This window comes from Neomonachus schauinslandi, chromosome 10, assembly GCF_002201575.2.
Source record: "Neomonachus schauinslandi chromosome 10, ASM220157v2, whole genome shotgun sequence".
In the NCBI taxonomy this organism is placed as follows: domain Eukaryota; kingdom Metazoa; phylum Chordata; class Mammalia; order Carnivora; family Phocidae; genus Neomonachus; species Neomonachus schauinslandi.
The window spans coordinates 110189866-110255547 of NC_058412.1; the positions used below are offsets into that span (position 1 = coordinate 110189866).

The 65682-nt window shown below is 45.8% G+C and overlaps 2 protein-coding genes across 2 annotated transcripts; one reads left to right on the forward strand and one right to left on the reverse strand.

Annotated features, from left to right (window-relative positions):
* Positions 1-13460: 13460 nt before the first annotated feature.
* Positions 13461-16082, forward strand: SIRPD (signal regulatory protein delta). The gene is made up of 2 exons (XM_021689329.1): positions 13461-13503; positions 15637-16082. Exons 1-2 carry the CDS (start codon positions 13461-13463, stop codon positions 16080-16082), a joined length of 489 nt encoding a protein of 162 aa, XP_021545004.1.
* A 15850-nt stretch (positions 16083-31932) lies between these two features.
* BPIFB4 (BPI fold containing family B member 4) lies at positions 31933-59304 on the reverse strand. Its single transcript, XM_021689190.1, has 16 exons — positions 59199-59304; positions 58322-58384; positions 57508-58027; positions 56474-56578; positions 55527-55670; positions 52631-52694; positions 52110-52170; positions 50920-51011; positions 49104-49307; positions 47548-47601; positions 44273-44443; positions 41989-42056; positions 39471-39513; positions 37709-37772; positions 35417-35493; positions 31933-32285 (listed from the first exon to the last, which is right to left on the reverse strand). Exons 1-16 carry the CDS (start codon positions 59302-59304, stop codon positions 32262-32264), a joined length of 1860 nt encoding a protein of 619 aa, XP_021544865.1. The 3' UTR covers positions 31933-32261.
* Between the last annotated feature and the right edge of the window lie 6378 nt (positions 59305-65682).

Consider the following 65682-nt stretch of genomic DNA (forward strand, 5'->3'; position numbering starts at 1 on the left):
TTAATCCATGTCCTGAGCCCAAGAAATTGAGATGGAAGGGGCTGTGCAGAGGGTGGGGGAGGCTGTGATGCACTAGGCCTGAGCAGATGGCCCTCAGCTGTCAGCTCTCTTTGGGATGGCCTCAGTTGAGGAGAGCCACCATGCCCAAGGTCATGCCTGGGACAGTGCCACATCCAGTGGCTCATCAACATGGGGATGTAAAGGTCCAGCCTCTCAACCCAGCTCAGAACTCTGAAGAAACATCCTAGCACCAGAGTTCCACAGGAGATCAACTGAGGTCTTCTTTAGGACTTCACTGCTGCTCAGCTTCTTCTAAACAATTCTGCTCCCTTCTCCTCCTAACCACCGATGGATCCTAAAGTACTCCCTGAAAATGACCTGCTTATTAATATTCATCTGAGCACCTGTTTCCCAGGGAACCTGATGTGGAAGAGAGAGGCTGTGGTGGGTACCAGAAAAAGTGGGGATTCTTTTTTCTCTAAGGGCTAAGGAAGTCATTGAAGGATGGATTGTTTACCCTATCACTTACCATATATCATATACAACATACCAGACACATATGCCATATATAATATACCATATATACAATATACCATATACCACATATCACATACCACATGACATATGCAATATACCATTACTAAATACCACATACCATACACCATATACCATATACCACATACCACATACAACATACCATATAAGGTATACCACATAGTATATGCCATAGACCATATACAATACAGCAAACAGTCTTAATAAACAAGAGCAATGAGAATCTACAAAGCTGTTTATACAAAAAAGGAGTTTACTCAGATCTGTGTTGTAGTAGACCCTGGATAAAGTAGAAGGTAGAGCTTACAGTGGGCAAGAGATTTGGGGATACCCTATTAGGAAGTAATAGTTTTCATTCACACCAGAGATAACAATGGAGATGGAGAAATAGATTTAATAAGTGTTTAGGAGGTAAAAATAACAGGGTCTGGTAATTTGTAGACAAGAGTGGACAACTGAGGATGTAGAACATGGGCCTCTTCTTGGTTTGATCAAATGGGTAGAGGATGTGCCACATACTGAAGGGGAGAAGAAATTGTCCCAGTGAAGACTATGAACTCACCTTTGAATATTTCAGCTATACAAATGAAAATTTCATGGTCCAAGGATATATAAGCCAGCCACCAAAAAGTGGATTCAGGATTGGAACCTAAACTACATCTGGTTGCAAAGCCAATGCTCCTGACCATCAAGGCACTAAAAATCCCAGGCTCTGAAGAGTTTAGAGTCTGATGGGAGGTGTGAAGTCTGCTGGAGGTGGGAGGAAGTGTAGTATTCTGGACCTTGAGGAAAGATCCTGTACAACCCGCAGCAGGGCCCATGGATGGTGCCCCAGCATGGAATTCATGATTCCAGAACAATGTGATAGGATGTGACATCACAAGGGGAGAGGAGTCTTCTCATCTCCTATATGCAGTTTGGGCCTGCTGTGGACTCTCCTCTTGTTCTAACACCTCTCCTGGCCTTAACATCCTATTGATCCCTGAGGAAGCATGGCTCACAAGGAAGCAACAGCGAAATCATCCTAGCAGTCAGTGCCTGACCATGGACTCGTGGACACTAAAGGGTCACCAGCTGAGTGTGGACTGAGAGTCCCAACACAATCTTTGCGCTTGGGTAGAACCCATTGCAGAGGTGAGAAAGAAAGAAGCCAGCATGCTTGTTCCTTTCTCTTTCTAAGAATGTTTCTTCTGTCCCTCTACTCTATCCCCCAGAGCTAGCCCCAGACCCAGCACAGACAGCAGAGGCAGCCCTCACATTTCAGTTGTGTTTCTAGGTGTATTACTTTCCCTCTTGCAGAGTGTTGCCCCAGCCCCACCTTCCCTGCAGCCCCTTCCATCCTCTAAGACACAAATCATCACCATCTCCAAAACTCTAACCTCTTTCCCACACCATGTCTCTGGACCTCTACATCGGGAGGGGTGCAGGTTGGTGAGATCTCAGTTGGGATGAGGCTCAGGAATGAGCACAAGTCTATGACATGCTTTTAACTATGGAAAAATCAATCATTTCTAGCAGGAACTTCTCAGCTTGTGGCCACCTTGCCTGTCCATTTTATAATCTCAAAGAAAAACTGTTTAAGTCCCATGGTATTTCCTCTCATCACAATCCCCTTCCTCTGACATCATGGAGGCAGGGAGTGTCTTCTCTCCTCAGAGTAGAGAGTCCTGGGCCTCTCCAGGACAACACTCAGACAGAGAAGTCTCCAGGGGCACCATGATGCATGTCCTTGCCTCCCGATCCTGCCCACCTCTGCCATCTCTGCTGCTGACTCTGCTGGTGAGATTCACAGGTGAGTTGTGGCTCAAGTATGTGTGATGAGGACTCCCCTATGCTTGTTTACTGTGTTCACCTCACCGGTTTACCTAGAATTTCCTGGGCGAGGGTTTTCTCTAATCCATCCAGAATTTATATAACTAGATTGGAATAGCTCCCCGTTCACAAAATCTCCCAGTGGCCGAGTCTGTTCCACACTCTTTTGTTCAGGGAATGGGCACACACTAATGGTCACAGGGCTGAGCACAGCACACACATCAGAACTCTCATCCCCCATCCCCTAGGAACAAAGAACATGTCTTTCAAATTTATTACCACCACACAGATGCAACTTCTCAATGAAGAAAAGCATGTTGGAGAACATGAAATTATAAAGCAAGAAAGAATTCACAATGCTTCCATCCTAAGATAATCACTGTTAAAAATTTGCAGAGGTTTCTGTGCTCATGGAATATTGGCCAGAAGTGGTCACTAGAGGTCTCTGGGTCAGCGATGGAAGCTGAACCCTGCAGGCTCTTCAGGGAACTAAGCAGTTCTGCCTCTGCTTGCTGAAAAAGCTAAAGAAGCATGTGGAGTCTCCCATTGGTCCATGTTGGCAGAGGCTTTGAGTCCCAATTGCCACAGCAGATGGCTTAAGGGATTTAGATCAGATGAAAGAGGAACCCAAGGCCTTTATCTGAGTATAAGCAAGGAGGAAGAAAGCTTGGATGTTTTAGGAAAGAGTAAAATATATGAGACACACACACCCACTGGAGAATGTTAGCAAACATTTAAATGGGAATACCAAGTTCATAAAATCTCTTCCAGAAAACAGAAGAGGAGGAAACACTTCCCTACTCATTTGATGAGGCCATTATTACCTTGATAGAAAAACCAGATAGACTGTACATAAAAAAATAATTACAGACCAATATCTCTCATGAACCTAAATGCAAGAATCCTGAACAAAATTTGGCAAATAGAATTTTGAATGTGTAAAATTATATACCATGACTAAGAAGGATTTATTTCAGGCATGCAAAGCTGTTTCAACATTTGAAAATCAATCACCGTAATCCATCACATCAAGTTAAAGAAGAAAAACTGCATGATCTTATCAATTGATGCAGAAAAATCATTTGACAAATCTAACACACATTCATGATGCAAACTCTTAGCAAAGTAGAAATAGGAGGGAACTTCCTCAATTTGATAAACACTTACAAAAAACCCTGCATCATTATACTTAATGGTGAAAGACTGTTGTGGGGTTTTTTTGTTTGTTTTTTGTAAGATAAAGACTGAGGAAGGATGTCCCTACTCACAACTCTTATTCAACATAGTAGTAGAAATTGCAGGAGAGAGAAAGACAGGAAGAAAGGAATGGAGGAGAAAGGGAAGGGAAGGGAAGGGAAGGGAAGGGGGCAGGGAAAGAAGTTGAAAAGGAAGAAAAAAAAACCTCCCTTATTGGCAGATGACGTGATTGTCTACATAGAAAATCCCAAAGTATCTGCTTAAAACAACAACAACAACAACAAAAAACTCTTAGGGTTAATAAGCACATTAAGCAAGGATACAAGATCAACATACAAAAATCAGTTATGGCTTTCCTCAGGCTTCCTAGTGGCCACCTCTTGAGGCCTCACCCCCAGGCTGGATGCCTCCAGTCTGGTCAGCCTCCTTTGCTTCCGGGAGACGTGAGCTGAGCAGTTAAGCCGAGATTCAGGCGGGACTTTTCCAACGCCCCAGGGCCCTTCTTGCCCCGGAACTACCCCACCTCCAGCGATTTATTTATTTGAGAGGAGCAAGGTGGCAAAGAAGTAGGAGACCTGGATTTCGTCTGGTGCCAGGAATTCAGCTAGATAGTTATCAAACCATTCTGAACGCCTACAAACTCAACAGGAGATCAAAGAAAAGAATAGCAACAAGTCTGAACAGAAAAGCGACCACTTCCTGGAAGGTAGGACGTGCGGAGAAGTGAATCCGAGGCGATATTCGGGAGGATAGACGGCGGGGGAGGGGCCTCCGGCGGCCGCTTCTGGCAAGTGATAGAGCCGGGGAGCACAAAATCGGAACTTTTAAAAGTCTGCTCTGCTGAGGGACGTCACTCTGGTGGCTAAGCGGGGGGGTGGAACCCTCGTGGGACAGTGTGGTCTCAGGACCCTCGGGGTCACAGAAAGACCGGGGGTGCCTGAGTGTGGCAGAGCTCCTAGGTAATGGAGCAGGGAAGCCGGCTGCAGAGACGGAGCCGAGACGCGGGCCCTCAGCTGGAGGTTGCCATAAACCGTGATCCAGGCACAGTCGGGCCACTGCTCCTCCAGCAGGGACCCAACAAGTGGCAGATCCGGGGAGACTCACCTTCCTTCCCCGGGAGGAGCCGCGCGGGAGTGCGCCGCAGGGATCTGCTGGGTTTGGAGACTCCACCCGGGGTCGGGTGCCAGAGATAGAAACGCGCGGTCACAGGCCGGGTGAGCACGGAGTGCGGCCAGAGACTGGGGAGACGGGAGTGACTGACGGCTTTTCTCTGGGGGCGCACTGAGGGGCGGGCGCGAGTTCTTGGCTCCTCCGGGGTGGAGATTGGGAGGCTGCCATTTTCACTCTCCGCCTCCAAAGCTGTACGGAAAGCTTGCAGGGAACAAAAGCTCCTGAGAGCAAACCTGAGCAGATTACTTAGCCGGGAGGGGGCAAGGGCGGGGCAATTATGCCTCCGGCAAAGACATTTGGGAACCACAGCAACAGGCCCCTCCCCCAGAAGATCAGCGAGAACAGCCAGCCAAGACCAAGTTTACCGATCAATGAGAACGGCAGAACTCCAGCGCTAGGGGACTACTGCACATAGAATCCATGGCTTTTTTCCCATGATGCTTTAGTCTTTCAAAGTTAATTTTTAAAATTTTCTTTTCTATTTTTTTAGTTGAATTTTTCTTCTTTCCTTTTTCAACCAACATCTTATCAATTCCTTTTTTAAGATCTTTTTTAATTTTCATTTTTACAGTCATATTCTCTCTCTTTATTGTATTTAACCTTATTTTTTGTATATATATAAGTTTTTCTTTCTTTAAAATTTTGGGATACAGTTTCTTCTAACAGACTAAAATATACCCTAAGTCTAGTGTATGACATTGTCCTAGTCTCCGGCCTGATTCACATTCTCTTTTCTTTTTTAATTTTTTTCATTCTTTTTTTCAACCAACTTCTTATCAGTTCCTTTTTAAAAATCTTTTTTAATTTTCATCTTTACAGTCATATTCCATCCCTTCATTGTATTTACCCTTATTTTTGTATGTATATAAGTTTTTTTTCTTTAAAATTTTCTTTCTTTCCTTAAAAGAGGCAATTTTTCTAGCAGACCAAAATACACCCAGAATCTAGTGTGTGGCTCTGTTCTATTCACCAGCCTGATCTTTTTTTTTTCCCCCTTTCTTTTCCTCCCATTTTCAGGTCTCTTCTGATTTGTTTAGTGTATATTTTTCTGGGGCCGTTGTTACCCTTTTAGCATTTTGTTCTCGTGTTCATCTTTTCTCCTCTGGACAAAATGACAAAACAGAAAAACTCACCTCAAAAAAAAGAACTAGAGGCAGTACCGACTGCCAGGGACCTAATCAATACAGACATTAGTAAGATGTCGGAACTAGAGTTCAGAATGACGATTATAAAGATACTAGCTGGGCTTGAAAAAAAGCATGGAAGATACTAGAGAAACCCTTTCTGGAGAAATAAAAGAACTAAAATCTAACCAAGTTGAAATCAAAAAGGCTATTAATGAGTGCAATCAAAAATGGAGGCTCGGGCGCCTGGGTGGCTCAGTTGGTTAAGCGACTGCCTTCAGCTCAGGTCATGATCCTGGAGTCCCTGGATCGAGTCCCGCATTGGGCTCCCTGCTCGGCAGGGAGCCTGCTTCTCCCTCTGACCCTCCCCCCTCTCATGTGCTCTCTCTCTCTCATTCTCTGTCTCAAATAAATAAAATCTTAAAAAAAAAAATGGAGGCTCTAACTGCTAAAATAAATGAGGTAGAAGAGAGAATTAGTGATATAGAAGACCAAATGATGGAAAATAAAGGAGCTGAGAAAAAGAGAGATAAACAACTACTGGATCACGAGGGGAGAATTTGAGAGATAAGTGATATCATAAAGCGAAACAACATTAGAATAATTGGGATCCCAGAAGAAGAAGAAAGAGAGAGGGGGGCAGAAGGTATATTGGAGCAAATTATAGCAGAGAACTTCCCTAATTTGGGGAAGGAAACAGGCATCAAAATCCAGGAGGCACAGAGAACCCCCCTCAAAATCAATAAAAATACGTCAACACCCTGACATCTAATAGTAAAATTCACGAGTCTCAGAGACAAAGAGAAAATCCTGAAAGCAGCTCGGGACTAGAGGTCTGTAACCTACAATAGAAGAAACATTAGATTGGCAGCAGACCTATCCACAGAGACCTGGCAGGCCAGAAAGGACTGGCATGATATATTCAGAGCACTAAATGAGAAAAATATGCAGCCAAGAATTCTATATCCAGCTAGGCTGTCATTGAAAATAGAAGGAGAGATAAGAGGCTTCCAGGACAAACAAAAACTAAAAGAATTTGCAAACACCAAACCAGGCCTACAGAAATATTGAAAGGGGTCCTCTAAGCAAAGAAAGAGCCTAAAAGTAACATAGATCAGAGGAACAGAGACAATAACAGTAACAGTCACCTTACAGGCAATACAATGGCACTAAATTCATATCTTTCAATAGTTACCCTGAGTTTAAATGGGATAAATGCCCCAATCAAAAGACACAGGGTATCAGATTGGATTAAAAAAACCCAGACCCTTTGGTATGCTGTATGCAAGAGACTCATTTTAGACCCAAAGATACCTCCAGATTGAAAGTGAGGGGGTGGAAAACCATTTACCATGCTAATGGACATCAAAAGAAAGCTGGGGTGGCAATCCTTACATCAGACAAATAAGATTTTAAACCAAAGACTATAATAAGAGATGAGGAAGGACACTACATCATACTTAAAGGGTCTATCCAACAAGAAGATCTAACAATTTGGGGTGCCTGGGTGGCTCAGTAATTAAGTGTCTGCCTTCAGCTCAGGTCATGATCCCAAGGTCCTGGGATCAAGCCCCACATTGGGCTCCCTGCTCTGCGGGAAGCCTGCTTCTCCCTCTCCCACTCCCCCTGCTTGTGTTCCCTCTCTGTTGTGTCTCTCTCTTTCAAATAAATAAATTAAATTAAATAAAAAAGAAGATCTAACAATTTTAAATATCTATGCCCCTAACATGGGAGCAGCCAATTAGATAAGCCAATTAATAACAAAATCAAAGAAACACATCAACAATAATACAATAATAGTAGGGGACTTTAACCCCCTTCACTGAAATGGACAGATCATCTAAGCAAAAGATCAACAAGGAAATAAAGGCTCTAAATGACACACTGGACCAGATGGACTTCACAGATATATTCAGAACATTCCATCCCAAAGCAACAGAATACACATTCTTCTCTAGTGCACATGGAACATTCTCCAGAATAGATCACATCCTGGGTCACAAATCAGGTCTCCACTGGTACCAAAAGATTGGGATCATTCCCTGCATATTTTTGGACCACAATGCTTTGAAACTAGAACTCAACCACAAGAGGAAAGTTGGAAAGAACTCAAATACATGGAAGCTAAAGAGTATCCTACTAAAGAATGAATGGGTCAACTAGGAAATTAAAGAAGTATTAAAAAAATTCATGGAAACAAATGAAAATGAAAACACAACTGTTCAAAATCTTTGGGATGCAGCAAAGGCAGTCCTAAGAGGAAAGTGTATAGCAGTACAAGCCTTTCTCAAGAAACAAGAAGGGTCTCAAATACACAACCTAACCCTACACCTAAAGGAGCTGGAGAAAGAACAGCAAATAAAGCCTAAACCCAGCAGGAGAAGAGAAATAATAAAGATCGGAGCAGAAATCAATGAAATAGAAACCAAAAGAACAGTAGAACAGATCAACAAAACTAGGAGCTGGTTCTTTGAAAGAATTAACAAGATTGATAAACCCCTGGCCAGACTTATCAAAAAGAAAAGAGAAAGGACCCAAATACATAAAATCATGAAAGAAGAGAGATCACAACCAACATCAAAGAAATACAAACAATTATAAGAACATATTATGAGCAGCTATATGCCAGCAAATTAGGTAATCTGGAAGAAATGGGTGCATTCCTAGAGATGTATAAACTACCAAAACTGAACCAGGAAGAAATAGAAAACCTGAACAGACCCATAACCAGTAAGGAAATTGAAGCAGTCATCAAAAATCTCCCAACAAACAAGAGCCCAGGGCCAGATGGCTTCCCAGGGGAATTCTACCAAACATTTAAAGAAGAATTAATACCTATTCTCCTGAAACTGTTCCAAAAAATAGAAACAGAAGGAAAACTTCCAAACTCATTGTATGAGGCCAGCATTACCTTGATCCCAAAACCAAAGACCACATCAAAAGGGAGAATTACAGACCAATATCCTTGATGAACATGGATGCAAAAATTCTCACCAAAATACTAGCCAATAGGATCCAACAGTACATTAAAGGGATTATTCACCACGACCAAGTGGGATTTATTCCTGGGCTGCAAGGTTGGTTCAACATCTGCAAATCAATTAATGTGGTATAATACATTAATAAAAGAAAGAACAAGAATAATATGATACTCTCAATAGATGCAGAAAAAGCATTTGACAAAGTACAGCATCCTTTCTTGATGAAAACTCTTCACAGTGTAGGGATAGAGAGTACATACCTCAATATCATAAAAGCCATCTATGAAAAACCCATACGAATACCATACTCAATGGGGAAAAACTGAGAGCTTGTCCCCTAAGGTCATGAAGATGGCAGGATGTCCACTATCACCACTGCTATTCAACATAGTACTAGAAGTCCTAGCCACAGCAATCAGGCAACAAAAAGAAATAAAAAGCATCCGAAATGGCAAAGAAGAAGTGAAACTCTCACTTTTTGCAGATGATATGATACTTTATGTGGAAAACCCAAAAGACTCCACCCCAAAACTACTAGAACTCATACAGGAATTCAGTAAAGTGACAGGATATAAAATCAATGCACAGAAATCAGTGGCATTTCTATACACCAACAACAAGACATAAGAAAGAGAAATTAAGGAGTCGATCCCATTTACAATTGCACCCAAAACTATAAGATAGCTAGGAATAAATCTAACCAAAGAAGCAAAGCATCTGTACTCAGAAAGCTATAGAATACTCATGAAAGAAATAGAGGAAGACACAAAGAAATGGAAAAACGTTCCATGCTCATGGATTGGAAGAACAAATATTATAAAAATGTCTATGCTACCTAGAGCAATCTACACATTTAATGCAATCCCTATCAAAATACCATCAGCTTTTTTCAAAGAAATGGAACAAATAATCCTAAAATTTGTATGGAACCATAAAAGACCCCGAATAGCCAGAAGAATGTTGAAAAAGAAAAGCAAAGCTGGTGGCATCACAATTCCGGACTTCAAGCTCTATTACAAAGCTGTAATCATCAAGACAGTATGGTACGGGCACAAAAACAGACACATAGATCAATGGAACAGAATAGAGAGCCCAGAAATGGACCCTCAACTCTATGGTCAACTAATCTTTGACAAAGCAGAAAGAATGTCCAATGGAAAAAGACAGTCTCTTCAACAAACGGTGTTGGGAAAATTGGACAGCCACATGCAGAAGAATGCAACTGGACCATTTTCTTACATCACACACAAAAATAGACTCAAAATGGATGAAAGACCTAAATGTGAGACAGGAGTCCATCAAAATCCTAAAGGAGAACACAGGCAGCAACCTCTTCAACCTCAGCCACAGCAACTTCTTCCTAGAAACATCACCAAAGGCAAGGGAAGCAATGGCAAAAATGAACTATTGGGACTTCATCAAGATAAAAAGCTTTTTGCACAGCAGACGAAACAGTCAACAAAACCAAAAGAGAACCGACAGAATGGGAGAAGATATTTGCAAATGACATATCACATAAAGGGCTAGTATCCAAAATCTATAAAGAACTTACCAAACTCAACACCCAAAGAACAAAGAATCCAATCAAGAAATGGGCAGAAGATATGAACAGACATTTCTCCAAAGAAGACATCCAAATGGCCAACAGACACATGAAAAAGTGCTCAGCGTCACTCGGCATCAGGAAAGTACAAATCAAAACCTCAATGAGATACCACCTCACACCAGTCAGAATGGCTAAAATTAACAAGTCAGGAAATGACAGATGTTGGCAAGGATGCCGAGAAAGGGGAACCCTCCTACACTGTTGGTGGGAATGCAACTTATGCAGCCACTCTGGAAAACAGTATGGAGGTTCTTCAAAAAGTTGAAAATAGAGCTACCCTATGACCCAGCAACTGAACTACTGGGTATTTACCCCAAAGATACAAATGTAGCGATCCAAAGGGGCACCTGCACCCCAGTGTTTGTAGCAGCAATGTCCACAGTAGCCAAACTATGGAAAGAACCTAGATGTCCATCAACAGATGAATGGATAAAGCAGAAGTGGTATATATATACAATGGAATATTATGCAGCCATCAAAAAAATGAAATCTTGCCATTTGCAATGATGTGGATGAAACTAGAAAGTATTATGCTAGGCTAAATAAGTCAATCAGAGAAAGACAAGTATCATATGACCTCACTGATATGAGGAATTTGAGAAACAAGACAGAGGATCATAGGGGAAGGGAGGGAAAAATGAAACAAGATGAAACCAGAGAGGGAGACAAACCATAAGAGACTCTTAATCTCAGGAAACAAACTGAGGGTTGCTGGAGTGGAGGGGGGTGGGAGGGATGGGGTGGCTGGGTGATGGACATTGGGGAGGGTATGTGCTATGGTGAGCACTGTGAATTGTGTAAAACTGATGAATCACAGACCTGTACCCCAAAACAAATAATACATTATATGTTAATTTAAAAAAGATATTTACTGTACATTTTAAGGTAAAAATGTAAGTTAAAAAAATCAATTATGTTTCTATATACTAAAAATACATGTGACCATTTACATTATCACCCTCTAAAAAAGAGAAATAGTTATAAATCTCATAATATATGTACAAGATGTATATAAGGAAAGCTATAAACCCAATTAAAGCAATCACTTTTAAATCAAAGAAGAACTAAACAAATAGAGATACATCCCATGTTCATGGATAGGAAGACTCAATATTGTCAGGATATTCATTCTTCCCAACTTGATCTAAGGATTAAATGCAATCCCAATCAATATAAGAGCAAACTATTTGATGGATATTGACAAACTGATTCTAAAGTTCATATGGAGAAGTTAAAAATCCAGAATAGCCAACTCAATGTTGGAGAAGAACAAAGTCAGAGGACTGACACCATTCAATACAAGACTTACTAGAAAGCTACAGTAATTGAAACAGTGGCATTGGTGAAAGAATAGACACACATATCAATGCAACAGAATAGAAAGTCCAGAAATAGACCCACATAATTATAGCCAACTGATCTTTGGGAAAGGAGAAAAATAGTCTTTTTAACAAATGCTGCTGGAGCAATTGGACATCTGGACATCCATGTGCAAAAAGAAAAAAATTGATTCTAGACACAGACCTAACAACCTTCATAAAAATAACTCAAATGTAAAACACAAAACTATAAAATTCCTACAAGATATCATAGAAGAAAATCTAAATGACCTCTGATATGGAAATGACTTTTTTATAAATAGACTTTGTATTTTAAAGCAGTTTTAGTTTCACACCAGAATGGAACAGACAGTGCAGAGGTTTCCCATACCACTCCCTGTCCCCACATATCACTCTCTCCAATTACCAATATCCTCCACCAGAGTGGTACATTTATTACAAATGATGAACCTACACTAGCATGTCATTAACACCCAAAGTCCATAATTCACATTATGTTTCACCCTTAGTATTGTATAGTCTATGGGTTTGGACAAATATATAGTGATATCCACTTTTATAGTATTATACAGAGTAGCTTACTGCCCTAAAAATGCTCTGTGCTCTGCTTATTTATCTCTTTCCACCCCAACCCTGGCAATCACTGATATATTCCCTTCCCCCATAATTTTGCCTTTTCCAGAATATCATGTACTTGGAATCATGCAGTATGCAGGCTTCTCCTTTTGTTTAAGCTTCTTCCATATCTTTTCAGGGCTTGATAGCTCATTTGTTGTTAGCACTGGATAATATTCTGCCGTCTGGGTGTACCACAATTTCTTTATCCATTCACCTACTGAAGGTCATCTTGGTTGCTTTCAAGCTTGGCAATTATAACTAAAGCTGCTATAAACTGTGAGGAGGAATCTGTTCCAGGCCTCTTTTCTAGCTTCTGATAGCCTCAGACCATCCTCTGATTGTACATGGCATTCCCACTGTGTCTTCACATCATATTCCTTCTGTGTATGACAGCTAAGCTAAGCTGTGCCTGAATTCCTGGTCCCTAGGAACTATGAAATAATATGTGTTTCCTTAAAGTAAGTTTGTGGTAATTTGTTATTCAGCAAGTTCCCCTGTTTATATAGCATCTACTATGCTCCAGGCCATTCTCTTATCCTGATGCAGAACAAAAGTACCCTCCACCTTTCTGTACATTGGTCCCCTTCCCCTCATCCCATATGGCAACGCAGTTTGTAATTTTCATACTTTGGCGCCAGTACATATTGCTAAAAGAGTGTGTAATGAGGCCCCACCTTGATCTAAAACCAGACCCTCAGAACATCTTTGGCCAAGACAAAGAACATGAGAAAGGATGCAAAATTTCTTTCCAGGAACTTCGGATGAAGACTTCCAGGTGACCCAGCCTGAGAGTTCAGTTTCAGTCAGAGCTGGAGAGATCTTAACACTGGGCTGCAACGTGTCTGCTCGATCCCCAGCAGGGCCTGTCTTGTGGTTCAGGGAGAATGGGCAAGAACGACACTTAATCTACAATTTCAATGGAAGCCAATTCCCCCGAGTAACCCAAGTGGAAAACACAGAGTTCAACCAAACAGACTATTCCATCCGCATCAGTGATGTGTCGCCCAAAGATGTGGGCACCTATTACTGTGTGAAGCTAACAATAGCGCACCCTGACATGGCGTATGTATCTGGTTCAGGCACCTTTGTGTCTGTGAATGGTGAGTACACCCTGACAAACTCCATCCTCTTGGTTTATAAAAATAACCTTTTTAAAATCTGAAACATGTACCAAATCATCACTACACACTAGATTCTGTGCCCCTTCAATCACAAACCACCCTATAAGTTAGATTCTGCAGATGGCCCTATTAATTAACCATTCTGTGGCCCTGTGCCTAATATTGAATCAAGCCATGTTGACAGGCCATGCCCTGCCCTGATGGCCAACTCCACCAAACCAGTGACACATGGCAAGGGAAACTCTCACATAAAAAGACACCAGGTTGGGGCGCCTGGGTGACTCAGTTGGTTAAGCGACTGCCTTCGGCTCAGGTCATGATCCTGGAGTCCCGGGATCGAGTCCCGCATCGGGCTCCCTGCTCAGCGGGGGGTCTGCTTCTCCCTCTGACCCTCCCCCCTCTCATGCTCTCTCTCTCATTCTCTCTCTCTGTCTCAAATAAATAAATAAAATCTTTAAAAAAAAAAAAAAAGACACCAGGTAGGCACAATACAACTACAGGTGTGCACTTTATGATCCAAAAAGTGAGAAAAACAGACCTAGATGGCCAGCTGGCTTTTCTAAGGTCTGGGGGACAATCCTGGGATGAGAGCTATCCACTGAGTATCTTCTAACCTATGCTCTGAGACCCATTTTCCATTCACTGACCCTTGTTGCCATATCTTATCTTCCAGATTCAGGATGAAATCTTAACACAGGGTAGAGTTTGCCCCCTAAGCCCAATACCTCCTGAGCCAAAGCAAAGGGATCCACAGGCAGGCAGAATCTCTACAAGCCTGCACAAATCCACTCACCCATTTCTAACTGGAATGTGAGTGAAGCCTGGTGGCAGGTCTCTGAGGGGCCACCACAATGCAGCCGGGACCCCGTTCCCCACATAGGAAGTCAATGAGTGGGTGTGGTCTCCTACTACGGCTTCTGGAGAGCCAGGAGACCAGAAGGACGGGGCTTGAGTATCACCCACCCCCACATCTTGTTTGGAAAAGCTGTCCTAGAGGGGTTGAGTCACTCTCCTGGCATTTGATCTTTCCCTGCTCTGCCCTAGTCTACCCCCAGCTCTGCTATTCTCTTCTCTGAGGACAACCAGTGTTTGCTACTTCTTGCCACTCTCTGGATTAATTATGTTAAATGCAGTGAGATTAGTGTGTCTATCTGTTCTTCTGGGAGAACTAGTCTTCCTCAGTGATGTTCTCTTCAAGTCCAGTCACATTCCATGATATCCAACTGGCCATGGAAATTTTACATATGTCCCTCAAGCCAAAAAGTGTGAGTGTAGGCAGCTTCCCCACATTCTCTCCCAGCCTCACCAGACAAGAGTTCCCTTGTCTCTCTAACCCACACCTTAGCCCATCTGTGCTTTTGATGGTTTGCCAACCTGAAAGGAGAGAAATTACCAGGACCTGACTAATATGGGGTAGTGATGGTGGTGGTAGTGGGTGTTGGGGGTCAGTTGTGGGCCCTCCAAAATTGATAAGGTCCCTTGAGGTTCTACTCTTTTTTGTTAAGAGGAAACTGTCTCTCTCTCCCCCCTTGCCAGATGAGCAGAGGAACCATACTCTGCCTGCATGCCTCCATTTAGTAGTCTTAAATGGCTCCTGATTCTCTAGGTTTGTTATCTCTTGACTTACCCTTTCTCCACACCTCTCAGCACTAATATCTCCACAAATTCAGTGGCTGCTCACCCTTCAGAAAAGAGATGAGGGTCAATCCCAAACTCCCTATAGGTATGAGGTCGACAGAGGACGCTTGGACACATCTCCAAATGTATTGAGTGATTTTTGGCATTTAGATGGGAGAGGGACTGGTCTCTCTCTATAAACACTATCAATACATAATCCCAGTCCTCTCCCTCCCTGTCCTCCTCTTTCCTTGGTTAGGGGCTGGGACGTGGAACTGGGGAGGTGATACATCTAATCCTCTGCACTGACTCCCCTCCCAGGTCAGGAGCTTCCACCACTTGCAGAGGCCTCTCTAAACTCAGTGTGTGTGTGTGTGCACACACGTCATTAACAGAAGTCATGAATGAGGCCCACCCATGATCTGGATCCTAGTTCTTCAGTCCTGCCTGGGCCAGAGCATGAGAAATGGGAAATGATTTTGCATTTCTTTGCAGGAACCACACATGAGATATTCCAGGTGCAACAAGCTGAGATGACACAGACTGTATCAACTGGAGAGACAATCACCTTGAGTTGCAGTGTACCAGATTCATTTCCAAAAGGACCCGTCTTATGGTTCAAGGGACATGGGCCAAACCGGGAATTAATCTACAACTTCAAAGAAGGTTTCTTTCCCAGAGTAAAAGAAATTGGACACCCCACCAAACCTGGCAACACAGACTTTTCCATCCGCATCAGTGAAATCTCTCTTGCAGACGCCGGCATCTACTACTGTGTGAAGTTCAAGGAGGGGAAACCTGACACAGAGTTCCAGTCAGGTCCGGGCACCAAGGTGTTTGTGACTAGTGAGTTTGTCTCCTCCACCCCCTATTATGGGCTATCATCTCAGTTAACCAATCCTCTATTCATTGAATTACTAGATTATGCTAAATATTATTGAAGGTGCATTATACATTTGATCTGTCATTCTCTCAGCAACCTGTGAGTTAAGTGTTTTACAGGAGGAGAAACAGACTCAGAAAGGTCAATTGAATGGTGAGGGATATTTTGGTTGACATCCCAATATTGAATAACCCACACCCAATAGCTAGATTTAAACCATTTAAGGTAATTTCATGACTCCCTACTAGTGGTTAACTCAAATATGAGACTGGCTTAAGCCAATTTGTGTCCATAAGTGAAAAGGACAGACTTGCAGAGAAATCTGGGAAGCTAATACAATTCTCTCTCCTGTTGGCTAGGAACAAGCAATCAGTTTGCCCCAGGTGCTCCAGAGAGACATCTTATGACCATGAGGGGAACCAAGTTGAGGAAAAATCTGCTCTAGAGAAGTGCAAAGATGTAAAGAATGTGGGTTGACAACATTGCACAGCCATATTGTTCCTGGTTCCAACCCCACTTCTGGACTTCCGATAATGGGAGAGAAAACATCTTGTTAAGCCAGTTTGCTGAAAGTCAGCACTGTCCTAAGGGATGCCAGGTGATAAAGTTCCCACATCCACAGAGCACTGAAGTACAATTTCAAACCATTTTTTTCTGTTCCTAAAGCCTTACTTATTTAATTTTTCTATTTTGTTATAACCTCTGAACTCTGAGTAACATCCAGCTTGAGAAATGATTAAATTGGTGATACTACAATACTACTATTTGTTGGGCATCTACTGTACACCAAGCATCTACTTTTCCCATATTATTGTATTTACCTGCATAGCAACTTGAGTATAAGAATGATTATCCTTATTGTGTGAATGAAGAAACTGAGGCTCAAGGGAATTCAGGGGTACAGATAGTAGGAGAAAAAGATAAAGTTGGTCTGGGCTCTCTCCAGCATGCTCTACATATTAGTGAAGAACCTTTCCTTACAAGGGATAAAAACGAAAAATATTAGTTTAATGTGATCCTGTAGCTGAGGAGGATTCTAGGTTCCTCACAGCATCCAATGCAGAGCTTTAGGACTAAGGACTCAGTGCCACCAAGACTCTTATTCTTTGAAATTCTTTCATCTCTATTCATCTCTGCCTGGCTTTTGCTACACATAGACCTTATCCATATAATGGAAGAGATTAAGTATAGAAAATGTTGACATTCATTACCTCATCCTAGCAGCCAAGATGGAAAGAGAGCTTCTTATTCCCAGCCTCCACAAATGAATCCCAAGGAGTCATTTGAAATCGCCTTTCCTATGCCTTTCACTTACTCATTATTATAAGGGAGAGGAAGTGCTAGGTAGGGAATCCACCAACCCAATGATATAAATGTTCAACAGACTAAAAACAACATTTATGTCCACCCCAAGGTCCAACCCTTCAATGTAACATATGAGGAAGTTGAGACCCAGAGATTGGGCTTACCTAAAGTTACACAGGGAATGGATAATAGAATTCAGATCTCTTACTCCCATAATCCTTGGGTTTATGGCTTTGTCTTCTTCTTAATAAGAAGATTCTAGTTAGAGTTGGAAGTGTGGATGTACGTGAAGATGATTTAGAGAAAAAATATTGTGAATAAGTTCAATCTCCATGTTAAGAGCCAAAGAGTAATAAATATATTAAATTTATACCATTTCTACATAATAAGTAAAAGGTATATATACATATAGTTTTAAATACTGAGCTAAGTATGTTTGCTATGGTTGCTGTAACTAATCATCACAAACTTTGGGGTTTAAAACAGGAATAGTCTTATGCAGTTGGTATGACAGTGTGAGAAGCTCCATGCATCTACTCCCAGCTACTGGTGAAAATTATTGTTTTTAAATCATTTAAGGTAGTGACATCAGTAAAATGACAGACTAAGAAGTCCCCAACCCTTCTCCCATGGAGACATCCAAATAATCACACTCTATGGGCCAAAATACCTTTGTAAGAATGCTAGAAACCAACGGAGAAGCAGCAGCACCCAGGCCAATGGAAAACCAAGAAGGGATTCCAGTGAAAGCTGTAGGAAAGTTTGCAAAGTTTTGCAACCTGGTGTAGCGACACAATTAGGAGGAAACCTCCCATACCTGTCCACCCTCAAGATGGAAACAGAACAGACCATGCATCAAACAGTCTGGATTATCTGGGGGCTGCCTGAGGGGATGGTTTCTGTGTCATCTGATTCAGAGCATAGTAGGAACAGCAGAGCAGTTTAGAAGCGCAAATAATGAATCATGAAACACTACATCAAAAACTAATGATGTACTGTACGGTGACTAACATAACATAATAATAAAAAAAAGAATTTAAAAAAAAAAGAAAAAGAAGTGCTGAAAACAGAGACCATCAAAGTGGCTCAGAGCTACAGACATTATGCAGTTCCGCAAGATGACACCAGGAGGAATAAGAGATTGTGATCTCCTGAGAAGAAAAAACAAGCTGTTTAGGGAATTTGAGACAGCTAAAAAAACACACACATTGAACATTATATCAAAAACTAATGATGTACTATACCTTGGCTAATTGAATTTAAATAAAAAAATTAAAACACACACACAAAGACAGTATATTCAACAAATGGTGTTGGGAAAACTGGACAGTGACATGCAGAAGAATGAAACTGGACCACTTTCTTACGCTATACACAAAAATAAATTCAAAATGGATGAAATACCTAAATGTAAGCCAGGAAACCATCAAAATCCTAGAGGAGAAAACAGGCAGCAGCCTCTTTGACCTCAGCTGCAGCAAATTCTTACTAGACATGTCTGTGGAAGCAAGGAAAACAAGAGCAAAAATGAACTATTGGGACCTTATTAAGATAAAAATCTTCTGCACAGTGAAGGAAACAACCAACAAAACTAAAAAGCAACGAATAAAATGGGAGAGATAATACCTAGAGGGTATTATACTAAGCGAAATAAGTCAGTCAGAGAAAGACAAATATCATATGATTTCACTCATATGTGGAATTTAAGAAACAAAACAGATGAACACAGGGGAAGGGAAGGGAAAATAAAATAAGATAAAAACAGAGAAGGAGGCAAACCATAAGAGACTCTTAACTATAGAGCACAAACTGAGGGTTGCTGGAGGGGAGGTGGATGGGAGGATGGGCTAAATGGATGATGGGCATTAAGGAGGGCACTTGTTGGGTTGAGCAGTGGGTGTTATATATAAGTGATGAATCACTAAGTTCTACTCCTAAAACCAATACTAGACTATATGTTAACTAACTTGAATTTTAGGAAACAGTCAACAAAACTAAAAGGCAACTCATGGAATGGGAGAAGATATTTGCAAATGACGTAACAGATGAAGGGCTGGTGTCCAAGATCTATAAAGAATTTCTAAAACTCAACAACCAAAAAACAAATAATCCAGTCAAGAAATGGGCAGAAGACATGAACAGACACTTCTCCAAAGAAGACATACAAATGGCTAACAGACACATGAAAAAGTGTTCAACATCACTAGCCATCAGGGAAATACAAATCAAAACCACAATGAGATACCACATTACACCAGTCAGAATGGCTAAAATTAACAAGACAGGGAACAACAAATGTTGGCAATGATGTGGAGAAAGGGGAACCTCTTACACTGTTGGTGGGAATGCAAGCCAGTATAGCCACTCTGGAAAACAGTATGGAGGGTCCTCAAAATGTTAAAAATAGAGCTACCCAATGACCCAGCAATTGCACTACTAAGTAGTTATCCCAAAGATACAGATGTAGTGAAAAGAAGGGGCACATGCACCCTAATGTTCATAGCAGCAGTGTTCACAATAGCCAAACTGTGGAAGGAGCCAAGATGTCCTTCAACAGATGAATGGATAAAGATGTGGTTCATATACACGATGGAATATTACTCAGCCATCAGAAAGGATGAATACCTACCATTTGCATCAACATGGACGGAACTGGAGGGGATTAAGCTAAGTGAAACAAGTCAAGCAGAGAAAGACAATAATCATATGGTTTCACTCATAGGTGGAATATAAGGAATAGCGCAGAGGACCAAAGGGGAAGAGAGGGAAAACTGAATGGGAAGAAATCAGAAAGGGAGACAAACCATGAGAGACTCTTGACTCCAGGAAAAAACAGGTTTGCAGAAGGGAGGGGAGTGGGAAGATGTCGTAACCGGGTAATGGGTATTAGGGAGGACATGTAATGTGATGAGCACTGGGTGTTATATGCAACTAATGAATCGCTGAACACTACATCAAAAAACTACTGATGTACTATATGTTGGCTAATTGAACTTACTAAAATAAATAAATTTTTAAAAATTTATTTTTGGCAGATTATATCATTAGGATAAAAGACATTTTTAATGCATAAGTTCCTACTCCATACATCTTTGTGGATAGTTACATTAAACCTAAAAAAAAATTCTGTAAAATACACACACACACACACACACACACACACACACACACAAAAGCCCAGAGAAGTCACATCCCCAGAAAAGGCTTGAAAGGTCCCAGAACTTCTAGCCAGGCTGACTGAGGAAGGTATTCTCCTGCACTAAGCCAGTTCATTAAAAGGTGGTTATCTTAGTCCATTAAAGCTGCTATAACAAAATACCACAAACTGAGTAGCTTATAAATAATAGAAATTTATTTCTCATAGTTTTGAAATCTGGAAGTTCAATATCATGGCACCAGCATGATCAGGTGAAGGCTCTCTTCTGGATCACAAATTTTTTATTTTATCTTCACATGGCAAAAGGGTCTACAGCATTCTCTGGGGTCTCTTTTATAAGACATCAATCTCATTCATAAGGTATCCATTCTCATGACCTAAGCACCTCCTAAAGTCTCCACCTACTAACACCATCACCTTTGGGGAATTCAACAAATGAATGTGGGGTAGGATGCAAACATGGTTTTTTCAAAGTCCCAAATCTAAAAAAAGAACCAAGAAAACATGGCTCAATGAAATAAAAATTATAAAAGTCCAGAAGTCAACACTAAAGAAACTCAGATCACTCTACTTCCTGCCAAATAATTCAAAAGAACTATGTTAAAGCTACTCAAAGTACTAAAAGAGAACACAGATAGCCAACAAAATGAAATCAGAAAAACAACACATGAACAAAATGAGAATATCAACAAAAAGAAACTGTAAGAAAGAACCTAACAGAAATTCTGGAGCTGAAAAATACAATAGTGGATTGAATATTTACCAGAGGGGCTAAACAGCAGACTTGATCAGGTAGGAGAAAAAATCAGAGAGCTTGAACACAATTCATTTGAAATAATTGAGTCAGAGGAGCAAAAAGAAAAAAGAATAAAGTGAAGACAACCTAAGGGACTTATAAGGCACCATCAAACAGACCAATATACATATTATGGGAATCCCAGAAGAGAGAGAGAGAGAGAGAGAGAGAGAAGGAACAGAGAACTTATTTGGGAAAAAAAATTTTTTCCAAATCTGAGGAAAGAAATGGATATACAAATTCAAATAACTTCAACCAGGATAAATTCACAAATACCCACACGGAGACACATTATAATCAAACAACTGAAAGTCAAAGACAGAGGAACTGGAATGCATCAAGAGGAAAAACAACTCATTACATACAAGGAAGCTTCTATAAGATTATTAGTGAATTTCTTGGCCAAATCCATGCAGCCCAGAAGGCACTGAGATGATATAGTCAAATTAGCAAAAGAAAAACTGTCAACCAAGAATAGTATATCTGAAAAAACTGTCCCTCAAAAGTGAAAGAGAAATTAAGACTTCCCCAGTTAAACCAAAGTAGAAAGAGTTCATTACCACTACAGCTGCCCTATACGAATACTAAAGGGAATCTTTCAAGTTTAAATGAAAGGATACTGGACAGCAAAATGAAACTGTACAAAAATATAAAATTCTCCAGTAAAGGAAAATACATGCACAAATATAGTAACCTGTATTATTGTAATTTTGGTACATAAGTTCACTTTTAATTCTTGGATAGGATTTAAATGAGAAAAACATAAAACGATATAAATCTATGTTGATGAGTATACAATATATAAACATGTAATTTATGACATCAATAACAAAGTTGGGGTGGTGGAGATGTAAGTAGTGGCATTTCTGTATGCAATTGAAATTAAGTTGTTATCAGTTTTAATGGACTGTTATAACTTTAAGGTATTTTTACAATGGTAACCACAAAGAAAAAATCTATGATATAAATCAAAGCAACATGAGAAAAGAATTATAGCATGCCACTACAAAAAAAAATGAATCAAAAGCAAAAGAAGGCAGTAAGAGAGGAAAGAAAGAGTTAAAAAGGTACAAGACAGGGCACCTGGGTGGAGTGGTTAAGCATCTGCCTTCAGCTTAGGTCATGATCCCAGGGTCCTGGGATCGAGCCCTGCATTGGGCTCCCTGCTCAGTGGGAAGCCTGCTTCTCCCTCTCCTACTCCCCCTGCTTGTGTTCTTGCTTTCACTGTCTCTCTCTGTCAAATAAATAAAATCTTAAAAAAAAAAAAAAGGTACAAGACATATAGGAAACAATTAACAAGATATCTATAGTAAGTCCTTCCCCATTAGTAATTACTTTGAATGTAAATGGATTAAACTCCCCAATAAAAAGATATAGAATGGCTAAACTGATTTAAAAAGGGGCGTGTCTGGGTGGCTCAGTTGCCTGACTGAGTTGAGTGCCTGACTCTTGATCAGGTCTTGATCTCAGGATTGTGTGTTCAAGCCCTGCTTTGGAGAGCCTACTTTAAAAAAAAAAAAAAAGGAGGATCCAGCTATATGCCATTTATAAGAGACTTGCTTTCCATCTAAGAACATCCAAAGGCTGAAAGTGAAAGAAAGGAAAAAGATGTTCCATGTAAATGGTGACCAAAAGAGAGCAGATGTGGCTATCTAATATCAGATAAAATGGACTTTAGATAAAAACCTGATACAATTGACAAAAAGAACATTACATAATAATAAAAAGGTAGATTCAACCGAAAGTTTATAAAAATATTTATGCATCACACATCAGATCTTTAAATTTTTGAAGCAAATATTGACAGAATTGAAGGGAGAAATAGACAGAAACACAATAATAGAAAGATTTCAATACCTCACTTTCAATAATGGATGGACAATCAGAAAATTGATGAGGAAATAGAGGAATTGAATAACACTATAGACCAACTGAACTTAACAGACATATACAGAACATTCACCCAACAACAGCAGAATATACATTCTTCTTAAGTGCACGTGGAACATTTCCAAGACAGACCATATCTTGGGCCACAGGTTAAGTCTTAACAAACTTTAAAAGATGGAAATTATAGAAAAGTATTTTTTCTGATTACAGTGGAATGTAATTAGAAATCAATAGCAGAAGAAAAACAGGAAAATCAAAAATATGTAGAAATCAAACAACACGATCTTAAACAACCAACGGTCATAGAAGAAATCACAAGGTAAATTAGAAAATGCCTTAAGACAAATAAAAACAGGGTCACCTGGGTGGCTTAGTTGGTTGAGCCATCAACTGAGTTGGTTGTGCAACTGACTTTGGCTCAGGTCATGATCTCAGGGTCCTGGGATTGAGCCCTGAGTCAGGCTCCAAGCTCAGCAGGGAGTTTGCTTGAGGATTCTCTCTCCCTCTCCCTCTTTGCCTCCCTCCACTCATGCTACTCTCTCATAAATAAATAAATAAAACAAATAAAAACAAAAACACAACATACGAAAACTTAGGGGATACAGTGAAAGCAGTGCTAAGAAGGAAGTTTATGGTGGTAAATGCGTACATCAAAAAAGAAGAAAGATCTCAAATCAAAAGCCTAACTTTTCACCTCAAAGAATTAGAAAACAAAAATGAACTAAACACAAAGTGAGCAGGAGGAAGAAAATTCAAAGATTAGAGCAGAGGTAAACAAAATAGAAAATTAAAAAAATTCAATGAAACTAAGAGTTGGTTTCTTTTTAAAGACCAACAAAACTGACAAACATTTTGCTAGATTAAAAAAAAAGACTCAACTAACATTAGAACTGTAACAGGGGACATTGCAACTGATTCCACAGAAATAAAAAGGATTATAAGAGAATGCTATAAACAATGATACATCAATAAATTGGATAACCTAGAATAAATAAAAACCACAATACCTTGGCTAATTGAATTTAAATAAAAAATTTTTTAAAAGAATAAATTACTAGAAATACACAACTTACCAATATTGAATCCTGAAGAAATAGAAAATCTGAACAGACCAATAACTAGTAAGGAGACTGAATCAGTTATCATAAACCACCCAACAAAGAATAGCCCAGAACTAGATCACTAAAAATTCTACCAAATATTTAAAGAAGATTTAACATCAATCCACCTCCTCAAACACCCTTTCCAAAGAATTAAAGAAGAGGAAAAACTTCCAAACTTGTTTTATGAAGCCAGCATTACTCTGATACCAAAGCCAAAGACACTACAAGAAGAGAAAACCACAGACCAGGCCATATTTCTGATAAATATTGATGCAAAAGATCTTCAGTAAAATACCAGCAAACCAGGGGCTCCTGGGTGGCTCAGTTGGTTAAATGTCTGACTCTTGATTTTGGCTCAGGTCTTGATCTCAGGGTCGTGAGTTCAAGCCCCACATTGGGCTTCATGCTGGGCATGGAGCCTACTAAAAAAAAAAAAAAAAATACCAGCAAACCAAATTCAACCACATATTAAAAGTATTATACCCCATGACCTACTAGGATTTATTCCCAGAATGCAAGGATGGTTTAACATATGAAAATCAATCAATGTAATACACCACATTAACAGAATGAAGGCCAAAAAACACAATCATCTCAATTGAGACAGAAAAAGCATTTGACAAAATTCAGTATCTTCTCATCATTAAAAAAACAAAAAACAAAAAAACAGGACTAGAAAGGAACTACCTCAACATAATAAATGCCATATATGGAAAGCTCACAGCTAACATCATACTTAATGGTGAAAGACTAAAAGCTTTTCCTCTAAGATTAGAAGCAGACACCACTCTATTCAACATAGTATTAAAAGTCCTAGAGCCATCAGGCAAGAAAAAGAAATAAAAGACATTCAAATTGGAAAGGAAGAAGTAAAAGCATTTCTATTACAGTTGATGTGATTTTATGTAGAAAACACTAAAGATTACATACACACACACTGTAATTCAGCAAATTTGAAGGATACAAAATCAACAAATAAAAATCAGTTTGTTTCTATTCAATGAATAATCCTAAAAGGAAATTTTAAAAAAACAATTCCATTTACAATAACATCAAAAAGAATAAAATACTTAGGAATAAATTTAAACAAGATGGTGAAAGATTTGTATGCTGAAAACTACAAAGCAGTGCTAAAAGTAATCAAAGAAGATATAAATAAATGGAATGGCATCCTATGATCATGGATTGTAATACTCAATATTGTGAATATGTCAATACTACTCAAAGCAATCTACAGATACAATGCAATCTCTATCAAAATCCCAATGACAATTTTTTCAGAAATAGAAAAGTCTATCCTAATATTCATAGCAAATCTAAAGGAACCCCAAATAGTCAAACAATCTTGAAAAAGAACAACAAAGTTGAATGTCTTACATTTCCTGATTTCAAAACTTATTACAAAGAAATAGTAATCAAAACACAGTGTGATACCAGCACAAAGACAGATGTATAGACCAATAAAATAGAACAGCCAGAAATAAATCCTCATGTATCAGTCAAATGATCTTCAACAAGGATGCCAAAAGCACTCAGTTGGGAAAGGGCAGTTTCTTCAGAAAATAGGGCTGGGTAAACTGGATATCTACCTGCAAAAGAATAATATTGAACCTTTATCTTACACCAATCATATATAAAATTTAACGAAAATGGATTAACTAGGCTAAATGTAAGACCCAAATCTATAAGACTCCTACAAGAAAACATGAGGGAAAATCTTCATGTTGACTGTGGCAATAATTTCTTGGATATGACACCAAAAGCACACACAATAAAAGCAAAAATAGAGAAACGGAACTATATCAAACTTCAAAGCTTCTATGCATCTGAGGACACAATCAACAGAGTAAAAAGGTCACCTATGGAATGGAAGAAAATATTTGCAAATCATATATCTGATAAGGGGTTAATATCTAGAAAACATAAAGAATTCCTACAAACCAACCACAAAAAATTAAAGAACCTAATTAAAAAGTGGTCAAAGGAATTGAACACATTTTTCTCCAAAGATGATATTATGACTGACCATTTACCACATGACAAAGTTGCTCAACCTCCCTAATGATTAGAGAAATGCAAGTCAAAACCACAATGAGATATCACTTCACATCCATTAAGATTTGCTACTATTTTAAAAAACAGGAAATAGTAAGTGTTGATGAGATGTGGAAAAATTGAAACCCTTGTGCACAGAGGATTGCATAATGGTGCAGGTTCTATGGAAAACCATATGGTAGTTCCCTGGGAGTTTTCAATGGCTATAGAGTTTCAATTTTGTAAAATAAAAAAGTTCTAGCAATCTACTTACAATAATGTGAATATAACAGACTGTACTGAACTGTACACTTAAAGATGGTTAAGATTATTTTAAAAACACACAGTGGAAAAGGACAGAGAGGGGGGCACCTGGGTGGCTCAGTCGTTAAGCGGCTGCCTTCAGCTCAGGTCGTGGTCCCAGGGTCCTGGGATCGAGCCCCGCATCAGGCTCCCTGCTCGGCGGAGAGCCTGCTTCTCCCTCTCCCTCTCTCTGCTGCTCTGCCTACTTGTGCTCTCTCTCTCTGTGTTAAACAAATAAATAAAAATCTTTAAAATAAAAAAAAAAATGAAAAGGACAGAGAGGTTCAACTCTCTCTGTCAAATAGATAAATAAAATCTTTAAAAAAAAAGAACGACCCTTAAAGTGAAATAGGGTTTAGAGTTTTTTTGCCCAGTTTTACTGAAATATAATTGACATATAACATTGCTTTCATTTAAGGTGTACAATGTAATGATATATATATATATATCAGTGTAATGATATATATATATCAATATAATTATATATATATATATATATATATATATATATATATATATATATATACACACACACACTGACATCCTGGGCTGTGCCTACTACTTCAGTCTGGGGGATGTCCTCCCCTTTCTGAGCCTCACTTGACTCAACTGAAAAGTGGGAGGACTGGACTAGAACAGTACTTTTTCTAGTAGAGCCCCTACAACTGAAACTGCGCATGTGGGATCAAAGGTCAGGGTGGTGAAGGTGGGAGGGAATGGAGTGAACTTCAGAGGCAGTACAGTCCATCACAGGCTTCCGTGACATTGTGACAAAATAGCCATTTTGATGAACCTGGAAGGGCCTTTTGACTGCTTTGACTAAATGAGTATCACAGAGGTGACACTACGTGACTTCTAGAATGAGAGCATAAAATGCCATGCAGCTTCTGTTTTGTGCCCTTGGGATGCTCACTCTTTGAACCCCGCAAGCACATGGACAGCACAGGTGTAGGTGCTCTGGCTGACAGCCACTATCAACCACCAGACAGGTGAGTGAAGGAGCCTCCAAATGATTCTAGCCCCCAGCCCTCAAGTCACCCCCAGCTCTTCTTCCCAGCTTGAGGTCCCAGACAGCTTGGAGCAAAGGTAAGCTGTCATGAGCCACAGAATCTGTGAGGAAAAGAAAATCGTGTTTTATGCCACCAAGTTTTGAGATGGCTTGTTACTTGGGAGTAGTAGCAAAAACTACTAAAGGAGCTCTTTGGGGTGGCAGGGGGGCTTCCAGAGTTTGCTATTTGTCAACTACAGCTGAAGGAGAACATCAGTGAAGTCACATGAGAAGGCTCATCGCATATCCTGCCATGAATCTGTTCAAGGAGACCCCTCCCCCCCCCCCCACATGCACAGAGCTGGAATCCCTGCTATTTTGAGGGGCATCCTTGGTTCACCAGTGAAACCTCAGTGTCATCCAAAGCTTGTGGAGATGCTTAGTAGAGGCTCTTCTCACTTTTAAATTGAAAACAACAGTATAGAGGTGCCTGGCTGGCTCAGTCAGTGGGGCATGTGACCTTGGATCTTGGGGTTGTGAGTTTGAGCCTTACGTTGGATATAGAGATTTCTTAAAAATAAAATCTTTTTTAAAAAAAAACAGTGGTTCATTTGGTTTTGTCATTGTCAACTCAGGATGCAGTGGTGATTTGATCAATGTCATCATGAGCTGAAGGAGGAGGGGGCAAAGTGGTCGAGGCCTGAAAATCAGGCCAGGTGTTGAAGATCTCTTGTGTCAGCTGCACTAACCCATCATGCCTCACTCCTCCCTTAGTACCTGTCACTGCCCCAGAAGTCCAAAGCATTCTGGATCATACGTTACCATTTGGACTCTCAACACCATGCTACTCTGCTCAAATTCTAATATGATCCAACCTTGTCTCTTCCTCTTTCTCTATTCTTCCAAATATTTCCATTTTCCTACTTTAAAGAATGCCTGAGCATGTCCTTTGAATGTTGAGAAACTATAGCCAACAGAAAGTGAAATGAGTTCTTTATAATCCAAAAGTTTCCCTGAAAAGTTTTAAAAGTCCCCTAGAAAATGAAATAACAGAAGAAATTAAACTTGTTGGAGCACGTGGGTGTGTTTTAATGTCTGAGGAAAGAGTGTGAGGGACCTACGGAAGGCTTCACTGCCCCTCCTCCAGTGGAGGACCAAGGGGTAGAAAGCCCTGGAGAAGGTGGTGTAGGCAGACCCGGCAGGGCCTTGTGGGCAGTGATGGGGGATCTGGATTTTGCTCTGGGTGCCATGAAAAGCCCATGGAAAGGCTTGAAGCAGGGACGGGCAGTGACTGCGTGCAATTTAAAAAACCCTCTGGCTGCTGAGTGGAAAACGCATAGTAGGTACCAGACTGGAAGAGGGGAGACCAGTGAGGAAGCTAGAGCAGTGGTTCAGAGGAGAGATGATGGGAGGAATCAAGGTGGAGGTAGAAATAAAAACAAATGGATGAATTCATGAGGATTTATAGGAGGTGGTTCTAACATAGTGGTAATAATGCCATCAAAGCCATGACCCACCGGCCTGGGAATCAAATTCCGGATTCTCTCTCCAGGCACCTCCCTCTAAGGCGGGACTTCCTCCCCTTCAGCCTCTCCCAGAGCAGCCTGGACAGGAAGTCCCGTCCCACTCCTCTCTGAGTCTCTTCCCCTCCATTTCAGGAGCTAGGGTTTGGGCGTTACTAAGGAGACCAGGAGAGAGAGAGAGAGAGAGAGAGAGAGAGAGAGAGATGCTGGATCCCTGTCGGGGGAGGGGAAGACTTTGAAGGCCCCCAGAGGAGTCTGATGATGATGTGTTTCCTGCTCAGAGAGGTGGACCTTCCTTGACCACCCAATGGTGCCTCTTTCTCCCTTTCCCTCCCTGATATGCGTCCCTGTTGATTCCCTCCCCTTATGGCCCTCAAGACAATCTCAAAATAACCTTTTTGTTTACTTATTTACATATTATTGTTTTCTTAGGCCTTATCATTTATGGCCTGTCTTGTGGACTAGAATCTAAGCTTCAGGAGGGCAGACTGGGTGGGCACTCAGAGAAGGAGCAAATGAATGAATGAGTGATGCAGCCAGGAATAAACCCAATATACTACTGAGTTACAATAAACTATTAGGAATAAACCCAGTGAGAAAAAAAGTCTTTTTAAAAAAATCACTGGGGGGCGCCTGAGTGGCTCAGTCGGTTAAGTGACTGCCTTCAGCTCAGGTCATGATCTCAGGGTCCTGGGATTGAGCCCCGCATCGGGCTTCCTGCTCAGCGGGAGATTCTGCTTGTCCTTCTCCCTCTGCCCTTCCCCCACCCCCCCACCCCCCGCCCCGCTCATGCTCCCTCTCTCACACACAGATAAATAAATAAAACCTTTAAAAAAATCACTGGGAGGAAAAGCTATCTTAATTATGTAAAGGGACTTCAGTATTTCTGTGCCCTCTTAGGGCTAGAAGCTGAAACTTCTCTAAATGTGCCCTATGGCTGTAAACATAGGCGGAGCTGTTTGAGGGAGCAGCGTCTGCCTTGCTCTGGGAGGGGTTCCGTGGACACTCTCTTGCCAACATGTCAAGTGCCCTTCTTTGTCCTCAACTGAGCTCTGACCAGAGGCAAGGGGTCCCCGGGACCCCCACTTTAGAAACTAGCAGTAACCACAGCAAGCACAGACTGAGCTCTTACCGGGTGCCACCCTCAGGGCTAAGCGCCTCAGGAAAAAAATCTCATCTAAAAAGCTTCACACTTAGAGTGTAATAATAATTATTAGTGTCCATTTTCCAGATGGGAGAACTGAAGCTCAGAAGGCTGAAGGCCTCACCAAGTCAACCAAGTGACAGAGATGGAAGTTGGGCCCCATCCTCCTGACTCCAAGATTCTTATTCTTTAATGACCTCCTATGCCAGAGTTGAGGTTAGTGATGCTCCGGGCTGTCCTGTTGGCAGGGGAAGCTCTCAGAGAATGCATTTTGATTGTTTTTAATCTGAAGCCACTGGCTCTTCCCCTCACTGTCTGGCAGATAGGTTTTCCAGGAACCTTTGGGTGGGGGTGAGGGGAACAGGTGCTCTGAGAGGACAATACAGGGGCAGGGTCTAGGTTTCCCTGAACCTGTAGTCATTGGGCTTTATTTCTGGAAACCAAGGGCATGCTTGCAAAGATCCAGTTTGTGAGGCTCCTTGCTCATTTTCTGGGCGGCTGCTGCATCTGTGCCTCCCCAGTTTGGACCTGAAGGCACGAGGCCTTGATATTCTGTAAAATCTCGATGCAACAGGAGTTTCACTATCCCTCCGCCCCAGCTAGGCTCCAGCCTCCTCTCCCCAGGAGGACGCAGGAGAGTGTGGAAGACATTACTCGTGTTCACCGATATATCTGGTTTTCCTCCCCTTCCTCGCCATAGGAAAGGATCACATTTCCTTACCCGTGGAGGTCAGGCAGGGTCATGGGACCTGCTGTGGCTATTGAAACACAAGCCGAAGTGATGTGCCTCTCTTCCTAGTAGATGTATTGAAGTGGTGCTGTTGTGTGACTCTCTGTGCTTTCTTTCTGCTGAGGACTGCCCAGCTTTGGGGCCAGATTCAGCCTGAGGCTTCTCCTTGCAATGTATGAGCAGAGGCAGTGTGGTGGGTGGTTAAGGCTTGGGCTCTGGAGCTAAATCATCAAGTTCCAACCCCAGCTCTGCCACTTTGCAGCTGTGTGGCCTTGGGCAAGTCCCTGCATTTCTCCGTGTCTCGGTTTCCCTGTCTGCAAAATAGGGACCAACCTGGCACCTACCTTATGGTGCTCTCATGAGGTTAAATGAGATCAAGTCACAAAGCCTGAGCGCAGGGCTCAGCAGGTAGAAAGTCCTCGATGAACATGTGCTCTCAGAAAGATGGGACAGAAGGGTATTTTTTTTGTCCCTTTCACCTCTCCCCTGGAACCTGGGATACAACTATCCACCCTTCTGGACCTGGGCAAGTCATGTTGTGAACACAGAGGAGGTGGGGATGGGGAGAGGGCAGCTGGAAGCTGAGAAAGGAGAGGAGCCCCTTGTCCTCATGGCAGTGTGAAGCCTGATGACTCTGAACTTGTTGCTTCTGAGTCTGGACCCCCTTCATGGGCTGAGGAGTGGTGGGGGAAACTGAGGCAAGAGGAATCAGCCAAATGGAGCCCTGAACCAAGGCAGTGAGAACTGAGTAAAACCCCCTCCGGTCCATTTGTAGGGTCCTCAGAGGTGTCTGACATATTTCACTCATGAACTGAACCATTGTCCAAAAGCTCGTAGGTGGCAAAAGCAACTGCCAGGTGCCCCCGGTGCAGCCGTGGAGGGAAGACACACCCAGACCCTGAGGGAGGGTCCTTCGTGGAGACTTGCCCCAACTGCAGGGAAATTGGAATCTTTTATTGAAAGTGTAAAGTGCGCAGTGTGGGGTTTGGCATGGAGTCTAAGAGGACTCGATCCTCCAGGTGACCTCCTTCCCAACGCGGGGGCTGACCGTAGGACTGACCGTGGCCGGCACTGTTTGCCAAAAGAGTCTCTGGCTGGTTCCTTTCTTGGGGGAGGGGGCAGATGGGAAGAGGGTTGGGAAGCTGGGGAGGAACCTGTCGTAGGGGGCTGAAGGGACTCAGGGCTGGAGACTGTGTTAGCAGAGCCTTTCCCGGGCGAGTTCTGGCTTCCTCCGGGGCTGCAGCAGCATCCCTGCCTCCGTCCTTCAGGCACTCAGCACCAGGAGGTCCTTGGAGTCAGAACAGAGAACCCAGTTAGTGGGGGAGATGGCTTCTGCTTACAACCTCAGCAGTCACCTGCCTGAGGACTGGGCAAGACACATTTCTGGGAAGGAGCAACTGCGAACAGTGGGGGTTTATTGGGACTAAAGGGGCCCGAGGAGCACCTTGGCCATGTCATTAGCTTGCCCTGTACAGGGGACCTTGGACAAGACACTTCACTTCTGCCCCTCATCTCCTTCTTCCCCCAAATAAGAGAAACAAGCTTGAGCGTCTGTCCACATTCTTCCAAAATCGAATTTTCCTGACTCAAAATATCTACAGCAAAGTAAATAATAGATTTAACCCATGGAACAAAATAAGTACCCATAAGTCTGTACTGATATAAATAATTGGGTAAATAAATTAATGGAGGAGAAAGGATGGCTCTTCCTCCTTTCAATTTCTTTTTTTTTTTTTTAAGATTTTATTTATTTATTTGACAGAGAGAGACACAGCGAGAGAGGGAACACAAGCAGGGGGAGTGGGAGAGGGAGAAGCAGGCTCCCCGCTGAGCCGGGAGCCCGATGCGGGGCTCGATCCCAGGACCCTGGGATCATGACCTGAGCCGAAGGCAGACGCTTAACAACTGAGCCACCCAGGCGCCCCACCTCCTTTCAATTTCAACTAATAAATGTGGAAGGAATGATCGAAATGGAAAGTCTCCATGAGGCAAACACCACAGTAATAACTCTTGCAGACAAGAACCATTAAAGAATGCCAAAATGAGTGGGAGAAAGTGTAATGAGAAATAAGGTATGTGGGTGGTCGTCTCTAAGTATCTCCTCATGAGATATTTATTAGTTACAATGGGAAAAATAGTAAGTTAACCAACAGCAGGGAAACTGAGAGGGACCACCTTCACCTCATGATCAGAGTCAATATCCCCAGGAATAAGACACTGACATTGCATGCTCCCCCCCCCGCCAATACGGTGCACCGAGAAGGACACAGCATCACTCCCGTGGCGTTCTTGCCAAAAATACGTAACCTCAATCTCATCATGAGAAAACATCAGTCAGATCCAAATTGTAGGACATCCCATACCATGGGCCAGACTCATCAGAAATGTCAAGATCATAAAACACAAGAATTTAGGAACTGTCACACGTTGGAGGACACCATTCCAGATTTGGATTGACAACCAAGTGCAAAGTGGGATCCTGGATCCTGAACCAGACCAAGGACAGCAAGTGGGAAAACCATTGAGGAAGATCTGCAGTTTAGTTAATAGTTTTCTATCAATGTGAACTTCCTGGTTTTGATCATTATACTCTGGTTATATAAGATGCTAACATTAGGGGAAATTGAGTGAAGAGTATTCTCATACTCTCTGTACTATTTTTGCAACTCTTCTGTAAGTCTAAAATTGTTTTAAAACGAAAAAGTTAAAATAAAAGGCTAGACCCATATAATAATAACAATAACAAGAAGAAGAAGAGGAGGAGGAGGGGAAGGAGGGGGAAGAGGGAGAAGAAGAAGGAGAAGGTGCCTGCGTTGCTTAGTTGGTTGAGCGCCTGACTCTTGGTTTCGGCTCAGGTCATGATCTCAGGGTCATGAGATGAGCCCTGTGTCAGGCTCTGTGCTCAGTGGCAGTCGGCTTGAGACTCTCTCTCCTTCTGCCTCTCCCCCCATACCCGCACACTCTCTCTAAAATAAAGAAATAAATCTTTAAAAAGAAAAAGAAAGAGGAGAAGAAAGTAGCTACCATTTACAGAGGTTGTACAAGACCAAGTCTGGGCTGGGTCTTTTTTTTTTTTTAAGTTGATTTATTTAAGTAATCTCTACACCCAATGTGGGGCTCGAACTCACGACCCCAAGATCAGAAGTCACATGCTCTACCCACTGAGCCAGCCAGGCACTCCAAAGCTGGTTTTCTTTAAATCAGCGGTCCTGCGCCTTTCAGACCCAACACTCCAGTTTACATTTTATCACAGGTATTTGTGCTATCTCCTTTATTATTCTGAAATGAAATTCTTAATCTATAGAACCTACTTATATCCCTTGCTGGAATATAAAGAAGAAATAAAAGGTAAGTAATTTATAATACAATAGTATGTATTTTGATGTGAAATACTCAAGTATGATTATTTAGGAAAGAAAAAATCATCCCCACTAATTTAAAAAAGGCCCTTAGGCTGGGGAGGGGGCTTGCAGTACAGCCCTAGTCGAGAACCACGGTTGGAGCTGTGTCCGTTATACCAGTACAAAACCTACTTCTCACTAGCTGGGTGACCTTGGGCAAGTGGCCTCCCCTTATACTAAGTATAAGGCACTTTACACTTAGACTCTCACTTTATTCTAAAAGCAGCCCTGAGGAGAGGTGCTATGATTAGCCCCTTTTACAGAGGTGAAAACTGAGCCTCAGAGACGTTAAGTGACTTGCCCAGGGTCACCCAGCTGGATACTGGCAGAATAAGGACTGGAACCCAGGCCCTACTGAGCAAAGTCATGTTTAAAAATAAAACTCCAGAACGATTGGAATGAAAACCAGTAGAATGCTCTAAGTGGTCATTTCTAGGGAGCAAATGTATCTAAGAGAATAAATGTGTTTGTTTAATCATTTCTGTATTTTCCGAATTTCAGTTAATGAGCATATGTGGCTTTTATCATGGCAAAAAGGCCTCCTGCAACTGAATTTCAAGGCACCTGCCATGATTATAATTAGCAGTTATTTCAGGAATATCTATCCAAAGGCCCATTGTCCCTCTGGCTGGGAGAGATTTTCCGGGACCAGGATTGTCCGTTTTATTCACTGCTATATTCCCCACCCCCTTGCACATCATCTGGCACTCAATAGGTGCTCAATAAAAGTTTTTCCAGTGAACTACATCGCACTTCTACTGTGGGTGAGCCCCTTACAGCTCTGAGCCTCAGTATTCCCATCTGCAAGATGGGGGCAATAACATCTGTCCTGGGGACGAAATGAGATGGTGGATGAAGAGAGCTTCATTGACGGGTTCTTCAGCTTTGTTTCTTGTTCCCTCAGCCCCATCCTTTGAAGGAAGAGGCCTCCATTGCCCTACCTTTCCCCTCCCTTCTCTTCCTCCTCCCAACTCCTGGGCATGGAACAAAGGGCAGAACAGAGTTCTTCTCCCCTTACCTCCAAAACGTCGATGTCTGCATTGCTGAAGTCGATGTTGAGGATTTTGGGGAGAGGGACGCCAGAGCCCAGCACGGCTGTGAAAAGAAACACCACCACCAAAACGGTCAGGCAGAGTGAGTGTGGCTTAGAGGCATCAGCCTTACAGGAGGCCACCAAGATTTTCAAGGAGACCAGCCATTTCTGTTCCATCTCTAGGCCTTTGTCCGAGCAGGTGCTCCTGCCCAGAGCACACGCCCTCAGCCTTGCCTGCCTGCTGAGTTCTGAGACTCCCCCAAGACTCTGTTTGGATGTCGTCTCTTCTGTGAGGCTTCCCCCAGCCCAGGCCAAGAAACCTTTGGCTCCTGCCCTCCCTTGAACCACCCCCACCATTACAAAAATCACAGAATATGAATTCTCTCTTTCTCCATCTGTCACCTCTACCCAGAGTGTGAGTTTTTTGCAGGCCAGGACTGTGTCCCCAGCATCACCCAGCCCTGGGCTGGGCACAGAGGAGAGGACGGATGTTCGCTGAATGGAGGCATGGAAGGATGCACATGGAGTCCCAACAGGTGACCACGGTGGGATGTACTGATTGCTTTTAGATTGTCAGAACTTAAGTAGATTCATGCTGACTCATGTTCTGGGAAAGAAGGGAAGAAGGAAGGAAGGAAGGAATGGATGGATGAAAGAGTAGGTGGGGGAACTGGATTAAGTGGAGTTAAACAGATTTTCTGCCTCCAGCAGGACTTTTCAGAGAGCTAAGGACATGGTGAATCTACCCTAGGGCAGTATATTCAGAATTTCCCAAACTTGCTTGGCCATGAAGCCCTCTTCTTAAGAGTATCCCGTAGGACTAATTTTTCATGGAACCCACTTTGAGAATCATGCTCCTAATCCAGCCTCTCACTTTTGAGAATGGTAAAGTGAGAATGAGGGACTTGCTGCCAAGTTCACACCACCTCTTAGTGACCAAGCCCGGGAGAGAGTCTCCACCTCTTGCCTCAAAAGTCAGCCCAGCCCAGCCTCGCTCCTGACATCCTCCTCTCCTGCCAGGGAACATGCACGACCTTGGTGACCAGGGCCTTCCTGGGATTGCGATTCAGCCTCTTCTGGTGACAGTTTCCAGAATAAAGGTCTGTTGGACATGGAGAGCGCCCCAAATTAACCCCGGCTGGTAGAGCTGACAGCAGTCCCTCTCCATCCTCTCCTCCACCAGGGGGAAGTGGGAAGAGGGAGGGTGGGGCCAGGTTTGGTGGAGGCCTTAGGGACGAGGTTACAATGGGGGGGGGGGTTCAGCTCTCCCAGCCTCCAGTGGCCCCACAGTTCAGATAACTTCCTGATAATGTCCCCGAGGCACCACAGAGAGGAGGAATCATGCTCTGTTCCTTCGTTCTGTGAAGCGAAAACCCTCACTGATAATGTGGTTGCCTAGGGGGCAGAGTCTGGGTTAGGAGGCTGGGAGATCAGTAAGAGCAACTTTAGCTTTATCTCTACTGATCGAACTTTTTACAACAATAATTATTCACATAGTCCCCGTATAAGTAAAATTAAATACATGATTAAAAATCAATCGGGACAACACATGAGCACTGTGTGTTGTGTAAGACTGATGAATGACAGAACTGTACGCCTAAAACAAATGATACATTATATGTCAATAAAAAGAAAAAGAAGGAAACCAGTTTCAATCAAGTGCAAAAAAAACATTAAAAATAAAGAAAAAATAAAAATCAATCAGGGCCATAATAATGTGAATATACCTACCAATACTAAATTTGCACCTGAAAATGGTTAAGCAGGTAAATTTCATGTGATGTGTATTTTACCACAACTAAAAATAAACGCACACAAAAAAAATCAGGAAATATCTTGGACTTTTTTTTTTAATGGAGAAAAAGGAATTTAGAAGGACCTATAACCAGGTGTTGAGATTAAGTGCCTCTGGGAGGTGAGATGTTACTTTTTAAACTGTCCTGGACTTTCTAAAACTTACACACATATAATATTCATATGTAATCAGAATTTTACATAGATAATCAGAAAAACAAAACAATCAGCCAAGTAAGGAAGAAGGAGGAGGAAGAGAGGAAGAAGAAGGAGAAGGAGAACACAGCAGAAGCAGCAAATAAGGAAGTTGATGGACCCTCGGGGCAACATTTGCCTTCAGAGGGTTAAGTATATAAGCTTAGGGTGAAGTTCTCAGAAATACAGTTGAGGCAGAATGGCTGTGTGTCAAATACGCCCAGCAAACCAGCAGCCTCCAGGCCCCCTAGCCACACACCCCTGCAGAGGCATGGGCGTAACTCTCACCGTTCATGGCGGGCAGAAACGCCAGCTCAAAGATCTTCCCCACCAGCACCTCCAAGAGGCCAACCTGCAGGGAAGAAGGAGAACTCAACCCTGGCAGGGGTTCACTCAGATCCCCAAGGGCTCCTTGAGGCCCTACCCTGTGGCCCAAGCGGAAGACACAGAACAGCTCTGGGAGAATCTGGGAGCTGCCGTGACTCGAGAACCACCGAGTTGGACAGGCGTGAGGCATATCTGTCTGCCTGCTGTCTCTGCAGTTAGGGAGACTGAGGCCCAGAGCAGGGCCTGTGCTGGTCCAAGGCTCATGGTGAGGCTGGGACTGGGGGAGGCCCAGGGCCCGTAGTCTATGGTGGTGTCACACAAGGCCCTGGGGTTGTGTCGCCAACACTCCGGGTTCCCGTCCCAGCTTAGTCTCTGTGGGCCTCTGGGAAGTCTCCCTCACCACTCAGGACCCTCAGCTTCCTCAGCTGTAAAATGGGCCAGCAAGCCCCGCTTGCAAGGAGGCAGCGAGGATTACGGGCAGATCAGGTGAAATGCCCGGCCTTGAGACTTTTCATGTGTGCGCGCTCTGAACATCTCTAAGCCTTGGTTTCCACATCTGAAAATAGGCATGAATAACCCTTCCCTTGTACAGTGGTTGTAAAAGCCAAACGTAAACTCCTCTATGTAAAATACCTGCCTTGGTGTAGAACCACATGGTAGGACTGTGACAAGCGCGCGGGACTTTTATCCCAGCGCCGTGACCTTGGACACGTCGACCAACTTCTCTGCATTTGGCTGCCTTATGTGGAAAATGGGCTAATAATTGTGCCCAAATCATAAGTTTGTTTTGAGGATTAAGTGAGAGAAATTTGTTTAAAAAAAAAAAAGCTTAATTTGGCGCCCTGTGCCCGGCTCTGCTATCCCAGAACTGTTCTCTAATATCACACTCTGTGAGCTGCTGCTTCTGCTTGGAGTCCAGAGATTCCGGTTCTGGTCCCAGCTGTGCCCCAAGCAGCTGCGAGGCAGGTCACTGCTCATCCCCGGGCCCCAGTTTCTCCATCCATGAAATGAAGCTGGTGACACCACTCCATGGGTTGGAGAGGCTGGGGTTTGCAAAAACTCAGAAAGAGGCAACACCGTGGGTGATCTGAGTATCTCTGCGCATGTGGAAATCTCACCCCAGCTTGCTCGGAAAAGCGGGCATCTGTTTAGTCGTCAGTTTGTAAAAGAAAAGAGGGGCATTTCTGCAGACTTTGGTGGTGTGGGGGGACCCAATAATCAGCAAAGAAACGAGGAAACAGGACGAAACCCTAGAATCTGAGCATCTCAGATTAGAAAGGAAGAGTTCCAGAGTGTGGTGGTAAAGTGGTGGCTAGGAATAAATCCAAACCTATTTGCGGAGGCTCAGAGTGGGTTGGAGTTGCTCAAGATTACATGGGAGTCAGTGGCAAAGCCAACCTCCCCCCACCCAATCCAGAAAAGCAGGGGTCCTGGAGGACATGGCTGCGCCTAGCACCTCCCCACCCCGGAGTGGAGGGATTTGGGCCAAGTGGCCTCCATGGGAGTAGTCAGTTAAAATGGGACAGCCTCACAGGCTGAGTCGGAGCTGGGAGTCTGTACCCAGCCCCTCCCTGGCTTTGTGGGCCTCCGTTTCCCCACCTGGAACGGAGGCCTGACAGAGATGTCAATGCTTTGGCATTCCCCAACTCCCTGGGCCCCAGCCAGCCACACGGGGATGCCATTCCCAGAGGATCTTGCCCTGGGGGCTGAGCTTAGTACTTACATCAAAGTTGCCTACGTTTGAGGTTCTGAGGTTGAGGTGAGTCCTGCCGAGAAAGCAAACAGCCAGTTAGAAACAGTGATTGCCTGAGAATCATAAGGGGTTGTATTGCAATGAACTCTCAGAAGCCCCTCCACCAACATCCTCACAAAGACCTCTCTTGACCCCCGGGGGCAGTTAATAAGAACAGTGTTGAGGTCCACGTAGTGAGCACCAACTATGTACTAGACATGGTGCTCGAGCTTTTATACCATACACGGTAGCCCCCAGGTTTCGTTGTCCGTGGGCTCAGGGACCCGCGCTCAGCTGCAGTCGGGAAGAGAGGAGCCCCCTTCTGGCCTATTATGGGAAGGTCAATAGTATCCTGACATTCCGTCACATTCACCTGACTTCACCTCATTACGTGGGCATTTTTTCATCTCACATCATCACAAGAAGAAAGGTGAGTATAGAGATGCCGGGGTGGCTCTGTCAGTTAAGCGTCCGACTCAGGATTCTGGCTGAGGTCATGATGTCAGGGTGGTGAGATCGAGCCCCGCGTCGGGCTCTGCACTGAGCATGGAGCCCGCTTGTCCCTCTCCCTCTGCTCCCACCCCAGCCTGTGCTCTCTCTCTCTCTCAAATAAATAAATAAGTAAATTCTTAAAAAAAAAAAAGAAGGGTGAGTATAGTACAGTATTTTGAGAGAGATGACATTCACATAACTTTTATTACAGTCTATTTTTACAATAGTTGTATCTTATTTATGAGCTGCTGTTGTTAGTCTCTCACTGTGCCTAGCTTATAAAGTAAATGTTACCACAGGTATGCGAGCTAGGCAAGCACAGTGCAGCTAACCCGTAGTACCAGCTATGCTTTCAGGCATCCACCGGGGGGTCCTGGAACTTACTGCCCATGGATCAGGATGGACTGGTGTACGTAAGGCTCAGATCAGAGCTGTGACACCTACTGGCTGGGGGTCCTTGGCCAAGGACTTACCCTCTCTCTGCCTCGGTTTCCTCCTCTGCAAAGTGGGCGGCTGCAAGGACTAAATGAGCAATCCAAGCGAGCCTGTTCCTGGTACAGGGTGCGTCCCACGCACCCAGGAGCGATCGTCCCCACCTCGTTCGATCCTTTCGTGACCCTCTGGGAGCGGAACCTGAGGCTCCAGGGGACCTCGCCGTGGCTACAGAGCTCAGGAGACAGAGCCCAGGACTCATGCCCTGAGATGCACTCTTGGCTGCCGTGCTATTCTGAGGAGGGGGCCCGAGACCAGGGTTTGAGGTCTCTCTCTGCACCCTGAGGGTCTCGGTCTCACTGTGCCTGAATGTCACCTGCAGACCGACAGCCCTACCTGAGAGAGGCCGGACCAGACTTGCCCTGGGCCAGACGATTGGAGCCCTTGTGCATCCGGCAGCACAGAAACCAGTGAGCCTTCTCAGGGGAGAAGACTGCTTCAGTCGTGTTTTATTGCCGACTTCCACTCCCTCCCCTCCTTCCCCCTCGGTCACTCCATCCACAACACCTGAGCTCTTTCCTGCGCTGCTCTCGCTGCCTGAACTGTGCCCTCCTCCACTGGCCCCTTCTCCTTATCCAGGCCTCAGGTCAAGCATCGCCGCCTTAGAGAGACTCTTGGATGGCTCTGATTCTTGTCCTATTCCGAGTAATTCCCATTGTTGGGCTTGATAAATATTTGTCGTAAGAAGAACAACTTACAACGAACTAGGCACGTGCTGACAATTTTACATACAATCTCATTTATCTTGAAGTAGGAATGATAATTGTACTTACTGCCATAGGCTGACGTCAGGAATGAAATGAACGGAGACACACTTAGGGCTTAGCTCAATGCCTGGCACATAGAGAACATCCAACAAATAACAGCTGTTCTCATGAGTCCTACGAGGTAGGGACTATTATGCCCGTTTTCAGATGAGAAAACTGAGTTTCAGAGAGGCAGAGTCACCTGACTATGTCACATGGCCGTCAGTGGTCATGTTAGGATTTGAACGCATACTGCTTGGCTCCGGAGACTGCGCTTGTAATGGATGATGCAGCTCTGGGCCAGACAGACCTGGGCTGGCCCAGAGCCCCTCTCTGTACCCTCGGTGCGGCCCTGAGTCAGTACACCTCCTCTCTAAGCCCTAGTTGTCTCCTCTTTAAGATGGGAGAATAATAGCCCTGACCCCGCATGGCCATTGCAAGGCTAAACAAGATCATGCATACAGATACCTAGTGCAAAGCCGGGCACATCCTCATCACACCCATCGTTGTTATTATTGTTGACATTGTAGTTGTTGTTGGCAGTAGGTCCTTTCTCTGAAGCTCACGGCATCACCCACCCTGCCCAGCTCGCGCCAGGGCCCTTGGCACTCACAGCCCGGTTTCACCCCTGCAGCCTCCGGGATTTACCCAGCCCTGACAGCCATGCGAGGGGACCTCCGGTGTCCTCCCAGGCGTCCCTTCAGGAGCTGGCCCCAGGCATGGCAGCACCAAAGAGGCCCTTCTGAGTGGCAGGAGCCCAAGTCCGCAAACCCCCTTACTTGTCCAGCTTGGCGTCAATCATGAGCTTATCTCCCTCCACGGAAAACATGGCCAAGAGTTCTGTGTCCTGGAGGAAAGGGGGTGACAATGAGGTGCCGCTGCGGGGCGGGCTGTGTGTGCCAGCCGCCGGCTAGGTGCTGCATTAACAGAGGTTGTCCGTCCCCTGAGGTCTTGGTCAAACCTCCCTTTACAAACCGAGACCCCAGTAACGCTCCCTATATAATGGATATCCCCGCTCTGGAGAGGGGGGTTGGGAGTAATAAATTGCCTACGTTCGCTGACAAGTGGGTTGTTTTCAAGTAAGTCAGCAGGGCCGAGTGAACTTCCCTCAGAAAGACACTGTCGCAGGGAGCAGGGATTGCTTGGCTGGTGTGGGTGTCTGAGCTGTCTCGGGGCTGGGGGCAGGTGGCCTGCAGCCTAGGAAGCTGCTCCAAATGAGCCACTGCAGTTGGGGTTGGGCATCATCAATGTCAAGTGCAACTGCCCCACTCCCACCCCCAGCAGAGGGCATGAAAGGTCCAGACTCAACCCCTCTCCAGCAGAAGCCTGGTTATAGGAATGTTCCTCTTTGCTTCCCTGCTTCCCACACCAAATAAAATAAAATAAAATAAAATAAAATAAAATAAATTGGTCTTATGAAAAAAAAAAAGAAGCTCCAACACATTCAGGTGATTAATTGGGATGATGAAGGACTGGATGCTCTGGGTGTGTATGGCAGGGACCTGCATGGGTGTGCAAAATCATCCCATCCATTCACGAACTGATGCCTGAAGGGTATATAGGATTTGGCCAGGTGAAAAAGAGGGTATGAGAGTGATCCAGGCAGTGGGAAGGGTATGTGCAAAAGCCCCGGGGCAGGAAAGAGGTTAGCATTAGAGGGAAGAGAGAAGGCCAGAGAGTAAGGAGGTAAGAGGACCGCAGATGACTGGAGTGAGAAGGGGCCAGACCAGGCAGGGCTAGCAGGCTGGAGAGGAGTCATGGCTACATCCTGGGGGCACTGGGGCTTCATAGCAGGGCTCTGAGCTGGATCATACAGCATTTGGGCTGTTGATGGAATATTTCCACGGAGTAGGGACCAAACAATGAGGGGCAGTCATCTCCACTCCCTGGGTGAGAACCAGCCCTTTTAATCTGTCATCTGATGATGCCCAGAAAGGACCCCCAACACACCATGGCTTGGCATGCTCTAGCCAAGAATACCTACTTCCTGGATTAGAGGTGGCTCAGTTGTTCTTGAATCCTGGGAGGAGAGCCTGAGAAGACACAGCAGATGGGACAGAACCCCAAGTGTCTGAATCTAAAGCTTTAACCACCAAGGGGGAAATGGCATTTAACACAGCACATTGCTTCAACAAATATTTACTGAGTACCTACTATGTGCGGGACCCTGTGCTAGGCTCTGAGGATGCTGTAGTGAAGAAGACAATGTGCATCTCCGCCCAGCAGTAAACTAACAAATGCATTGTACAGTGTCAGGTTAAGGCTGAGAGAGAGAGGGAGGCCAGGGATGGGGATATTTTAGACAGCTGATCTTGGGAAGACCTCTCTGGGGAGGTGGCATTTGAGCAGAGACCTAAAGGAAATGAGGAAGTGAGTCATGCAGACACCTGGAGAAAGAGTATTCCAAGCAGCAGTGGAAACAGCATATGCAAAGGCCCTGGGGTGGAACTCCACCTGGCACATTGGTGAAAGAGTAAAAGAGCAAAAGAGTGAGGAGTTGAAAGGTAACCAGGGGATGATCTAGAAGAACTTTGTGGGTCATTGTTAGTGGATTGGCTCTTGTTTCAGGATTGAAAGGAGAAGTTTTGAGAAAAGGAGCCACATGATTTTAAGAGGATTCTTCTCTATGAAATAACTGGAAATTGTATTTGTATCTGTCTCCTGCTGGGTCCCAGGGACTTGAGAACCAGTACCATCTGCCTTGTTTCCCCTTTCTCCAGCATCTAGTAGAAAGCGTAACCCAGAGTAGGTGCTCAAAACAAATCGCTGAATGCATGAATTGCCACACCCGTGCTCTACAACCTGTGAAGGAGCCCTTACGGTAGGCCAGGTACTGCTCTGAGCGTCTTACTAATGCCCCGCTGCTATCCCCATAAAGTAGAGGAGAAAATCAAGCCCAGAGAGAGGGAGTGATCACATAACTAGAAGTGCTGAAGACTGGATTTGAATCAGATCATCTGGCCCCATGTTTGGCTAGTAGTCACTATGGTTGGTCCCATGGGGGTTTGAAGGGGTCTGGGGACTCCAGAAGATCACATGACGCCCCCCCCCCCAGATACTCACCACATCAATGAGGCAGATAGTGGTCTCGACGTCATTGGGCTGGGAGACCATGACCTCAGAAGTGGCGAACACCTTCACCAGTGCCTTGTCCTTCTGCAGCGTCACTGAAGGTGGGTTCGGCACCTGGATCCTGATGGTGAGTGGGCGGGACTCAGGGTACTGCTGGAACACCTGGGGGTGGACACCAGGCCAGAGTGAGTGGAGCCCTGGGGGGTGGGGGTGCCCAGTGGGGCATCAGCCAACCTCTAAACACATGGCCCAGGGTCTCAGACTAGGCACCCTCAGATCCAACAGCATCTCTCGAGCCCTACAAACCACATGCAGGGGCTCTGACCTACTGCTGGGTTTGGGCAGGGGGCTGCCCTCTCCGAGCCTCTCATGTAAGGTTACTGGAAGAATTAAATGTGGGGGTGACAGCAAAGCTCAATGCCTGATGTCCGGAAATGCTCAGAACCTGCTCCTGAGCAAGATGGGTTCATCTGGACATTCACAATTGCATCAAATCATCGTAACAACTCCATGGGGTATTTTTTCCCCATGTTACAGATAAAAAAAAAAAAACCTGCAGCTCAAGCAAATTGTCTATGGCCGGCAGGAGAGCTAAGGTTCCAGCCCAGGTCTATGTTACTCAGAAGCCCAGGCCTCCCTCCCCTCCTGCTGCCTCTGGATGCCCCACCTGGAATGAGAAAGTTCACAGTTTAAGGGGCTTCACAGTGAAGTCCCAGAGCGAGGCACAGCCTACCTGGATTGGCTGGGGTCTCTGGAGACCCACGGTGGGAGGAATCGGAGCCTGTTTGCTGCAAATGGACTCCCCAAAAGCTAATTAGCTGAAGGGACAATTCATCAAGCAATCAGTTCCCATATTTGCTAAATAACTGTTTTACTAAAAAATTTATTTTAAGGAACACTCTTCTTTCTTCTTTATTTTTTTTTAAGATTTTATTTTTAAGTAATCTCTACACCCAATGTGGGGCTCAAACTCATGACCCCAAGATCAAGAGTCACACACTCTTCTGACTGAGCCATCCAGGTGCCCCTAAGGAACACTTTTCTTAAATATATTAAATGAACATAAATATATGGGAAAAACGACAAAGTTACTTTGAAAAGAATTCCATGTAGGGCGCCTGGGTGGCTCAGTTGGTTAAGCGACTGCCTTCAGCTCAGGTCATGATCCTGGAGTCCCGGGATCGAGTCCCGCATCGGGCTCCCTGCTCTGCGGGGAGCCTGCTTCTCCCTCTCCCACTCCCCCTGCTTGTGTTCCCTCTCTCGCTGTGTCTCTCTCTGTCAAATAAATAAATAAAATCTTAAAAAAAAAAAAAAGAAAAGAATTCCATGTAAATGGAAACTTCCATGTGCAATGCAGCAGTGTGGATTCTGGTCCTGAGAAGGCTCTCTACTTATTTTCTTGAACACATTCAAGGTGAAATTCTTTGTTTTTTTTTAAAGATTTTATTTATTTATTTGAGAGAGAGAGAGAGTGAGAGGGGGGAGGGGGAAAGGGTCACAAGAGGGGGAAGGGTCAAAGGGAGAAGCAGAAACCCCACTGAGAAGGGAGCCTGACGTGGGATTCGATCCCAGGACTCAGGATCATGACCTGAGCTGAAGGCAGTCGCTCAACCAGCTGAGCCACCCAGGCGCCCCAAGGTGAAATTCTTTTGAACAAACTGGGTCTATTGGCAAATCTAGTAAATTCAGCCAAATGACCACTTAGTGGATCCACCCTTTGGCAATCTGGCTTTTGACAAATCAATGACTTCGTGAATTGGCTTTTCACAAAGGGATTTTCAGTTTAGCTGGAGGGACCTACCCCAACATACACAGTCTCCAACAATTAGCAACACCTTCCTTCGCAGGGACGTGGAGAGTCCCCCTCAAACTCTCCCCACAGCAGCAGGACACCCGGGATGCCCCTCCCCACTCTGATACTCCACTCCAACCTGGATCTCCAGGAGACATTCCTCTGTGTCCAGCCTGAATCCTCCCCCTGCTGCAGACCCAGCCCCATTTCAAGGCCTGAGTCCCTGCTCTAGCCCAGCTCTGCCACTTCCTCGTTGTGTGACTTCTCTGAGCCTCTGTTTCCCTGTCTGTAAAATGGATTGCTCCTCTCTTGTGGCCCCATTAATGCGGGGGAGGGAGGGTAATTAAAACCAAATAAAAGAGTGCACGCTTAAATTTCTTTCATAAGCTGTAGAGTGCAGTGCACATAAGAAGTGGCCCAATAAATAAAAGGTCCAGTTGACTGAGGGCTCTCCCTGCCTCCCAGAGCAGCCACCATTCTGGACGTTAGATAATGGTGCTCTGCCTTTCAGCTTCCAACCACACGAGGGCGATAGTGACCATTTGTTGAGTTGGGTCTCCCTTCCTGCCTCTGAATTACAACCAGAAGCAGAACAGGTAGAACAGAGAAATGTCTAAAATGGTTGTAGATTACAGCAATCCTTCGTACCTGCATGACACTTACAATGTAAGAAACTCTTTGCTTCCAGGGGCAGGGTAACAGGCTTGGGACCCGCGCTGGGACAGGAACTGGGATCAGAAAGACCTTTGTTCCCACTGTACCTAACTACTAACCTGACAAGAGTCCCACTTGTTCCCCCCCGCTTTTAAAATAGGTTTTGTTACTATTAACAAGAATAATAACAGTGAACATTTATCAAATGCCTACTCTGTGCCTACGTTCAGATCCCAGGTTCTCAGCCACACAGTGAAGTGGGAGTTGTTATCCTTTTTTTCCAGATGAGAAAACTGAGGCCCAGTGAGAAGTAATTTGCCTACGGTAGCATGGTTGAGACATGCTGAGCTAGAATTCAAAATCATGTTTGTCTGCTCCAGAAACCTGGCTCTTCCCATCTAAGCCACCCTCCACCTGCATGTGCTCTGTGTCAGCATCTTTACATGAATTATCACCTTCATCATCCTTACTCTCTTAGATGAAGCTGTGGAGTGGGAGTTAGCATCCTTTTTTGACAGATAAGGAAGCTAAGGCTCAGAGATGTTAAGACTCTTGCCTGAAGACACACAGCAACGAAGTAGCCAGGCCAGGATTAGACCTGTGCAGGCCAGTCTACTGCTAGAGCTCAGGGTCTTTCCACCTCAACCCTCCATGCTCCCCTCTCATAAGAATTTGGATACCACACTTTGCCACTGCACTCCTAAGGAGGGTGTCAGGTCGCCCCACCCTAGTGTTGAGTGTCTCCCCTTCTGACCCAGTTCCTGGGACAGTTAGAAGGAGGGCAGCACTGAAGACAAGGGGACACTTCTGCCTTACATACCTTGGGAATCAGAGCTCCCAGCGTGGACGTGGTAAGAGGAGGAAGCTCTTCAAACTGCAGGACAAGAAGGGTCATGTGAGTCCCTGAGGTTATGCGGACAGATGGGAGTTGCTAACACAGTGATTAAACTCCTACACACCCTAAGACAACCAGTGGGGGGCATCTTCTTCTCTTTAAAGACCACTTGGGGGGCCCTGCCCGTCCAACAGCAACCACCATACTGATCACGGTAGCTGTTTTGTGGTTAAGTGGACAGGGCCAGCCACTTAAGCTCACCACAGACCTGACTCTTTCTCCTCTAAATGTAATTCTTGATTAAAACACGGTGAGCATCAGTGAGTCCATGTGCATAACTCAGTGTCCACTAAATGCATAATTCTGCCATATCTTTGAACAGCCTGTACTATTATTTACTTAATGTTTTCTTTCAATTGACTTGCTTTTGAAAACCTCAAATACTAAAAAATGGAAAGCCAGTACCATTTGACAGAAAGAAATGGCAACTGGAAAAGTAAATACAATAAAAACAAAATAATGCCATTACATTCTGCTTGGATATCATTGTCTGTGGAGGGCTATGGGTATGAGTTCTGTTCTCTCTGAGTTAAAAAGAGGATACTTAAAAGTGCAAGAGAGGGTTAACTATATACTGGCACTAAATGGAGACTTTCCTCTTGATGGAACCAAGAAGGACACAATTCATATGGTGGTTTTTTTTTTTTTTTTAGAACATCTTATTCTTAGCAGATAGACATAAATTTATGGAGTGAAATGTCATGTTTCCAAAAACTTAAATTGTTCAACAATAGCTAGCTAGCTAAGTAGATAATAGATAGGTTAGATAGATGGATGAATGGAAGGATGGATGGATGAGAAGATGGATAGATAGAAGGATGGGTGGATGGATGGATGGATGGATAGATAGATAGATGGAAGGATGGTTGGATGGACAGAAAGTTGGATGGAAGGAAAGAAGGATAGAACGATGGATGTATGGATGAGTAGATGGGTGAGTAAGCAGATGGATGGGTGGATTGGTATACATGAAGCAAATATGGCAAAATATTAACTGGTGAATCTGGGTGAAGGATATTTGGGCATTAATTGTGTTATTTTGTAACTTTTCTGAAGGCTTGCAATTTTCACAAGAAAAGGTTTGGAAAGAAAATTACTCTGGATCATACCTTATTCTTACGTATGATTTAGTTTTTAATATCAATGTTTACCAAGTAAAAGGATTCTAAGCATTTATATTGGTATACATATATAGGAACATATATCATGCTTTTAAAGAAGGATTGGCATAAAATTAAATAGAACTGAATATGATTTGATGTTATTTCATGCCCTGGCTGTGAGTCACCTAAAATACCCTAGGCACCAGGCTTTGGTAAACACTGACATAATCAATACATGTCCGTGAGTGGGAAATGAGTGGGGGATGCTTTAAAGATTGCTTTAAAGCAATCTTCCCAAGTCTGTGGGGACTAGACAGGATCAGTGGGGAGCTCTTTGTTGCCCAGCCCAGCCCACCTCTCGATGGGGCCATGACTCACCATGCCGTCGGTGATGTCGATATCCAGTGCCCCCTGCTTCTGCAGGAGGGCCAACACTGAGCCCAGGAAGTCGGCAGAAATGGCCAGTTGTGAATTGGTGTTGTCGCCCATGGGGGGCAAGTCTGGCATCTTTTGTCTGGGAGACATAGCTGGCCGCCCCAGTGGATAGTCAATGAGCTCTCCTCCAGCCTCCCCAACCAGAGTCTGGGGAAGCAGAGAGGAAAGGGGTCACAGGGAGGGGTACAGGGAGATGAGTGGAGGAGGAGGCTGAGACTGGGTGAGGTCCTGAATCTGCCGCCAGGCAGCCTTCCTCGATTAAGCCCACTGGGACTGAGTTATCCTTTCTTTCATGGCCCCCAGCTCTCCTTCATTTGTGATGGAATGGAACCTCTTGCAGTTCTCACTTTATGACCACTTACAGCCATCTTTTGCTTTCAATACATGTGTGACATAGATTCTTCCCCACTCCATCCTGCCACAACAAGTCAGCATGTTTATGGATCTGCAAAATGCCATGGTGTATCTACACTCTAAAGACCAGACACCTTTCCACAGTCGGCAGATGCTGTGTGGTCTGCACCAGGGACTTCTCCACCTCATGGAGAGTTACTCTGTCCCTACTGACTGGGTCAGGCCCCACCACCATCTCATGACCCCCACCGTGGCACCTTCCCACACCGTGTTCCCTCCCCCACACTCTTCTCTTGTTATGGCCCACTTATCTGGCAGGTCTCAGCTTAAGTGTCACTTCCTCCATGAAGCCCTCCATGACCTTCCTGGATACATCCTATCTCCTTGCTTCAGGCTCTGATATCCTGGGACCCTCTTTCACGATCTTTGTGTCTTTGTTTGAGTGACTCTTGGATGGCCTATCCCCTCCAATCGATTGTAAGCTCCATTAAGGCAGAGATCTTACCTTGTTCACCAATGCACCTCCAGCCCCAGGCCAGAGTCTGGCAAACAGCAGGTGACCAACAAATATCTCTTGGATGGCTATTGTTTATGAATAGACTAGGTGTGCCCATATATGTGTGCACAAGTAGGCTCTGTCTGTGGCAGCTTGGGTGTGCACCTGCAGCTCTGTATCTGATGGAGCATTGGGCGGGGGGCGGGGCGGGGGGGAAGCATCCATGTTGGTACAGCGCAGGGGGAGCACGCATGCGTGTGCCCCGTGCAGTTAGGGGCCGGATTCGGTGGTGTCCCAGAACCAGCTCACGCCCGCTCATAAGCGCTCTTGTGACATTCTACGCTTGTCTTCCCAACTCTTCATTCAGTGATATCAAGTTGGTAGCTTAAAATGGGCCACGGTGGCAGTATTTAGACCATGGAAATCAGCAAATGCTATGAATCAGGACTTTTTTTTTTTTTTTTAATCACGGATTGCCGGCTGCTGGCGCTTATCAGCACACTACCGGCCGGATTCATTCCTCCAGGAAACCCAAGTCCGTAGTAGCAGAAGGTAGACTGCTTGGGTTTAGATCCCAGGCTCACATTTATTCGCTGTGTGACCTTGGGCAAGTGGCTTAACTTCTGTGCTTCCGTTCCCTCAATAAGAGTTCACCTTATTGTATCATATGGTTGCTGTGAGGATAGACTGAGTTAATCTACATCAAACACTTAGAATGTGCCTGGAAAGCAGTAAGCACCTCTAAGTGTTGGCTATGATTGTGTTTTCTGATGTGGCTCCTAGAAGGTCCTCAAGTCATCAAAAGAGGGTCCTGTTCAAACGTTGCTTCGCAGACATTGAGTAGAAGCCCATGGGTCTGGCAGTCACACCCCTGCCCACCTCCCCTTGCCCCGAGGCCCCGGCACTCACATTGAGGTCCAGCTCCAGGAATTCCCCAGTCACAAGCGGGAGGCTGGAGAAGGTATACTGGACACTTCCCAATATCCCCAGAGGAACCAGAGCTGCAGGCAAAGGTGGGGGTCACGGGGAGTCCCCTTGACCTTCCGAGATGCCTTCCCTCCTTGTGCCCCAAAGCAGGCAGAGCAGCAAGGCTCCAGATCCAGACAGCATGAAAAGAGCCAGAGTTCTGGGTTCAAATTCCAGCTCTGCCTCTTCCTTGCTGTGTGACCTTAGGCAAGACACTGCACCTCTCTGAACTCCAGTTCCCTCCTCTGTAAAATCGGCTTAATATAACTCCTTGGACTATACTGTGGGGTCCATGAGAGTCTGGATATCGATAAGCTTTGTAAACTGTGAAGTACTGTGACCAGGGAAGAAGGTTTAAGATTCCACGATGTGGTGCTTAGTTGAAGCGTGGACTTCCCTGACTGCTTGTGACCAATAGCCCCATCATCTGGGCTCTTCCTCCCTTGTTCCTGGCCACAAAGGGAGAGAACTTTACCTGTCTGGGAAAGCCATCCTCAAACTGCTTGGGGTCTCGAGAGATGGGACTGCCACCCCAGAGGGCTGCGCTGTATGGCTGTAGAAACTATAGCCCCTCATAAGTCAGGTGCCTCCATTATGTTGTGGTGGTCTATATGAAAGGAGATCCCTGGAACATGCCGTGTGTGAACTGCACAACTATATGGGGCAGGTTTGCCTTCAGGAATGTTCACTCAGAAATCTTGGATCGTGGGGCGGTGTTGGAGCCTGGTTCTGAGGACCTGGACAGTCTCCATGGTGTCTCCTGCTCTTCGCTCTCCAATCCCTCTGCGGGATGAAGCCAACCCCCCATTGTAGAGATGAGGAACCTGGAAAGTCTTTCCAAGTCCACACCGGTGTCAGGGCAGAGCCAGGACTCAAACCCAGCCTCCCTGTCCCAGTCCGGAGCCTGAGCCTCCGGGGCCAGCTGGGAGGCTCCTTCCTCCGGGGGGATGTCTGGCCAGGTAGCCTCTCTCTTGTGGCATCGGCTGCACCGCACTCTGAGGGCCTGAGTGGGTGTGCCCCCACCACACTGGACCCTCCTCCCAGACATGCTATGTCCCCAGTGCCTCCCATGGCTGGGCCCAGATCAGGGCTGGCAGATGTTGGCTGAATGAAGCAAAGCAGGAAGGACTTACAGTCCACGAGACCCAGCTGGTCGTTGACAAGACCCAGCACCACGTCCACGATGGGGCAGAGCTGTAAGGGGAGACGGCATGAGGTTCCAGTGATGGGGCTAGGGTTGGGGAGGGGAGCACAAATACTGATAATAGCTAACATTTACTGCCTGCTTGCTCTGTGCCCAGCACGGTCCTCCCCACAACCCTATGGGGAAGGGTCTCTCCTAACCCCCATTTTATATCTGGGAAAACCAAGATTCAAAGAGGGGATATGATTGTCACGCAGCTCGGAAGTGCCCGAGCTGGGATTCAAACCAGAACTGTGTGACTCTTAAGCTCCACTTCCTTATCCCTTCACTAATCTGTCCCTCTATGGTCCTCCAGGTCCTCCCCAGACCCCCAAGAACATGTCCCAGCCCTCTGGCTCCCTCCGTCCCTCTGGGTCACCTGCATGCCCACAGGGATGGAGGCTGGACTGTGGTCCCTCAGTCTGGGGAAAGTCTGTGCTTCTAGCTTCCCATCCCGGGATGGGTTCTCACCAAGTCAGGGAGGACGTTGGCCAGCACTCGGTTCACTAAGTTGTCCACGAGGTTGGGGAGAAGCCTGCGGAGAGAGGAGTGGAAGGGAGGAGGGAGCTCACCAAGCTTGTCCACACTTGGGGTCCCTGGCCAGGCCCTGAACAGCGAGAACTGGGAAATTGTTCTGAAAGCCAGAAGGACAGTGGCTGGACCTGACTGGACAGGCAACCCTGACAAATTGCTTGGCTTTTCATTCAATATTCACTCGTCTGTCCATCCATCCATCCATCTATCCATTCATCCATCCAACAAACAAATGCTCCTTGAACTCTGCAATGGGCCAGGTGCAGAAGTCATTCCCTCCTGCTCATCTGCCCCTCAGTGGGCTGCTTGCTGCCGCTTTGTGCCGTCTTCCTAAAGGGAAATGAACGTATTACTTGATCCAAGCACCTAGCACAGTGTCTGGTGCATAGTAGGTGCTCAATTAATGTTTGTGGGAGGGAGGGGAGGAGAAACACTGGTCAGCAAAATGTGCTCATGTGGTCCGCAAGAGGAAATGCATTGTTGTTGTTGAAAAGCTTGGGACATGTGATCAGTTCTACAGACAAAGAAACGGGTCCGGAGAAGTGGTCCAGAGCGAGTTCTAAGTCCATCACCAGCTGTAAACTAACTGTCTTAACCAGTTAGTTGAGGAGGGGAGGAGATCACGGTGTTGATGCATAGACAAGACACATAGATGGACAGACTTGTAAGGCAAGCATGTGTTTCCCGAGGCCCCTCAGTGACGAGAAAGTGAGTGAAACATGGCTATCCTAATACAAAGTGTCACAGACAGTTTGGCCCCTTAAAAATCCATCCGTCTCTGCCCCCACTGAACACTCCCTGTGTCCACCCACGTCATAACTGACCGTCCAATGCTTGCCAGTTTGACAGAGCAAAGAATTTCTTGAGATCGTGTCCTAATTAGAACGTTCCACTACGCATTTTGGTCTCCTTTTCAAGTGGATGCACGCCTCGAGGGGCCTTGTCTTGGTTCCAATTCTCCTTGGAGGGTAAGGCCCTTGAGAATGCACCTGCACGTTTACCCATGCATGGGTGTGTGTGTGTGTCTGTGTGTGGGGGGGGAGGGATCATCTGAATTTAATCTGTGTACATTCAGGGCACAGACTGTTTTCTCTTTCTGGGAAATTATCTGGCAGATACATCAACCCACATTTAAAATGTATATAAACGGTTATTCATTGTAACCTGTTTGTCAGAGCAGAAGATTAGGCAGATTGCCATGTCCCCACCCCAGGGGACTAGACAAATTCATGGTGGTTTGTCCAGACAGTGGAATAGTACATGGCCGTAAAAACAACAAGGAAAGTCTCAATGTTCAAATACAGAAAAATCTCCAAATAGAGTAAGTGAAAAAGACAAAGTGCAAAATGGTGTTTATAGGATGTGCCCATTTGTGTTAAAAGGAGGGTTGGGAATAAGAATCCACATTCATGTTTGCTTCATTTGTAGAAAGGAATTGGAAGGAGAATCAAGAAAGAAGCACAGTGAGCTTGCTGGGGAGGGGCAGATGGGAAGCAGGGTGGGGAAGAGGGCTCTTCAGTCTGTGCCTTTTAATTTTTTACATATATTTTTAAAGATTTATTTATTTATTTTAGAGAGAGAGAGCAGGAAAGGGACGGAGAGAGAGAGAGAAAGAGACTCTCAAGCAGACTCCCCGCTGAGTGCATAGCCCAATGCAGGGCTCAATCTCATGACCCTGAGATCATGACCTGAGCCGAAATCAAGAGTCAGACGCTAAACCAACTGAGCCGCCCAGGCGCCCCTATTTTTTTTTTATATTTTGAACCATGTATTACCAAATATATTTCCTAGTGAAAATGTGAATGTAAAAATCTGTGAGGTTTCTGGGTCTCCACCTCCTCTCCTCACCAAAATATCAGGGGCCAATTTTCTCTGTCCTTACCTACCCTAGAGCAGAAACAAAGACTCAGAGAAGCTCACATGAATCAGAAATTCTTGAGTTCAAGTGGCACAATGAGTTTTTCTACTTTTAAAGTCTAGGTAGATGGGGCGCCTGGGTGGCTCAGTTGGTTGGGCGACTGCCCTCGGCTCAGGTCATGATCCTGGAGTCCTGGGATCAAGCCCCGCATTGGGCTCCCTGCTGAGCAGGGAGTCTGTTTCTCCCTCTGACCCTCCCCCCTCTCATGTATTCTCTCTCGTTGTCTCTCTCTCAAATAAATAAATAAAATCTTAAAAAAAAAAAAGTCTAGGTAAGAGGAGCACTAGAGTGATAGTGAGAAAACATTGATAACACAGGAGGGGAAGGAGTAGGGGGTCAGAGGTCTCGAAGAGAGAAGCCAAAGAAGCATTTCCCATGATGAGGGCCAGGGAGTGAAGAGAAAAGGACTCAGCTCTGAGCTGCCCTGATGTGCCCTCATCCAAGACCATCACTGGGGGACAGTGTACCCAATACACAGACACTTGAAACCTCTCTGGACAGAGTATGGGGACTTGGCCACTTTATGAGGAGGGCATAACAGAAAAAACTCAACCCCTAACCAAGGTTGCACTGGACAGAACCCATTGGGAAATTTCCCCATGAGTTAGGGCTCCAAGAGACACAAAACTCCTGCTAGACATATATTCAGAAAACTCTTAAAATATACCAGATTCTGTACTAAGTGTTTTGCATTCATTATCTCAATTACAAAGGGAAAACAATTACCCCCATTCCACAAAGAAGCTGGAGCACAGAGAGGGCAACAGAGTTGCTCAAGGTCACACAGCAAGGAATAGTGGAGCTGAGGTTTGAACTGTGGGCTTCTTCTAGAGCCTTTACTCGTAACCATATGATTTGTCAAAGACAGACCACTTCACCATCCCCCAAGGCACTCCACTGCCCGCTGGTACTCACCCTCGCAGCAGCTTGACTTTGATACCCCCCAGGAGGGTGTCACATCGCTCAATAACTAGCCTAGGGTAGCCCGTGCGGTCCATGGTCAGCCGGACCTTGGCAGTGATGTTCACTTCCACAGCGATGTCCAGGAAGCCAATGAGACTGGAGGAGATCATGGGGCCGGTGAGACTGTGAGTCAACCTCGACTGCCAGGCAGCTCAGCTTCATTCAGTTCTATGCAGCACCTTGTACCTTGGCCTCTGTCCTTGCTGTCCCTGCCTCTTTCTTTTGTGCATCTATTATGCTCCTTGCTCATCTTTAGGGGTCCCAAACCGGAAGGCTTCCCTGGTCCCTCTACATATGTGAACAAATTCTATCTCTTCCTTAGTCTATGAGAGCTTCCTTCAAAGGCTAGGAACAGGGGTCAATAAATGAACTCTATATATAAATTCTGGTTTCCAAGGTGACTACCCATTGACCTAGCTTTGTAGACATGACCTCATCCCATGGGGAGAAATCAACACCAAAGTCCACTCTGTGAGGTTCTCGGATAAGCACTACTTTGTGGCAGGCACTCTTCAGGGAGACATTTGCTTGCCTTCCCTCGCCTGTGGCCACAGCCACCTGGAAAAGGAGGTGTCTTATGTCCATTGCAGGAGAAGACACTAGGGCTCAGTGACATGAAGGGGCTGACCCGAGGTCACACAGCTTTAAAGAGAGTCAGGATTCAAACCCAGGCTGTCGCCTGTCTCCAGCCTCCCAGAGCTACCTTCACAGCTGACGGGGACCACAAGATGACCTGAGCCCAAAAGTATAAGCCATGTACTGGTAACACATTAGGTCTTATTATTCCCCCCATATTATGGACAAAGAGGCTGAGGTACAGAGAGGGGAAATGACCTGCCCACGATCTCCCAGCCAGGACATAGGGCGATGGGGGCCCCTCCAGGGCTGAGGGTACACACCTCTTTCCGTTGATGGCCACGCGGGTGTACAAACTCAGGTAGACACCCACACCAGGCAGGAGCCTCACGGACACCCGGGGGAGGGTCAACTCCACGATGCGCAGTCTGCATAGGACCCGGGTGGTGAGATGGGGGTCAGCCCCACTGCCTGCCACCCCTCGCCAGGAGTGCCCCGTCTCACACCACCCCCTTCTCTGTGCTGCGTTCATTCCTCCTGGCCCTAAAGAGACCTGAGGTTTGTGGATAGAACTGGGAGAACACAGAGAAGTGAAAGAGAAAGAACGCCATGACCCACACTCCTATTGGCTGGAGACGCACTGTTTGCATTTCCAGGTATTTCCTTTGGATTTCTTTTTTCTTGTAAAGATGCCATTCCCTCTATTGTCCCTGCCCCTCCTTGCCTGCTTCCTTCCTACATATTCTCAGATTTCAGATTAAGACCCTCTTCCTCCAGGAAGCCTTCCCTGACCTCCCCCATTATACACATCCCTATTTCCCCCATGAACTGCTTGCTGGTGTTATAACTGTATGATTATTTTCAGGCATCTTTATGAAAGCCCATATACCCCATCAGCCTGCAAGCTCTATGAGGACAAGAGACGTGTCTTTTGGCTAACCATGTGGCCGCATGCTCAATGCCAACACAGTGGCCTGCACGTAGGAGGAGCACTAAGTATTTGTTGAATTAGATAGTGAATGTGAGGATGAGACTGGGCACAGCTGAAATTACTCTATATGTGTAGTTTTAAATCCTTGGGTATTTTCCATCTTGTGACTATGACCATTCTACAGATGAGGAAATCAAGACTCAGAGCGATGAAAAGTGTGGCCCAGAGTCACACACATATATGAAAAGGTGAGTTGAGACTCACATTCAGGACTGCTTAAGGACAAGACCCCCAAGCCATACAACTTGGGGCTCTCAAGACCTCCAGTCCTGAGGCCAAGCCTTGAACTCCAGGCCCCTGGGTGTGATCACCCAGCTTGTAGGTTCATCATCTGGGCTTGATAGGGAGAGCCTGGCCCCTCCTTACCCGGTGATGCCCTGCACGGTGCTGAGGATGCCACCCTCGCCGAGGACGCCCAGGACTCCACCTCCTCCAAGAAGTCCTCCATCGCCAAGGAGACCACCTCCACCGAGCAGGCCACCTTGGCCCGACAGGATGCCATCGGCTGCCAGCATGCCCCCAGTGCCCAGCAAACCACCTGGGCCCAATGCCCCAGTGGCTACACCGGGTGGGATCTCTCCAGGCTTCAGCTCTCTCCGGTGAAGCCTGCCCACGGCTGCTGCAACTTCATCTGACCTGTACCGCCCATGGCCCCTGGGGCTGCCATATGCATTCACAGCATTGCGGTAGTCGCCGTTTCGGAGGTCCCTGTTGCTTCCATCTGACTCAGGGATCTCACCGTATCTGTATTTGCCCCCCAGCTGAGCGGTGTTGTCATTGGTCTCGATGTGACCATACTTGTAATTACCGCCAAGCTGGTCGCCATTGGTATATTTTGGGGGGCGCTCTCGGACATGGAAATCGTTGTAGGGAACGCCACCGACACCTCGGGAGAATTCAGCGCCTCTGTAGTCTTTGTAATGGTGTCGGCCAGCGCCCAAAAGACCACCACCACCACCACCCAAGAGACCACCACCACTGCCACCCAGCAGCCCCCCACCCCTGCTGCCTCCGCCACCCAATAAGCCTCCCCCAACTCCACCCAACAGGTCACTACCACCCCCTCCACCCCCACCACCAAGCAGGCCCCCCAGAAGACCACCGCCTCCACCACCTCCACCTCCATTTCCACCAAGCAGACCCCCCAGGAGCGGCCCGCCACCATCACCACCAGCTTTACCCATGGGCACCTCTCTCAGGGCTGAGCGGAGAGCATCACTCTGCTGTAGGGTGCCAGAAATGGCTGCAGAGAAGCAAGGGTACCAGTCAGGGCTTTCTCCCACAGCCCCCGGGTACCACCGCCGGAGCACTGCTCGGCTCTCTGGGCCATTCTTCCTAGTGGTAAAACGTCAGGGTCGAATGGGAAGACACCTCCAGACCAATCCAGCCCTGACATCCCAGCAACCTCACTAGCTGCTGACCTTGACCTGCTCTCACTTTAACTAGATTTCACATCGTTCACCAAACCTGGAAAGATTTTCTTCTTCATTCTCCCTTTTGAGTGCTCTATACTTCAGAGCTTATAAACCTGCTTAGACGGGAGTCAGGGCAGGGAGTGTCTTCATTTGCCAGCTGACAAAAATGAGGTCCCAAGAATTAAAGGCAGCAATAATTACAGCTCCTACATTTGAGGGCCTACCATGTATGAGGAACTGTGCTAAGTTTTCAAAAGGCTTTCTCATTCATCCTCATATCTGTCCTCCGCGATGGGGCCAAAATCACATCGGTTTTGCAGATAAGGAAACTGAGGCTCAGAGAACTCAAGTTGTGGACTTAAGTCCACACAGTCAGTATTTGAGCCCCAGGAAGGATGACTCCAGGACCCCAAGCTCTTAGTCACTGCTGTCTACTGCCTTGGCTCTAAAATCCTTAACATGCTGCCTTGCACACAGTAAGTGCTCAGGAAATGGTAGCCAAAAGCAGAAGGGGGAATAATTTACCCATCCACCTGATGCAGAATCTGCCAGTGACAAAGAGGGTCCTTGGGAACCTCAGAGTTGGCTGGACAGCCCTGCCCACCCCATGTCACCGCTAACCCCCTGCAGGCCTGGACTCACCGTTGCTCAGCACGTGTTTGGTAACCCTGAGGACAGTGTTTGTCTCTTGGCGCGTGCCACAGACAGCTGCCACAGACAGAACAGCCACACACCAGGCCGTCCACATGCTGGCGCAGCTTCTGTGCTGAGGAGACAGTGCATCAGAGGGCTGTGGCTGGGAGTCACCGCCCTGGCCAGCAGACGGAGCTAGGCACCCCCTGCCAAGAGTCATACTAGCACCCTGAGACTGAGGCGGAGGGGACGTACTGAGGTCACACATGGGGCAGGTCCAGAATTCCCAATACCACCTTCTAAGTTTTTCACAATGAAATGAATCTGGAGACATAAAGCAGATTCATTAACCAAACTGTCCTAGAGCCATGGATGTCTCATTATCCCCCAAGATGAAATTTCCAAGTGGAGCATCAGGGAGAGGGGTCATGAGGATTCCAATCAAAGTAGCAACTAGTAGCAGACAGCTTCTAGAGGAAATCTCTCCAGCATCTTCCCCTCTGTTCACCCACCAACCCATCCATCCTCCCATCCACCCATTCATCCTTCCACCCACCCATCTTTCCATCCATTCATCAATTTATCCGTCCATCTATCCTTCCACCCATCCACCCACCCATCCATTCTTCTATCCATCCATCCATCCATCCATCCATCCTTCCTTCCATCCATCCATCCTTCCTTCCATCCATCCATCCATCCATCCATCCACCCATTCTCCCATCCATCCATCCATCCATCCTTCTATCAGTTCATCCACCTATCAATACATTCATCTAGCCACCCTTTCAATGCATCCAGCCAGCCAGAAAACACTCCTACCTCTTTGGAGGAGACAGTTCTACACCATGTAGTTAAGATTAAGGGCTCTGGATCAGAGCTATCTAGGTTCTAATCCTTAGACAAGAGACTTTACCTTTTTGAACCTCTGCCTCCTCATCACTAACACATTGTTTCTGGTATGTGGTAGACACTCAATAACCAGCAGCTGTTGTTATTGTCTTGGTACTATTATTTCAGAGCCCTAAGGAATGGGTGTGGACTGTTATGAGATTGGGGAGAAGGAAAGCATGCATTTTGGGATGAGCTGCTCAGCCTCTAAGAAACTTTATGTTGCTGCCTCCATGCCCTCCATGCCTTAACTCTGCACTCTTCACTTCTCTCACTCCATTAATTCAGTCTACCCAGTTGTCAGCTTCAGAGGATCATTGACTCCCCTCTGGGCCAAATTGTGAAATCACTAGCTTCATCCCCCTCCACTTATATACCCTCTTCTCTTCTCCCGGCCACCACTTCTCTTGAAGTTCACAAAGCCCCCAAGTTTTTTCCCCCACTCCCACCTACTTCTGGAATATTGGAAGCACTGATTTATACTAGAATATGAGGACTAATATGTGCAAAAATATATTTTTTTCTGGCTTCTTTACCTCATCCTAACCTACTACTTAGAAAGTTCTGTGTACAAAGAGGGATCACCATCTTCAGTTAAAAAGATGGACACCAATGGAGGGATTTCTGGCAAACAGCTGAGGAGTCTCAGAGAAGTAGCAAAGGTGCCAGGTACCCAAATCCCTTGGAAATATAAGTGCAGCTCTGTTAACTCATGTAACTGGTACGGCTCAGACCCTTTTGTTGATCCCTGAGAGGCTCTCCTGACTGTGTCCATGTTATAGGCAAGACAACAGAGGCTCAGAGAGGGGTCACTCTGACAGGTCTCCAGTCTGAGACTCTCCTCAGTGCCTCCCAAGGCCTCAGCTTCCCACTACCCAGACACTCAATGGGGAAGGGGCCCCTCCTTACCCCTGCAACGTCCCTGCAGCTCAGGCTTGAGAGGTCCTATTCACCGGGCCCTCTGCTTTTGGCTGAGTCTAGTTACAGGGCAGCCTTATATAGCAGCTGGGTTGGAGCCCAGACCTAGAGAGGGAAACACCATGTAATTATGAGAGATTGGAATCCAGATGTGCTCTGCAAAGCAGGCATTGAGCCCCCAAACCACAAAGGTTTGCGGTTTGTGGTTAATTCTGAGAGCCATGTTCAGCTCCGGATAGTGTCACATGAGCTGAGGTTCATCAGCCTCTGGTCTGGGCACATTGCTGGAGACTCCAGCGAGGCAGGCCCCCAGATGGGAGAACTAGGAACACCTACAGATGCATCTGGTTTCCAGCTCTAAGTCAGGCACTGCCTTCTCCAGACGGCCTGGGCAGCCAGGAAGCACCCTGGGACTGGACCCAGCATCAGGCTGACTCAGGTTCAAACTCAGGCTCAAGCCCCAATTCACTGCATGACCTTGGGCCAGCCATTTCCCTTCTCTGTGCCTCTCATCATTTCCATCTGTTAAATGGATATAATGCCTGCCTCCTGGGACTGATTGGAAGATTCAGGGAGATGCATATAGGTCTGACTCTTCAAACTTGGGGCTGGTGTAATGAGAACAAGTAGATGGGCTTCTTTTGACCTGCAGAAGATTTTCTCCCAATCTTTCATTATGAAATATTCACACATACAGCAAAGTTGAAAGAATTGTACCCTAAAGACCCATACGCTTGTCACCTTCCACCCACCGGCCATCCCCGCCATTAGCACGCTATTCTTCCTGCTTCATCACATATCGACCCATGCATCCAAGAATCTGTCTTTTTAAAAAATGTATTTCAAAGTAAACTGCAGGGAACAGTACATTTCCTTCTGAACACTTCAAAATGCACACCATTGTGATTCTTTTCTGTGGATATAAAGTTTACCTACAATGAAATGCACCGATCTCAAGTGTTTATTTGTTGAATTTTGACAATTTTGTACAACCTTGTAGCCCACACCCCTATCTCGGTATAGAACATTTCCATCACCCCAGAATGTTGCCTCCTGCTCCTTCCCAGTCAATGCCTCAGAGGCGACCACTGTCCCTCCAAGACCTGCAGGGACACAGCCCAGGCCCCGGCCTTGGCATCCAAGGTGGGTCTGCTTCCTGCACTCAGTCCTGCTCCTCTCTGCACCCCATGCTGCTCATCACCCCCCTCCTTGTTCCCTGTCTCTGGGTCTTTGCACGTACAACATCTGCCACAGGATACCCTTCTCCAGACTCCACTGGTTATAACTGTACAGAAATGTCAGCTACTCAGAAAGCTTTCTGTGACAACCCCAACCCTGGCCCTTCCTCTGGCCCGCCCAGGGCCCTCTGCAGCCCATGGGAGATGGTGTGCCCACTCCCAGCCAGCACAGACACAGCTGCCCCTGTAGGGAATGAATGAACATGAGCTCTCACTCCCCACTGGGTGAGGAGTTCTCCCAGTCTTTGCTTCCCACCCACCCCCAGCCCCCATCGGGGTCCTGCCTCCATGTTTCATTGATGCCACCCCCTCCCTGCCTCCACCAGGTCCTCCTGAGAACTCCTCAGGGGGTGAGGGGGCATTTCTATCTTCCCATCAAGGTCTGCTCTCAAATCAGGCTGAGAATAAATGTGTTTCCCTGAATTCTGCAAGGAGATTGCTTCCTCCTCCCTCCCTGGCGGCAGTGGGGGCATTGAGTTCTGTCTAGCTCACTGTCGTCACTGGCCCCTGGGCCTGCCCCACTCTGGGACTCAGTTTCCTCATCTGCAGTGGGTGCATCACTGAACAGGCTTTGGAGCTGGATGCTGGATTTGAATTCTGCTGCCATTGCTCTCTGAGCTTCTGTTTCTTTGGGTTTCAGATGGTGACCTCAAAAGGGTGTTGTGAGGATTGAGGGACTTAATCACGCAGGAGGTGCTTAGCAGGTGGCATTTTTATCCCCATGATCCGGGTCCCTGCTGGTTCCACATGGCAACAAATCTGAGCAAGCCGTGAATGGTGTGAGGAGGGGCTTTAGCCCCAGCCCTGGGCTACCTGATCATTTGTGGCTCTAGGGCAGGGACCCCGAGAAACACACATACCTGCGTTCCCCCCATGTCCTATCTGCTCTCTCTACCCCACACAAGCCCTTCTCCAGGCCCTCAGTCTGGCCATCGGAGAAATAGGCCTAACTGCACTGCCCTAGCTGGATTCGGAGGATTACACAGGAGACGTCTGCAATGTGCCTGGAGCCTCGTGGGGGCTCAGTACACAGCAGCCCCCTTTTTGGCTCCCCATTGTCTGGCATTGAGTGTGATATAAATGCTTGTTAAACCAATATATTCCCTTTTAAAATTGAAATAGAATGCAAGAGGGCAGTGGTGCTCTGTGTCCCGCCCACTCCCCCACCCCCCCACCGCCTGGGTTCCCGCAGGGACCAATGCACACTGGAAACTAGAGGGCAGCGCACACGGGAAAGTGGTTGGCTATTGTCCGTCACCTGAGGCTCTGTGCCCTCCCCGGTCCTGAGACCAGCCAGACCCTGGTGGCCATGAGGCTGGCTTGTCCCCTGGAGCCCCAAGAGGATTAGCACAACTTTGGCGCCAGGGAGATCGCCTGGGATTAGTGTCCAAAAGGCACCTTTGTCTGAGGCTGAAGCAACCAGGCCCTGGGAGGTGACGGACTCACCCAAAGGTGACTCAGTCGTGCAGGGGGCCATGTGGGGGGCTCAGGCAGGGAGCTGAGGGACCAGGAAACAGAACCAGTCCCATCACCGCCCCCTCCTTCAGCCCGGTCTCTCTCATGAGCTGTCAGCTGCCAGGGCTGCAAGGGGGCTGCCCGTGGAGGGGCTCTCTACACATAGTATTTCATCCCCCTGCTCTAAGTGCAGAGGTTCAGAGCCTGGGCTCTGGAGTCAGGGAGCCCAGGTTCAAATCCTGGCCTTGTCACTTCCTAGCTGTGTGGCCAGGGGCCAGTCACTTAACCTTTCTGTGCCTCAGGGTCCTCAACTACAGATTGAGGGTAAAAACAGCTCCTAGAAAGAAGGGTTGATTCAAGTAGTCAAAAACATAACGTATCTAAAGCACTTGGAACAGGAAACAATAAATGCAGCAAGTATTTTATAGCATCACAGGGAAAAGCCCAGGCTTTGGAACTAGAGTCAGAAGGATCTGGCTCAAATCCTGGCTCTATCACTTAGGGGCTGGCCAGTTCCATTTCTCTGAGCCTGTTTCCTCCTCTGTAAAGTAAAGCCATCACATCCACTATTATGGTCGCTGTGGAAATTGACTGAGGTAAGGGGTGTTAAGCATGTAATGCCAAGACTGATACACAGTAGGCGCTCAGTGGAGATAAGCTGCTCTCACGGCTGCCCCATGAAGCCACAGGACTCACTGTGATGAAGCAATACTGTCCCTGACTTTGCAGCGCGCTTGGTCGAGTGGGAAAATTGGACTGGAGAGCGACAACCCAGTGTGGTGGGCACGATAATGGACCCTGCCTATAGCACAGTGCGGCTGAAGGCTGCAGGTACCCTGCGTGTGGAGGGCTGGCAAGAGTTTGCCAGGCACACCTGGGCGAGGGGCGATCGGAAGCAAGGATGGAAGGGGGAAGCGCCATGTGAGGCCCTGGGTACACAGCACACACATCTACCACATACCAGGCACTTTTTTCCGTACTTCATAATGATTTTCCCATTTAATCCTCAAACGACCTATGAGTGAGTCCTAGAGTGTTCCCATTTCACAGATGAGGAGCCTGAGGCACAGAGACCACTCTGCTCCTTCTCCATGCTCCCAGAGGAATCGGCTGAGGCCAGGTCATGGGCAGCCTTGAATGCCAAGCTGGGATTTTGGATGATTTCCTGTTGGCCGTGAGAATCCAGACAATGGAGGGCTGTCAGTGGTGGTGAGATGGCCAGATGAGGTCAAGGAAGGGCTGGAGGAGGATGGGATGGGAGAGGGGAGGGAGGGAGTAGAGGAAGGTTGCTGAGAAGGCAGAGCCATGTAGCAGTAACATGAGCTCACCATCCTAAGTGCTGGGTAACCCACAAAACCTCATTACTATCATCCGCAAGTTACCGATGAAGAGATAGAGAGTCAGAGGGATTGAATGATTTGCCCAAAGCCACATGGCTAATCTGCAGTTGGGATGGATTTGAACACAGACAGTTAACTTGGGCCACTCATTTAATCATTGCCCTGTTCTGGGTGGGAGTCAGGAGACAAGGGAAGTGAGAAAAGAGTCAAAGATAAGTTCCAACATGTCACTTAGCACCAGGCTTGGTATACAAGCCAATAGGGGCCGATACCTGTAAGATGAGTGGATGGAATGGGGAAGGAGAGAGGAAGGAAGGAAAGGCAGGAGGCTGGGAGGCTGGCTGGGTGGGTGGGTGGTCACAGGTTCATTCCCATTAATGCACAAACCTTCAGATGGGCTCCAACTCTCTTCTGTCTCCCCAAATCCTGAGCCACTCCCCAAAACTTCATTGGCACCTCTTTCCTCAAGTGCACGCGTAAGTGCCAACTTGGGGCCATTCCCCAGAACCCAGGAGGCCCAACCTGAAAGCAGTGGGGAGGAGCCCAGGACTGAAGTGGGACCCCCCCCCCCCCGCCCCGGTTTCCCAGCCTAACTCTGCTGTGGTGCGGTCTTGGGCCAGCCAGGCCCCTCTCTGGCCTCAGTTTCCCCAT

Coding starts and splice junctions, on each gene's coding strand:
- BPIFB4 (XM_021689190.1), bottom strand. CDS start 59,304: ATGTGGACGGCCTGGTGTGTGGCTGTTCTGTCTGTGGCAGCTGTCTGT. Junction 58,028..58,321: donor CCTGAGAGAGGTGCCCATGG/GTAAAGCTGGTG, acceptor AATTCTCCCGAG/GTGTCGGTGGCGTTCCCTAC. Junction 47,602..49,103: donor TCGACATCACCGACGGCATG/GTGAGTCATGGC, acceptor CTTGTCCTGCAG/TTTGAAGAGCTTCCTCCTCT.
- SIRPD (XM_021689329.1), top strand. CDS start 13,461: ATGGCGTATGTATCTGGTTCAGGCACCTTTGTGTCTGTGAATG. Junction 13,504..15,636: donor CACCTTTGTGTCTGTGAATG/GTGAGTACACCC, acceptor ATTTCTTTGCAG/GAACCACACATGAGATATTC.